The sequence below is a fragment of the Porcisia hertigi genome, chromosome 36 (genome assembly GCF_017918235.1).
Source record: "Porcisia hertigi strain C119 chromosome 36, whole genome shotgun sequence".
Classification (NCBI taxonomy): Eukaryota; Euglenozoa; class Kinetoplastea; order Trypanosomatida; family Trypanosomatidae; genus Porcisia; species Porcisia hertigi.
The window spans coordinates 1183107-1250372 of record NC_090595.1 but is presented as its reverse complement, the minus strand read 5'-3'; the positions used below and the strand labels follow the sequence as shown (position 1 = coordinate 1250372).

Below are 67266 nucleotides of genomic sequence, written 5' to 3'. Positions count from 1 at the left end.
TTCTACAGTTGGGGCAGAACCTCCCAACGACGCACTCTGGGCGCATTTCGCAGTCGTCGCGAGTTTCGCTGGATATGCGTGTGCCTGCAGATGGTGGCGACTTTACTGGATCGCTACACCCGCTTGCCCCCCGACCGCAACCCTCCACCCCCTTGGACCGCCCATCAAACTCGTATATGACCCACAGCAACTCTGACCCGCTGCCGCAGACACCACCGTTTCCAGTCGATTTTCAAAGGCTGCCACATTGTGAGGAGCTGCGGCGCATTGATGCCAAACGTCGGTCACTTGCCCTGTACCGCCAGCGGCAGCTTTTCCCAGAAAGCACCCTCGCGGCAGAGCCGTTGGATGAGCTTCACGAGGAAGAAACGGAAGACTCGATGGCAGAAGAAGGCGGCGGCGTCGATGCACTTCTTTTTACGGAGACGCCACTCCTTCCCGCCAACCCAACGTCGTCCTCGAAAGAGAACGGTGCCGCAAGTACACGTCGCAAGCGACAGCGGCCGCCGCCGCCAGAGGGCAACCTCGGCAGCGCCACAAAGGATAGCAATGCGACCTCTTTTGAACTCGCCGAGAGAGAAAATCAGCCATCGCGGCGGAGAGTGGAGTAGATGAGCAGACGAGAGCACATGGAGTAGTGCTCATCGCCTCCGCCCCCCCCCCTCCCCTCCCCTCCCCTGTTTACCTCACGCCTACCTCTTCCTATACCCTCGCCATCACATTGCCACCACGACTACACACCCCCTCCCCTCCCCCCTCTCACATACCCACACATTTGTACACATGTGTAAGAACAAGCGGACAAGCAAAATCCTACGTGTGTGTGGGGGGCGGGGGGGCGTGAGAGAGCTCACATGTTCGGGGAAAGAAAAAGACGCCATCGCCAAGAGAGGCGGCAGCGTCCAGCGGCTTGTAGGGGGGGAGGGGTACAATAAAGCTATGGCTGGCAGTTTTGCCTGCTCTTACCCTCACATAACCATACACGTCGGGCCATCGAGGGGCGGGGGGCGGAAAGGAGGAGGGGTGTAACATATCTTCTTCGCTTCTCCCTGAACACCCTTGTGACCGCATTATGCTGCTCTATGCGTGCACAAATTAGCTTCTGCTGCTGTGTTTGATTTATATTCGCCTGTTCTGTCGATTTTGGTTTTCTCTGTGTGTGTGTGTATGTGTGCTCTGCGATGATTCACTCCTGCTGCTGCTGCTGCTGCGAATGGGTGGGTGGAACGTTCATGTTTGTTTTTTTTTTCTTTTTGCTCGTCTTCCTCTTCTTGTGATCTTCGGATTGCTTAAAGGGGGGGTTATGTGGAAAGAGGGAGACATGGCGTGTTGGATGCTGCCTCTCCCTTGCTCAACGCCTTTCCTCTCCCTGGCCCTTCGAAACAGATGTGCTCTCAAGCAAGAGATTTGAAGGAAAAAAAGAGTGATGTGAACACTAGCAAATAGGCTATCATCGTCATCACCGCTTCACTCCACCACCCACCCACTCGAATTCCCCACGTCCCTCTCCAATCTTCTTCGCACTCTAGAATCTGCTATGCATACACGCAAGGTGTCGCCCCAGGCATCTCCGCCGTTGTCATCTCAGATACGTGAGGATTTGGTGGGGACTTGTCACTGCATTGCTCCAATGCAACTGGCCATGCACCACAAGTCCCGCGCCACCTATGTTTTTTTCTTACTCTTCTCACTCACCCTCTTTACGCACCGCACTCAATCATGTGCTCCTCCTCCCAACATTTGTACTACATATATATATCATTTCTTCTCTCTCCAGATCGTGCACAGACAACACGTCGGTACTCAGAAACCCAGTCTGCCCCCCCCCCCTGCTGTCTCTCGCGCCTCACGGCCATTCTCCAGAAACGAAAGAAGAAGAGGGTCGGGTGGAAAAAAGGGGGCACTGAGAGAGGCTCCCTGTGTGGCCCGAAAAGGCGTATGAGCTGTCTAAGAAACTGAGAATCAAGCCATGCTCCGTCATTCACGGGACTTGCAGATGTGCCGCAAGACGGCCGGCATTGCACTGGGCTATGTGTGTCGCCTGCACGAAGGACGCTGTGTTATTTGCGACATGCAGTTTGATGAAATCGTCGACACCATGCGCGAGGCGCACCTCTGCGAAGACTGCAGCGTGATGGCTGCCGAAGGTGAGGAGGCGTGCATCATGTGCGGCTCTCGGCGAGTCACTGATATGGCCTACTACTGCACCTGTTGTGTGGCCTTGGAAAAGGATAGAGATGGCTGTCCACGAGTGCTGAACCAAACGCGCCAGCAGCGATTGGCAGCCCTTCGTGCCGCTGTCTCGCAGTGATTCCGGTGGAGAAACGTGAAAAGGTGCACGTGTGTGTGTGTGTGTGTGTTCGACCGCGTGGCTCCCTCCTTGACGTCCCCCCCTCCCCCGGCAGATTTCACGTAGTGTGCGCAAATGTTGTTTTTTTCAAGGGGGAGGGTGTTGGACCAGAGTGCGCCCCTCACGCCTGCTTAGAGGGAATGGCTGGGGGGGGGGGGGGGGCAGTGGTGTGAAGTCTCGCTGCTTTGCAACGAGCTCTGCTACTCCAGGGTAGGCGGTGAAGGGACAGCACCATTACAAAACAAATGAGGACATGGGGCGATGCAGCCTCGCAACCCCCCCCCTCCCCCTTCCCCCAAACAGTGACGGCAACTTTGAGCAGAGAAAGGGCTGGGTACAAAATAAAAAGTTTCAACACGCGCCACATGAGGTGAAGCCTCCCGAAACGAAAAGAGAATCACCACAGCGTAAGGAGGTCAGTGGGTATGCGCCTGATTTTTTTTTGTTGTTGTTGTGGGTTGGGTGGAGGGGGGGACCCACTGGCAGGGATCTGGCCCATTTCCTCAAGGCACATGTCTAAGCGTAACGAATGTCTTATTGGGAAGGGGCACGCAAATGCGTTTAGCCATGGGTAGAAGGAATGGTGGCGTACCGTGTGTGTGTGTGTGTGTGCAATCCACATCCCGTCGGTGCAACACACTGCGTGTCCCTGCCCCTCTTACACCGCTTCTTTACCTCCGCTCTCCCTCACCCCCCCCACTCACACACACACACACACACACACACACATAACAAACACACGTGCACAGGGACGTAGGGTCTCTGCGACTGCGGCAGTGTCGCCCCTTTTTCTCACTATTCTCTCTACCCGCCACTGTTCTCTGCCAACGCGATTTGTGTAGGGCACTGACTGCGCATGTCTGTGCCTGTATGGGAAAGAGAACGAGGACGTTGCGGCTGTGTTTTTTTGTTGTTGTTGTTATTGGACACACCTGAGTGGTGACTGTTGTGCCGCTTCTGTCTCGCATCTCTCTCTTTTGGTCTTTCCCTCTTTTGAAGCCAAGGTACACAATGAAGGTGTTCCGTGCACACAGCGTAGCATTGGCGCGCACCACTGCCGCTTTCTGGACCTCTGCGCGTGGCTTTGGTGCCCACCCGACGCAACTATTGCTTGGACTGGAGCAAGTGCAGGATGTGCCCACCTCAACCGACCGTAAGCCCACCGGTATGCACCGCGGTCCTGGAAAGCGTCAGACCGCACCCAAGGAGGCGGCACAATATCAATTCGTAAAGAAGTGGGATCTCCAGATGCGCGAGATGTGGGACGAGCTCGAACCATTCAAGGGGCTTCCGAAGCCCAAGGCCCAGTTTGGCAACGAAGCTGCCGAGGTCATCTGGCCCTATGCGCTGCTGCTTGAAAACATTATCAAAGTGCACCCTTACACAAAGTCTATTTATGTGTACTATAGTCAGCGGCAGAGCACACCTCAGGGAGAGCGAGCGGCACAGGTGGCAAAACGTGTGTCGCAGGCCTATCTAATCCCCATCACCTTCCACAACTCGCACGTGTACGTGGAAGCGGAGATGCTGCTCGAGTACAGTGAAACGCCGTGGGTGGTTGTCAACTGCCTCGATGGCACCCACAAGCTGATTCCTGTCAAGTTGCAGGATGGTGAAACTGTGAAGGATGGTGCCGAGAAAGTGCTCAACAGTATCATCGACGCCTGCAACGTGATGGGCAATGCGGTGAAGAACCCAAAGGAGGTTATGCGAGTGCTCAGCGAGCGTCCGCTGCAGAATCAGTACGTGCGGGTGAACTACCAGTGGTACGGCGACACGCCTGAGGAGCGCATGAGTCACCTCGTCAAGTGGGACTACGAGCCGGAGGAGGTGGTGCCGCAGCTTCGCAACCGCACGCAGCATGTGTTGGACTGGATGAACTACGACGGCAAGCTGCCAACACACAACTCCGTGCGGGTGAATATTCGCAGGGAGGCTGCTCGTATGCGCAAGCCTAACGTATCTACTGGACCGAAGACTTTCTTCAACTCCTCTGGCTCTCGCGCCAACGCCCGCACCGCACGCTTTAATAACTCTCGAAGTCCACAGCAGTAAGGTTTGGTGTCCATGGCACACAGAATGTTTGTTTCAGGTCGGGGGCGGGAGGGGAGGTGTACCCAAAGCGCGGCACCCGTGAAGCGTCGGGGGGAGGGGGGGGGGAAGTTTTTATGCCACACACATATACACGTATATGTGTCTTGTGTGTGTGTCGGGGGAGGGGGAGTGGAACCGACTGTCACATTCGACTTGGCCGTCGTCGTTTGATTTCGCTCTTCTTGTCAGCTCTCTGCGGGTTGCCCTGAGCGTGAGTTGTTGGCAGTAAACGGGGGGAGGAATGTGAAGCCTTCAAGCAGACGCGCACAGCCACTGAAGCTCTGCGTATATACGCGCGTAGCGTGGGACAGTCAGTCGCCCAGCCCATCTCTTTGCACGTGTACATCGGAAATTTGGGCTCCATGATCCCACTGTTACAAACCCAATCACACACGTTTCTCTGGTGTTCCTTCAGGTGCTCTTGTGCAGAGAAAGATGCGATGATCGATCAAGGCTGACGCGCGCTCGCAGCTCTGAACACCTTTCTACGCTCGGTCTGTGAACAAAGGCCGATGTAAAAGGCCGAGCACGCGAGATAGACCACTCAGTTGGAGCTCCATGCGGCGCACAACAGTCCTTCACCCGCGCGTAACGCGCGCAGAGTGTCATGATATAGCTCTTTTTCCTTGATCCCCCTTCTCCATATCCCTCTTCGACAGCTGCCCTGTCACTGGCCTCCTCACCTCTCTCTGCTTCTTAACACACATTTTCTTTGGACAGGAAGGGGACAGAAGAGAAGGCGTTGCTGGTCCTGCTGAATCGCTCCTCCTTCACCGCCACGAGAAGTGTCAATGAACGGTGCGCCCTCTGAGGATCAGGACCTCGTCATGGCCCTACGCGAGAGTGCGCAGCACGACAAAAACATTCAAAACGAGGCGTACCGGCAAGCGCTTAGCGAATTGGCGGGTGAATTGTATGTTGAGGCATACAAGCATTCATTAACTGAGACTCTCCGCGAGTGCTCTTCTCAGTCGAATCATATGAGCGGCGCGGGCTAGCACGTGGAAAGGGGGATAGGTGGAAAAATCCCCCCCCCTCCCATCCACCTCCAAACACACATACACACACACACGCAAAGGGTTTCGCTTTGCCCCACCGCATTCGAGAGGGCTGCCGCTTGATATCTGAGTCTCAGCGCGCACGCTTATCCCGGATAAAGCCAATCTTCGTCTACCTGCTGCGCGTGTAACTCTGAGTGAGGCACTCGGACTAACATCAAGTTTTCAAAAAAAAAAAGACCCTCATCAAAACAATCTGAGTGCCCGAATCGTGCAGACCCGTTACTCGTTTTGGGCCTCATCGCCTCGTTGGGTGTGGTGCTCAACCAGGTCTTCAAACCCACTGGCCCCCCCCCCCTCCGCCTGCCCGCCCCTCTTCATCAGTCATCCCCGCCACGTGCTTACCCCCATGTGCCCCCGTCGCTACTCATTTTTCTCCCCCTGGTGTTCCACTGCTTTCCCTCGCATAATATTTAGACACACTGCACACACCACTAAGTAATGACAACAAATCGAAATATGCAGAAGGCACAATCGAGGGAAAAAGAAGCCGCATGTATACTACAGCTGATCCAATGTCGCGGGACGTTGAGGCGTGCATTGTCTGGCTCGACTACGTCAGTGCAAACCTCAACCCGGATCGCCTACCACAACACACAGTTCGTCTGGACGAAATACTTGCCCTCATCCACAATGGGCTGCTGCCGCCGCCGACGCTGCAGAGTGAGTGGAACACTCAGGTTTGGGCGATGCCAGGAGAGCCGTACGCCGTGTACCTCCTCCGCTGCCTCGCTCACCAGAGCGGCCTGACGCAACTGGCGGCCCATCTAGCAGTCTCGGCCACCGAGATCCACAACGACGATGGCCCAGCTGCTGCTGTGACCCCACCACCCCCCGCAAGCAATCCGGCTCGCCTGTTCTGGGAGCGCTGTGTCGTAGCGGCTTGGCGGGTAGAGCCCACAACGAAGAACCTCCTGCAGACCGGCTGGGAAACGCAGCCGTGTGCAAGTTGTGCGCTGCAGAGCAGAGCAGCCGCACACGCACATGACGGTCCCCACAGACGGTCGCAGATGAGTGTGTTGCCACTGCTGTATGGCGGCTCTCGATGCGGTGAGTGCGGGCATGCGCTGCCCCTGGTGCCGACGTGGACTCGTGTGCTCTGCTTGGTGCTGCAGCGCCGTGATCGAAGCCGCGTGGCAGCTGTAGCGTATGGCGAAGAGGTGCACCGCCACCTTTGGTTGGGTGCATCCATAGATGCGCTCCTGTACACATCCACCACAGAGCAGAAACAGCAGCTTCTTGTTGTGCACGCGGCAGCAGCACCGGTAGCGGCTGCTCCGTCGGGCACGCTACTGTGTGCCAACACTACGGATGATGCGTTCCATCTCTTTTTGGAAAAGGAGCGTGTGAGCCGCCTCGCCCTGAAGTGGTCAGATGGAGCTGCCTTCTCTGCCGTAGCGAACCTCTACGACTTGGCCCGTCGCGTTGCCCCTCAACTTCAGGGCCAAACGCACGTTAAAGGTCTCCTCCTCTTGGTAGTGCTGCACGTTCTGTATTACGCAAGCCGTCCGGCGGCGGTTGGCTCATATCGGCACCCGCTCCACGTGCTGCTCGTAGGACCAGCCAAAACCGGCAAAAGCTCGCTGCTTCGGGAGGTGACGCAGCTGATCGGCTCTGAAGCGGACGTGCTCGATTCCACCGTAGTGCGAACTAGTGGCAGCGGCGGTGCTGCGGGCGTCCTGTCGTTCTCTGCTGCGCTCCCTATGCGACGCAGGGCCGTCCTCTTGGCAGGCTCCGGAATGACGGCCTCCGCGCTGGTGCTTGACCAGCTCCCCTCTACAGCAGCCGGCACGGTGGCTGTGGCCTCGCTGCTGGAAGCGGTGGAACGCGGGCACGGGTGCGGCGCGGCGAGTAGTGAAGACGCTTCTGCTGCGGGTGGTGGTTTCGACGTCTACCCGTTCCCGTCCACAATCATTGCTGCCGCCGGCGAAGAAAGTACGGTGGCAGTCCAGCTGGCACCCCACTTCTCGTTGGTTGCCGCCGTGTCGCCAACGCGCTCGCTCGATGACACTGCGATCATCAGCCAAGACGTGGTGGCGGCGTCACGGGCGAGATCGTCTCACAGCAGGGAAACCTCGCGCAGCACGTCGCGAGCAACGCAGTCGTCATCGGCGTCACTACCCAACACGCAGTCCGGTCCATCCGTTCCGCCAAACAACCCTCGCCTAGAACACAGCGCACTATCAGAGAGACTGACAAACGACGATGTACGTTATCTTCTTCGCCGCGCCGCGGCACCTGAGCTTTTGAGCAGCGTAGTGAGCTACACCGCGTGCCACGACGCGTTCATTGATAAACTAGTAGCTTGCGCGGGGCTACTGGAGGAAACGCAACCGTCAGCCTGTCACGCTCTCCCGTCTCCGTCTGTGTGTCGTGGACAGCACTGCATCGGCCATCCCTCGGCCGCTTGCGAAGGCCTCCGTGCCGCACCTCTGACCCTCGACGAACACCTGCGCGTCCTGTGCGCCCTATCTCGGGCCCGGGCGATGCTAGTACCCGCAGAGCGCCTCCGCGACACTGGCTGGACAGCGCAGATGCGCGACGAAGTCTGGACTCTCTATCATGGGCACATCGTCGCGTGTGCTGATCTGATGAAGTCTCGCAGCCGCGGCTCAGGACCCATGGCATCACGCGAGCCGACGGCAGGCGGCTATCCGTCCCCCGCTCGACTCAGCGGTGATGCGGTGACCCTGGGACGGGAAGGAGGGAGGAAAATGTGGGTTGTACCACCACGTGGGGGACAGGGCCTTGGACACACACAAAAGCCGCCCTCAAAGAAACGATGCAGACTGATGTTTCTCGAGGAGCTTCGCCAACGTCAGCGTCTCTCAGGTCAAGATGGGGGCGCTGTTCCTCCGTCAGAGGTAGAGTACCTCTTCGGGCTCTACGGTGGTAGCAACGTCTTTGGCGATCCGCTTGATGTTGTGATCAGTCAAATGCAAGAAGAAGGACTCCTCCTCCGCCGACCAGGTGGGTGGCGTACGATCTAAGACTTCGATCGTCGCGTTCTGCACTCTGCTCGTCTCTGTCGCTACCCTTGCGGTTTGGGCCTTTTTTGTGCATCGCACGTCAATCACCGCCGTCAACGCAGCCTTACTGACACTCGCCACATGTGCTTTTGTTCTCACTGTGCTCTCTTTGGCCCCGGTTAGACCTCGGGGTGCCTGCTGCGCCCGCCCCTCTCCTCCTCCTCCCCCCCCCCATTACGAGGAATCATTTAAAAACAAAAACGTACGACGGCTGGCACACTCAGGCCCCATACTCTTTTACACAGCCGCATACGGCACTGTATGTGGCACTCGTACACGCACGCTCAGTGTTTTCCTCCTTTTGTGTTCTGCTATCCAATTACACTATCCTGCTGCTGCTGCTGCTGCTGCGCCTCGGCATAACCAAAAAAAAATAAGGGAAAAGGGAGCCCATGCTGTGCCAGCTGGTGTGGGGTAGAGAGGACAATACAACGCTCGCTTTGAAATCGCACGTTTCTCTCTGTCTATTCCACTCAACCGTTACCCATCGGGAATCGGAAACCCTTTTGCAGACAAAACATCATGACGGGGTCAGGCCAGTGTCTGGGCCAAACACCCTTACTGACGCCGCTTTGCTTCTCTGATGTGAACGACGACTTCATGACCACCCGATGCCACAAATGTCGCTGTAGCCTCCCCCCCCCCTTTCTCTCTCTCTCTGCCTCCCCCCCCCCCTGCCCATCATCTCCTCCACAGCATTTTTGTGTCGCTTTTTGGTGTGTGTGTGTGTGTCGCACTCATGTCATATCCAGCGCCGCCCACCGATCGCAGAGACGCTGGGCTCCTTCGCCATCTGCCGTCTATACCGACGCCGCCGCCATCATCCCGTCACCATAAAACTGTACTCACCTGGAAAGACGTAAGCTACACCATCGGCTCTGTCGAAAAAGGCAACGACCGAACCATTGTGCGGAATGTTTCCGGCTACGCCCAAAGCGGCGAGATGCTCGCTGTTCTTGGGCCATCTGGGGCAGGCAAAACGACTTTGCTCGATATCTTGGCGCAGCGCAAGATGAAGGGAAAGGGTCACGTCACAGGTACATTGCTACTAAACGGTGCTCCTATTCAACCGGCCGCATTCCGGCGCTGCAGTGGCTACGTTCAGCAGGAGGATCTTATGCATGCTTACGTGACAGTCGAGGAGGCCGTGCGGTTCTCTGCTACCCTCCATACTCCCAAAAGCGTTTCGGCAGAAGCACTCGAGCTCCGAGTCTCGCGGGTACTCCGGCAGCTTGGTATTGAACACGTAAGCCACAGATGCATCGGCAGCGTAGCAGTCCGTGGCATTAGCGGCGGGGAGCGTAAACGTTGCGCTGTCGCAGCAGAGATCGTCACGTCACCGCCTCTGCTCTTCCTGGATGAGCCCACAACCGGCCTGGACACCTTCACCGCACTTCATCTTCTTACGCTCCTCCGCTCGCTCTCCCGCTCGGGAGTGATCGTCATCTTCTCAATCCATCAACCACGCCTTCGCATCTACGAGGTATTTGACCGCGTTCTGCTCTTGAACGGGGCTGGGGAGGAGGCATACTTTGGACCTGCCGCTGATGCCATGGGATTCCTAGCCGAAATCGGCCTTTCCACCAGCGAGCCGATCAACCCAGCTGATCATCTCATTGACTCCGTCTCCGTTTTGCCAATCGATGCGGAGGTGCGGCTGGCATATGAGCAGCAGCAGCAGCGGCAGGAAGAAGAAACAACCACAGACGCGGGTCAGCTGAGAGTACATTTGTCGCCAGCCAGCTCAAAGGAATTGTGGAAACAGCTACAGCCGGTTGCGCCAACGCAAGGTCGCGACATCGCCGCGGCCTTTGCCTCTTTACGCCTTCCCGACGTTTTGCGGCAAATCGACGAGCTGCAGCGCTCCTCCCGAGCGGAAACGGAGGCGTTGACAGTGGCCGAAGCCCCGGTGCGTACCTACTACCGCAGCTGGACAACACAAGTGCGGTGTATCGCCATGCGGTATCTGCGCAATCGTCGCCGTGACCCCATCGCGACATACGTCACCATATCATCGGCTGTAATATTTGCCGTCCTCACTGGTACCATATACTACCAAGTCGGTTACTCACAGGACAGCATCCGCAGTCGCATGGGCGTCCTCTTTTTCGTAATGATGATCAGCACATTCTCCTCCCTTGGAAGCCTGGAGATGTTTCTGACGGATCGCGCCATCTATGCGCGCGAGCACCGAAATGGCCTGTACAGTACATCAGCCTACTATGTGGGTAAGGTCATTCAAGATGTCCCCATTGGTGTGCTGATGAACTCCGTGTTTAACCTGATCGTTTACCTCTTGGTGGGCTTGCAACGCTCCCTCGAAAAATTCATTATATTCAACGGCATCGGGGTCTTGGTTATGCTGAATAGCTACGCGCTCTGTCTTTTTACGTCGAACCTCGCCAAGGACTACTCCAGCGCCAACATTTTCACATCTCTGCTCTTAGTTTTGTATCTGCTACCAACGGGTGGAATGCTGGTGAGTTTAAAGAGCATTCCATTCATGTGGCGCTGGATCAAGCACGTCTCGTTTGTCCGTTTTGCCTTCTCGGCGCTTGTGGCGAACGAATTCGATGGGCTGACCCTTGTCTGTGACCCGGCGCTGTCCGACGTTGTGTCATGCGTCACTTCTGGGTCGGAATTCGCGGCCTCGCAAGGCATGTATGCCAAAGACATTGGGTTGTACGTGCTGTATGTGGTGATCAGCATGGTCATCTATCTTGTACTCGGCTACCTCGTGCTGCGTCAATGGCGGTCAACCGAAGGGAAGTGACGGCATACAGATTCGGAAAAAAGCCAGGAGAATAGCAGCCGCAGCTCCAATCTCGATGCTGTTTTTTCCCCGCTTTTATTGATTTTTTTGGGGGGTGGGGAGGGGGGGGGGGCAATTGGGCTGGGCCTGCGGTGGAGCATCCAGGGTGCCTCAATCGCCGCTTCCATACGACTGCTTTTCTTGTTCCTTCGGGGGGAAGGAGGGGAGGGGGGACTTTTTCTGCTGATGCATTTTAGGTGCGATTTTTCTGTTGCATGCGTAAAAGCCCCATCCCACATCTCCTGCGCCGCTCTCTCTTGCTTCTCTTCGTGTGTGTGTGTGTGTGTATATATATATGTCTGTGTGTGGTTGCATCTTCGTCGGTTTCTCTGTGGCTATCGCTTCACAGCTCATCGCACATGGCGGCTATGAGCCTCAATGTATACGTGGAGTCTCCCCTTCCCCCTCCCTTCCTGTATGTTGTGTTGGGTGGGCCGTATCGAAACAGAAAAAGTAATGAGAGCGATGCGGTGTGCTGTCGGGAGAATCGCCTCGCCGCTTAGAACAGAGTGCAATTGTCAGGGCGGGGAAGAAAAAAAAAAACTGCGTGGAGTAGATGAGGGGGACAGACAACTAATATATATATATATGTATATATGTGCATCAGCGGTGTTTTCCCCCATTTCTCTTTGTGCCGCAACGGCCCTCCCTCCACCCACCCCAAAGCCCCTCAGGACGTCTGGCAGAACTCAGCACACCTTACCCCTTTTTTTGTTATATCTATCCTACTCTTCGTCTTTCTCACTTTATCACGCACCCACATGCACTTGTTCTTTCCCTCCACGCCCTCAACTGCTGCTGCTGCTGCTGCTGTGTGTGTGTATGTAAATCGCAGCGCACAGAAGAGCGCGTGTTTTGTGGTGAACCTACACAACGCGCACATGCAATCTCTAAACGACGGCAGCAATATGACGGATCTGCTTTCTAGAAAGGAACGCCGCGAGCAGCGGCGGCGGGCGCTCGGAGTAGACTGTGTGGACTGTCTAACATGGAAGGATTGGGTACCTGGCAAAGAGTACACGCGCAAGATCCTTGTTAAAAACATCGACCGCGACTCGCGGACGGTTCAACTTTCACTGCCAGCGAACCGCAAGGTCTTCATGACACCGTTTCCAGAACCAATCGCACTGAGCAGTGGTGTGTCGCATGAGATTGTCATCATCTTCCGCCCCAAGGAGTTGGTAGAGCTGCACGACGCTGTGACCATAACGGTGGAAGGCCGTGGCTCCTTTCAGGTGCGACTAGACTGTCTTACGCCGTACGCGAAGCTGCAGCTGCCGTCCAACCACGACTTTGGCTACTGCCCCGTCGGCACCACCGCGCACGCGCAGGTGCAGTTGCGCAATAGCGGCACCGCCCCGGTAGAGTTCAGCTGGGAGGTCTCAGCGCCCTTTTGTATTCTGCCCAGCCACGCCGTGCTTGATGAGGGAGACGTGATGCAAATCGCCCTTCTCTTCACACCGACAGAGGCTTGCACAATGGTAGCGAAGGCTGTGTGCCGGCTGACCGGGACGGATAAGGTAATCGCAACCCTCAAGGTATCAGGTATCGGTAAGCACCCATATATTTGTTTCCAGGACCCAAGTGCAGAGGAGGGAACGTTGGCAGTACAAATGGAGGCACAGCACAGCAGCTGCAGCAAGCTGATCCACTTGCGCAATCCCTCGCCGGTGCCCGTGTCTGTGCGGATTAGGCGCGTAGACCAAAACCTCGTGTGTGCATTCCGCCTCTCCATCGAAGGCAAGGTGGAGGTGAAGCAAAACGATCCAAATGACGACGATGCCATCATCATCCCACGCGGTGGAGTACAGCTGGTGCGCATCCACTACACCCCCAGCAGCCCCGGAGCGATCAACTTCAATACCTTCCAATTCAATTGCGCACATGGCAACTCGTTACAGTTGGAGCTAAGTGGAATGACGCTTGGCCCGCGTGTGACGGCGTCGAGCAGCACTTTTGACTACGGGGCCGTAGATCTGGAGCACTTGCCCACGGTGAAGCAGCGCACGCATCACTTAATACTGCGAAACACATCCACTACGGATGCAAACTTCGTATGGATGAACACATCGCCCGGGGCAGCCTTTTTGGTGGAACCCCACCGCGGTGTCGTTGCCGCACAGTCGAGCCTGCAGGTAGCCATCACCTTTCAACCGACGCATCCCATCCTCTACTACCGTCGCCTGCACCTGCTCATAGAGGGCGCCAAGGATGCGGTGGTGGTCGATGTTCTCGGTGGTGCCTACACCAGCGCTCTGCGGCCGCCAATGCTGACTCTCAAAGACGTCGAAGCGGCGCGACTGCGGATGGAGCGAGGTTTAGGACTGCTCACACCAGAGGAACTCGCGAGCGTCGCCGCGGCAGCCGCAGCAGGTGTTGAGCCGAGAGGCAGCGAAAAAGAGAGCGGTCAGCAAAAAGGCCTGAAGAGCGCCGCGACTGCTTCGGTATTACGTACATGGCGACGTATCGAGGAAGAAGTCCGCAGCCCCAGCGTTGGCATGCGTGAAACAAAACGCAAGCTGCGCGTGCCGCTGTGCAACTTGGAGACCCCCAACGGCAGCGTCTCTATCGACACACATTTCGGTATCGATGCAAAGGCTCTCTACACGTTTGGCGGTGCCGGCAGCACCGCTAACGACTCGCGTGGGCAGTTGGTGACAATTATGAACACATCCGAGGCGGCGGCTGTGGCCACCTGGAGCCTGCCTGCGGCTCACTTATGTCCGTACGTACTAGTGCCCGCGCAGCAGTTTGTTCCCCCGAATGGCTCTGCTGTCTTTCAACTTCAATGCAACAGCGCCGTGAATGACGAGCTGCCGGCCGCATGCACGCTGGAGTGCTATGTGAACTATGATTCCATGTCCGCCTTCTACCTGGCGCCGGATGCGTGTGTGCTGCCACCACAGTGTTTCACGGTGACCTGCACGAACTCTGTCATTGGCACTTCAGCTTCCGCCAAGCAGGGGTCTAAGCAGCAGCACCGAGGCGCATCGAGTCAGATCAGCTGCCCACGGGAAGTGCGCCTGCCGGCATGCTGCCACGGTAGCTCTTCTTACCAAGTGATAGCACTTCAGAACAAGGCCTCCACACCGGTGCGCTACGAGGTGACAGGTATTACGCTCAATCAGGTCAGTGCAGTCGTCGCGCCACCGAACACGACACCTGTCGCACAAGGGTTAGAAGGATCACAAGCTGTGGCTCAGCAAGGGGCCGTCGACATGGGCGAGGCTATCTTCTCGATGTTCCCAACTGAGGGGGTAGTGCCAGCTCGGGGCCGTCACCTGCTTGTGGTGAAGTTCAACCCCAGAGACACGGCCCAGTACGCGGCGACTGCCGCATTTTTGTTTAACGCAAATCGGCCGAACTCCACCACCACCTCTCCCGCGGACACTATGCGCCTCTCCCTCTTTGGTGAAGTGTGTCTCCCCCAGCTACAGTGGCACAAGGCCGGCGCGAGCTTGACAGCGCCGCTAGACATGCTAGCATTACCTCTTACTTGCATTTCGGGCGAAGCACCGCAGAGCGTGTGGCTCCGCAACCCGACGGTGCTGTCTGTGCAGTTCAGCCTCGTCCCGTCAGCAGAGCTTCTCGGGGTCGTCCGCATGGAACCCGAGCGAGGGACAGTGCCCGGTGGCATGCGGCTCCCCGTGAAGATCTTCTTTAGCCCACAGCAGCCTCGTGTGTATGACGGATTTCTGTGGCTTTATGTCCAAAACAGCCCAGAGGGAATCGCAGCAACGAAAGCAACACAGCAGCAGTACTGTCAGAGACTGCGCGTGCGCGGCGAAGGCGTCCGCGCCGATGTTGAGATGGAGCCTCGGATTATCGACGCCGGTGAAGCTACCGACACTCGAGAACAGCAGGTCGCCCTCACCTTATACAACAGCGGCTACTGCGATGTGCAATACGATGTGCGTACCGTGATGGTGCACACCGGTCAGTCAGGAACCGCTGCTGCAGTGGTGCCGCGCCTTCACAACAGCCGTGGTGTCCTTCCGGCGCGCACTCACACAACAGTGCTGGTCGCTGCCCAGCCTGCGCCAGGCCTGACGGAGTTCATTGTTTACGCCATCGTTAGCGGCCTCTCCACCGTATTGGCGGACGTGCCGAATGCGTCTACTGTCGAGGAGGCAGAACTGCACCCCCACTGCCGGTGGCGTCTTCGGGCTGCGCACCCAGCAGTGCAGGTGGTGGACGTCGACTTCCCCGGCGTGGCGCGACCTCTGGCCTGGCAGCAACTTAGCCTCAACGCCATCAACGCGCAACTTGCCACGGATGCCTTGGAGCCTGCTGACAGCAGCAGTGGCTCGAACGCCTCGTTCCAGCACTACGTCAACGGACTGGAGCCCATTTCAATGGATCTTGGCGTGGCGCATGTCGATGACAGCGCCGTGCGCCTTACAGTGAGTCTTAGGAACACCGGTGACTGCCCCGCACCGTTTGATGTAATGCTACCAACACAGCATGAAGCGAACAGAGAGCATTGGTGTCTGGAAAACACGGAGCTCGAAGATTTGTACTACATCATTCACCGCGGACTCCTCACAGTAACGCCGCAGCAGGGCAGCATTGAGGTTGGGCAGACAGTTAAGCTTGAGGTGTGCTACGTGCACGAAGAGGTGGGTGTGCATCGATTGCCGATGGTGCTGCGCGTAGGCCGCGGTGGGCGACGAGTCGCCGTTGTTCTTGAAGGGCGCACGCTGCCTCCCGAGGTGCGTGCGTTGGACTTCCACCACGAGAATGTTTACGAGTTGATGCCTGTGGCCCTCGGTGATATGGAGCCGCCGCTGCAGTTCATTACGGCGACCAATCCGTTTGATGAACCTGTTGAATATTCGGTTGACCTGGCGACGCTGGAGGAGCACACGCGAGAGCACTACGGCTTCCCTGTGTTTCAGTGCGTCGACCCGCAGGGTACGGTCTCGCCGCGCGGCACAGTCCACATCGGCTTCTACTTTAGGCCATTGGAGGTAAAGGAGTACCGAGTGAGCGTGCTGGTTCAGGTAGCGGAGGGAGAAGGCTACTACGTCGATTTGATTGGCCGTGGCTATCACCCACGCAAGGCGCCGGCGACCTCAGTCATGCAGTGGATCGACAAAGCGCTGATGCAAATACCCACCGCGCCGCCGGCGCTGGGGGCGCGCGCGCCCGCTGCACTCTTATCCAACGACGTTTGCACGCTTGGTGCAGTCCCGTATTTCGCTCTCTGTAGGCGCACCTGCACACTTCACCTCGCTGCCGACTGTCTGACAGCCATGCGCTATACCTGGCACGCCTTTCACCCACAGCGGGGGGATGCACAGATTGTATTGCACCCCTCCGAAGGCGTCGTGCAGCCCGGGAAGGAACAAATGTTTAGGATACTCTTCTACGCCGGTAGTACCAGCCAAGTGCTGGAGCGGCTTATGACATGCACCGTCATACCTTGCGCCGCGTCGCGTGACGGGAAAGAAAAGCGGCGCGATGCTACTGGAGGCCACCTCGCTCGCCACGCCGCGGCAACGTCACGCCCTAGCTCCAACTCTTCGCGACATGGTGGCAGTGGTGCTGTCACACTCAACCTGCTTTTTCAAGCGCGCGTGATGCCGCGAGACGATTATGAGGCGCTCTACGGATCGGATAAGCTAAATGTGGCCTACACTCCCGCTCTCTACCATAGTCACCTTGACCCGATGCTCTCTAGCGCACCATCGACGGCCGCCTCGCAGACCACCGCAAGCCCCGCCAGCTCGACAGAAGTGCGCTTTGTGAAAACGATAATGGACGAACTCATCCGCAACGTGGTCACTGCACCCGCCGTTCAGAACTCCTTTACAGCCTTGCTCGCCCCTCGCCATGTCACGTACGCCAAGATGAAAGTACTGCATGCTGCAAAAAAAGCCAGTACCCAAGTGTTGTCCGCCACACCGCCGCAAGCGGCAGCAGCAGCAGCAGAGCCGGGCAAGCAGCACGCCAGCAGCGCTGTGGCGACAGAGGAGGTACTGGAGGAGCTTCTCCGCAACGCGCTAGCCGAGGCTGTCGCTTCCGTTTAACCAGCTCGGTCTACGGCACATCTTTCAGGAAAAAAAGAAAGTTGATGACGGGAAGAAGAGGAAAAGGAATGAGGTAGGGGGAAGAATGTTGTCACCAACCACACCCTTCTCTCCCCCCTCCTCTTTTTTTTTGTTCCTGGGCTATCCACGGTGGTCTTTTTTCTTTGAGTGCGCCTCTACAGTCTCACTTTTCGGTCCTCAGTTCTCGGTTTGATGTAAAAGAATGCCCCCCCCCCTTTCCTCCTTCCGCCTCCCAAGGACACAAAACACACGCACGCACACACACACACACACACGAAGCGCTCAACATGTACAGTTTATTGGCACATGAGACCCTGCTCCACTGTGCTCCCCTCCCCCTTTTTTATTTTTTGTCTCCGTGTAGAAGCACGTGTGAGCCTATTGGGTGTCTGGTGTGTGTATGTGTGTGTATGCGCACGCTCAGATAGCTCCTGTTCTACCCCCTCCACACACACACACACACACACACACCTCGCACCCCGGCGGTGGTAATGGTGACTCCGTCTTGGCGCGAAGTGGTTGTTGAAAGCGGCTGTTTTGTCGCAGCGTCGTGGAGAAGGTAAAAGAACTCCAGAAGTGGAAACATACGGATCATAGGGTCGGGGAGTAGACCTTGACCACCACGTAAAAATGCAGGTGTCCTTCCTTGACACGCTACCAAAGTGATAGAGAAGGGGGAAAGAGACTCCTCTGTAGTGTAGATCGATTGTACGATCTTGATCATACCAACAGAACGCCCCCCCCCTCCGCTCCGACTCCAATGCTCAGCGTACCGTCCACGACGGTGGAACCGTACCTGAGCTGGGCAAGCGAAAGTCATCTGCAGTTGTGTCAATAGTATCCATCTACCATTGATACTCCCGTCCTCGTCCCAACCTCGCGATCATTCCCCTGCCTCGTCCTCTCAAATGCACTACCCCTTCTTTTCTACTTGCTCTGCCTCCGCTGCCTCGCCCCCCTCCTCCCGTACCACTCATCACTAACCACACCCACAAAACATGCCCTCGGCTCACGCCCGCACGTGCGACAGAGAGATACAGTAGGAATCATGGTCTTCCAGAAGAAGAAGGCGGAGGTGTCAGTCCGCACCTCCCAGTTCAAGGTGAACAAGCTGCTTAACCGCAAGCAGTTCATCGTGGAGGTCAACCACCCCCACTGGTGTGGTACCGTGCCGACTCAGATGATCCGCAAGAAGTTGGCCACCCTTTACAGGGTGCAGGATGAAAACCAGGTCTCCCTCTTCGGCTTCAAGACGAAGTTCGGCGGCGGCAAGACGACCGGTTTCGGCCTGATCTACGATGACCTCGCGTCCCTCAAGCGCTTCGAGCCCAACTACCGCAAGGCCCGCATGGGTTTCGGCAAGGCTCGCCTGCCGGCCCGCAAGTCGGTCAAGGAGCGCCGCAACCGCAACAAGAAGCTGCGCGGTAAGGCGAAGGGCAAGCAGGTGGCCAAGAAGAAGTAAGGTGCGGTGTCGTAGCTGTGCAGCCGCAGACTCTGTGCCTCACTACTCCACTCTCCCTCACGGACATGCACACAGCCCACCGGTTGCAGCAGGTTGCTTGAGCCACCAGGTTGTTTTCATTCGCTGCTATGTCAACATGCACCGTTAAGCGTGCTAAAGGCAGCAGTGGAGTGTGCTGAATGGTGCGAGTACATGACGGGAGTGCCTGTGCGGAAGACTGTATCCACTGCGCCGGCGGCTGTCGTGACCAACACTGGGATTCCTTTTTTTTCTGTGACTTCTCCCTCTTCTCTGTTCTCTTTGTTTTTACCTTTTTTGTCGCTTCATTTCAACTCATCCCCCAAAAAAAAACACAAAGCCACGTAGACGTCCCGCATATCGAGGGCCGCGTAGTTCGTGGCCGCACCCACGCCTCAGAAGTTGCCGTCACGAGAAGTCTGAGACAGAGGGAGGTAAAAAAAAAATAATGTGTATCAGAGAACACAGCAGGGTAGCCCGCAGGGACCACATGCACGTAATACTCTTGCTGGTCCGTCCCCACCACCACCAGCTCATTCCTCAAAGGCGTCGGTACCTCTTGTGACGGTTATGCGCCTTCCAAAACTACGAGTGCCGATGTAGTCTCTCAAATGCACTACCCCCTCTTTTCCACTTGCTCTGCCTCCGCTGCCTCGCCCCCCTCCTCCCGTACCACTCATCACTAACCACACCCACAAAACATGCCCTCGGCTCACGCCCGCACGTGCGACAGAGAGATACAGTAGGAATCATGGTCTTCCAGAAGAAGAAGGCGGAGGTGTCAGTCCGCACCTCCCAGTTTAAGGTGAACAAGCTGCTTAACCGCAAGCAGTTCATCGTGGAGGTCAACCACCCCCACTGGTGTGGTACCGTGCCGACTCAGATGATCCGCAAGAAGTTGGCCACCCTTTACAGGGTGCAGGATGAAAACCAGGTCTCCCTCTTCGGCTTCAAGACGAAGTTCGGCGGCGGCAAGACGACCGGTTTCGGCCTGATCTACGATGACCTCGCGTCCCTCAAGCGCTTCGAGCCCAACTACCGCAAGGCCCGCATGGGTTTCGGCAAGGCTCGCCTGCCGGCCCGCAAGTCGGTCAAGGAGCGCCGCAACCGCAACAAGAAGCTGCGCGGTAAGGCGAAGGGCAAGCAGGTGGCCAAGAAGAAGTAAGGTGCGGTGTCGTAGCTGTGCAGCCGCAGACTCTGTGTCTCACTACTCCACTCTCTCTCACGGACATGCACACAGCCCACCGGTTGCAGCAGGTTGCTTGAGCCACCAGGTTGTTTTCATTCGCTGCTATGTCAACATGCACCGTTAAGCGTGCTAAAGGCAGCAGTGGAGTGTGCTGAATGGTGCGAGTACATGACGGGAGTGTCTGTGCGGAAGACTGTATCCACTGCGCCGGCGGCTGTCGTGACCAACACTGGGATTCCTTTTTTTTCTGTGACTTCTCCCTCTTCTCTGTTCTCTTTGTTTTTACCTTTTTTGTCGCCTCATTTCAACTCATCCCCAAAACAACACAAAGCCCCGTAGACGTCCCGCATATCGAGGGCCGCGTAGTTCGTGGCCGCACCCACGCCTCAGAAGTTGCCGTCACGAGAAGTCTGAGACAGAGGGAGGTAAAAACGAAAAACTTGATGTGTATCTGAAATAGGGGGAGGGGGGCGGTATCAGAGAACACAGCAGGGTAGCCCGCAGGGACCACGTGCATGGTTTGTGCCTACAGGTATCCTGGAACGTCCTCGGACAACAACAACGCTCAGATTTCGGGCACAAACCTCCCCTTTTCTCCGCTTTCAACGTATTGCTTTAATTTTTGATGACGATGTTACACGCCCTCGCGCTGTTGTTTTTTACCTGCTCTCTCTCCTTCTTCTCCCCCCCCACCCCCCCACCCGCAATCCCCACCCGCCAGAAAGCTGCTTCCCAACCACTTCCCCCATTCTTTCCTAACCAAGGGCCGTACTGCCCTCACTTTCCCTCCTCGAGGTACACAAGGAAAGTGTACCTTCAATTTATAGTATATACACACACGCTTGAAGGCGCGAAGGCGCACAACTACAAGGGGGTCACCTCTTTCGTTGCTGCACTCGTGCCTCTTAAGAACATACGACTACCACCACCGTCTCTCTTCTCCCAAACGGCCCTCCCCGCTGGGCTTAGTGGGTTGCAGAACGAACGGGAAAAAAAAGATAAAAAGCTTGAACGGGTTCGAGCTGCGGTACTAGACCTTTTAAAAAGGGAGAAGTCGCTCCAGAGACACTGAGTTCCCTCATCGGGCATCATGAAATCTGCGAGCAGAAAAGATTGATTGTCCTCAGCCTCGTCATCTGCCACCAAATACACATTTGACAGAAATCCCCCTTATAACCCCCCAGCGCACCATCCATTTTTTTTTTTGCGCAACAATGTTTCAAATGCCTGCAATCAACAGGGACTCTCGGGACCCGCGGTGCGAGGCCGGTTGTCTTATTCCGAAACCTCCGGCCCAAAGTCCCTACGCACCCGCGACGCCAGAGAGCGTCAAGAGTGTAAGCTTCGAGTGGAATCGCGCCTGCGACATCTACACCATCGAGGGCAACAGCGTTCGGCACAAGGGTGGTGGCGAATTGCCATACCGCCCTGTAATTGGCAGCCTTGCCATGCAGCCGAACACAGGCAAGTATTTCTTCTCCTACCGTGTCAACACTGACAACTGTCGCATCGGCTTCTGCAGCAACAGCGTCTACGCCACCGATCATGAGCTGCGTGACCTGGAGTTCGGCAAGGGTGTTCTGTTGAACAAAGGGACGAGAGAATCGCTTCAGGACCAGGATGCGCAGCAGCAGAGCTTTTTGCAGACAATCGGTGCTGTTCCTCTGCCTCTTGGTAGGCGTTGGGAAGCCTGTATGGATCTTCAAACCTCGAAAGTGTTCGTGAACGGCGCAGAGACGCACAAGTTTTGGCGGCTTTTCGTGCCTACGTGTGGTGGCGTTGCATCCTTCGTAGTGGACACCAACGCCGGTGCTGTGCAAATGTTCATGGACGGCAAGTACGTTGGCATGGTAGTGGATGAGCAAAGTGGAATGAAGGGCAACACTGTGTACCCCTGCGTGGGCATCTCCGGGTGCGACATGGCCAATCGCAGTATTGCGAAGGGATACATGGGTGCATTTGTCGATCCACCCCATCTGTTTGACTGCCTCTACTAGTTGCAGGCCGGCGATGCTTGACCTTGCGGATTCTGTGTTGTTCGCTTGCTCCCCCTCCCTGTTGCTCGTGATTGTATAATCACTACCCGACGCGTGGGCCAGACCCTTGCCCCTCTATGCTGCTCTCTCCTTTTCTCATCACTCTCCCCCTCTCCTCACCCAAATGGCGAAGGGAACACACCTCGTCGTGCGGTACCAAGGGCTTGTGACACCATCCTTCGAGGAAGCTAAGCTGCAACTCATCTCCTCGCCGATGCCGAATCGCCTCTGGTGATAAACGGGTCGGGTGCTCAAAAAATATATAAAGAGGGGCCAGAGCGATGGATTGCTATGGATTTTGGCGCCCAGATGACTGGGTTAGTTGTGCCACAGCGTCTGTGTACCGCTTCTCCACACCACATGATGAATCTGTGGCCAGGAAGAGTAGCGTGTGGCGCTCGATTGCTGTGGTACAACAGAGCGAATACGGGGGGAAGGGGGATATTCTTCACCGCACTTCTCTCGATCCTCCTCCTCTCCCCCCCCTCCCCACCCACCGTGCATTCTTCTTTACCTTTCCTAAACTGGGCGTGTGCTGGGATACGCAAAAGAAAACATTCAAAGTACGCCTGTTAAAAATTTTATGTAACGCATGGCCTCAATGTGTATGTGCGTACTTGGGGGAGTGGGGGGGGGGGGGGGGGGCTGTCTTCGAGTGTGGCCCTCATCGCAGCCAGTAGGAACCAATTTTGTGCGTGTGTTGGTGAAAGTTCCACCGCCCCTCACTGTGTTTTCTCTCTTCTCCCCGTATTCTACTGTTCTTCTCTCTGTCTCACTGCCTCGAGTTGTTTGAGGATGTGTATTTTTGTGTGTCTGTTTGCGTGTTCTGAAAAGCCTTCTCGCCATCTGTCGGTGTAACGTACCCCGTACCGCTCCGCTTGCTTCCAGTCTCTTGTTTTGCCCTGGTGCTCTCCTGTCGCTGTTCAACTTTAGTTGTCCGGCCGAGACAACCACTAGATTCGGAAGACATGCATGCAAACTACGCCAATATATATGCATGTATATGTGCGCACATGTGTAAATGTGTATGTCTATCCAGGTGTACGCAAGCGCGTTAACGCACCCCCGTTTTCGCCCCCTCCCCCTGATCCCAAGTGACAGCACGCACCTGTGTAGTTTTGGGTGGAGTGTGTGCGTGTGTGTGTGTGTATCTGTGGGTCTCCTCTCTCCCAAATATATACACACACACACACACTGTTGATTCTCTGACACGCTCTCCTCCTCGCCAACCCCACCCCCAACTCCAAGCGCGTACGGAAACGTGTGCGCCTCCAACGATGGTGGAGTGCTCTTCACATCCGCTGTCACGCTTCCCTTTTCCAAGTAGCTCATGCTACCTCGTTGCAGATCACGGGCGGCTCATCACTTGGTACCCAAAACTCACTTGAAAAAAAAAACAGACGGGAAACCAAGCTTACAGAGGTGAAAGCCACCGCTATTGACATTGCAGCGATGGCACTTGCGTCCTGCAAACTACACTGCACGCACGCACTGCATTTGCAACACTTTGAATGCAGTGCGCATGCAACAAGAACGTCTAGTACCCTGTGCACCCTTGTCGGCTTCGAAATTCCAAAATGAGGGGAGCTTACCTCACAAGCTTAAACATCTTCATGCAACATCAGCCCTCTATGTCCTCATCGTCTACGTGCTCTGCCTGTTTCGCCTTCCCCATCTGCGTTTTCTTCCACCCACACACACACACACACACACACACGTGCGCGCGCGCGCGCGCACGGACAGCGTGTCTGTGCCGGTGGCAATACACGTGTATGAAGGAACTTGTGAGTTTCTGGGTATGTGCGCATCTGTCCCCATACGACTTGGGGCAATGTGTGATGTCTACGCTGATGAATGAAGATCACATTTCCAAGCGGAGAGGTCGGTTTCATGTGAAGGGAGAAAGGGAGGGGGGTGAAGGTGAGGTACGGTGGGGAGCAGTTCAAAGAGGAGTCCGCCTCCCTCTGTCTCTTCCCCCTCCCCTGCTCCACTCTCTCCCCTTCTCCTTTCCCTTCATCCTTCATACCTTCGTCGCTAAGTGCAGTGATCTGAGATGTTTTGTGGTTGCTCATGTCTGTCTACGTAGATGTGTACCCTTGTGTTAAGACCCATGCGGTGCTGCTAGATGGTTCCTGTGTTGACGCTTGTTTTTGTGAAAGTGTCGGTGCTAACGCACAGTCACATCACACCTCTGTGTTGCCCCCCCCCCCCCCCCAAAAAAAAAAACGATATGTGTATATATGTATATATATGTATATATATATATTTATATATATGCCCTCTTTTCGTATACATGGTGAGGAACGATGCGCTTAGGACACCTTTAGATACGCTCTGGTACACACGCGCACGCTCACATGCACAGTTGTGTCAGGCGCCTGGGGGGATACGTGAATGAAAACAAAAATCGATCAAAAGTCTCGATTCATCTGATGCGTACGAAATTTGAGGAAGGCTGGAAACACAGCGTCTTTTCTTTGACAGGGGCAAAGGAGGCACGGCAGGCAGTGAGGGCTGTGACAGGCAGCTCCATTCCGAGGACTAGATAATTTTGATAGTTGCTGGGTGGCAAATTTAAGTTTGCGTGGGAGTACAGCGCTTCCTCCTGCAGTTGCTCAAGCGCAACAAGGTCTTTGAATTCAAAGGTATTCTTCGTGCATGCGTGTGTGTGTGTGTGTGTGTGTCCTCACAGGGGGTGTCGACGGCACCTCTCGCCGCTTCTTGCATCACTGCAAGGTAAGTCGAGCATCTTGCGCGCGTGGTGGCGTGGGAGGCACGAGCGTCTGACTGGACGGTGACTCGCATCTGTTCTTCTTTGTGGCGGGACCATCCTACGGCTCTCCTAGAGGACGACACTCCCATGGATGAGCTGAGGTGTCTCTCTGCCTCATTGCCATGTATGGACCTTTCAGGTCCACCACTTTGCGTTTCACGATCCTCGTGTTCCTCTCCATTGGGCCCCTCTTTTCCCCGCAACTGGCACCTTTTCGTATCGCCCACGCTTAGAACCACTCCCTCAGATGTGGACAAGAACAACCTCGCCTACTATCCATACGTGGTACTACTTCTCTCGCCCCTTTGATTGACTTGCCATCAGAACGATAGGAAACTCAGTGCAGACCGCGTCACGACGCATACATTCATGAGCACCGTAGCCGAACTGCAAGCTCAACTAGATGAGCTGCGCAGCCGCAATGCGCAAGAGGTAGAAGTGGCCAAGGCCACACTTTCAAAAGTTCAAGAGGACCTCAACTACATTCAATGGGATACAGAGGCCCTCGAAAGGGAGGAGGAGGAGCTCTGCAAGCAGCTCAGCAAGGGTAGGGGCATCGATACCGCGCTCCTCACGAGTAAGCACACTGACATCATCGCTCAAGTGATTCGTGCCCTTATAGACTGTGACGATAGCAAGTGTCGATGAGGGAGCGATGGATACAAGGCGCGATGCCGCAACGAAGCTGGCATCCCCTAACCCCCCCCCGTTCCCCCTCGTCACTTTGCTTCCGAACCTCCATCCCGCCCTTAGTCCCACTCACCCCTCTCCCTTTGAACCTGTGTTCCTGTTTCTGGGTTGACGTATGCCTGTCGCTCATCTGCCTCTGTGTGCTGACTACATGAAATACAACAAAACCCCTCTACGCAGAAACAGAAGGAAAAGAGAGAGAGTGATCCTCTGGTGATCTGTCCTTCGTGGCTCTCTGTGGGACACAGCGAGAACAAAAGAGGCTCCTGTCACACTTGCCGTCGCATCTGTTGACAGCAGCCGCACACCACCGAGGGGGTGGGGGCGCTGTTCCTACCCTTTTTAACCTCTCATGCCCCTTGCATTGATCACCCAACTGCACTTGTTACAAAGTCGCCTTGGATCTCCTCGGTCATGTTGCCTCTCATTTGCTTTCTATTGGTGCTATCGCTTTGGTTGTTGGTCTCTCCACAGATTTGTGGTCAATTGGCCCGTGCGGTCACGCATATATACCCCACCCCACACCCGCCTCAACGTCTCTCCGTGCAGTGAGTGTACACGGCCACACGGTAGATCATCATTTTCGTCAGACCACGGAAACGGCCGAGGCCCTTGCGCGCGCACACACACCGGCAACTTCGACTTTTTTGTGGTTGCGTCATCCTTTGTGTTCTTTTTTCTGCGGTTTCATGGAAGTCGGTGCAACGACCACTAGCATACGTGTGTGTCTGTGTGTGTGTGTGCTCACGTAGAAACATTGATCCGCCTTTTCTCTCGCTCTTCTACTCGGTAGAAATCTTTCACCACTGCCCCCAGTCTCCCTCCCTCGCACTGCCAATTCCCTTGACACTTCAATCGTCGGCAGAGCAAGCATGGGTAGTGGACCGTCGGTGCAGGAACACCTGCAGAAGTGGGAAACCGCGCTCGGGGAACTCGAGCAAATTTCATCGCTCAATCGACGCATCATGGACCAAGACCGCATCTACGGCAGTGGGGCCTCCCCGAACGACGTGCAGAAGGCCACGGATGACGAGGCCACCTCTGACCGAGGCGGAGCTCGTCGGCCATCGTCGCTTGTTTCCTTCACCCCTACACCGACGACATTCACTTCTGAGCAGGGTGTTGGTGCTCCCCCAGGGAACTTCCATCGACAGAACCGTATCGGCGCCTCGGCAACTGGCACCGCACCGCCACTGGAGAGCCGTACTGGCTTTGGCTTCATAGTTTACGGTGGCGCCTCAGGCCCCAGCACTGTGACCAACTTGAACTCTGTGCACGGCAGCGGCATCGCGTTATCCGGCAACGTGGCAAACGATATGACCAACAGAAGCGCAGGCTCTGCCTCAGTGGGTCAGCAACAGCCCAAGCACACGCGCCAGCAAGTCCTTGAGATTCGAAAAGCACGCATGAACCTCTTTCGCAGCTACGAAGCCGAAAACCCAGACGCTCTCGTTGATCTAATGCAATGCAACCACTTCGGTGCGGCAGCCGTGGCCCTCTCTTACCTCCTTGGTGGTGAAGCCAACTGCAAAGACCGCCGTCGTCGCGTCACACTAGAAGACATCTTCTTCGCCACGCAATCCCCGCTTCACATGCTACACTCCGGCTCACCGCATCTGCCTATCATGGCAGACATCATTCGCGAGTTCCTCGACGTTGATAACCGGTTCAAAGGTGATTACAGTCTGGAAGCGGTACACCTTGACGTGTCACCAACAATGGGGCAGGTGGAGCTCGGCCCGAACGAAGTGGGTGACCGACAGACCCGCTTGCAGCTGCCCGAATTCCAACGCCTCATCATGCAGGACTGTGAAGAAGAGACACAGGCCATCCGTATCGTCAACTTCGATCCGTATGTGCTGGAACAAGAAATGCTTTTGGACGCCTTTGAAGACGAAGATGATCTGAACTCCCCACTAGCGACGTCTGTACTAGGGCCGAAGCCGCACCACGTAGAACGTCAACACTCCCCCCGAAACGAGGGTGCGTATGCGGCTGTCGTCGATGTTCGCAACGCCGTTCAGCTTATGGTGACCATCGCCGAGGGCGTCGTGAACGACTCGCTGCATGTGACGCTGAGGGAGGTACCCGTGGCGTCTCTCTTCAAGGCGATGATGACCGCCAAGGAAGGCCACCGCGCGCGCGGCTTCATTCGCGTGTTCAAGAAAGAACTGAACCCAGAGTTCACCACGGATGAGATCAAGACGTTCTGGACCCCAGAACTGTGCAGTGGTAAGGTGCTCGGAACGACGCAGCTCGGTATGGACGCCTTGGCCATCTCTCACCACATCAGTCCCCACATTGTCGGTGTAGCGTGGGCAATGCACCTATTAGGTGGTGTTCGCCCCGGAACGCACGGGTACGGCAATGGCCTGCCAGTCTCTGACATTATCCGCACCATGAAACTGCCGGCCGAGGTGTTTGTGGACGGCGTGCTACCGCTAGAGCAAGTCTACGAATACGCCGCCGGCTACGTGCAGCTGTCGCAACGCGACATGGACGTGCACCTTTACCCGGTTCTCACGAAGATCTTCCGTGAGGATGCAGTGCCGACCATTTCGGTCTTCGACCTCGAGTCCATCCTCATTCGAGTCAAGAACGCAAACACCGACCCGGAGTGCCCAGAGCACGTGATGGTGATCATGTACAACGCGTGTGTAGCGCACAACGTGCTGTACATTGTGGAAGATCCGCAGTGGTGTGTGCTGGCCGGCTACGATCAGGAAATGCAAACGGCCCTACTGATAGATGCCCATCCAAAGACCTTTTCTCGGACCTGGTCATGCCCTCTGGATCGCCTGCACAAAGCAATGACCGGGAACGGGTACCTGATCTTTTCGAAGCGTAGCACAGACCCGACGTCGCGGCGCGTTGGTGCCCCAATCACCGTGGCCCCCACGGTGGAGAGTCGACTAGAGCTGGTGGATCGCCAGCACAAGCTGGGTAGCGCTTGGGAAGGCAAGACTGCCTTTGCCATACCAAAGGCGTTCACGTTTCCCTCTTTGCCGGTCATGCCGACGATGGTGGCCATGACGTGCACCCGACTCGGCGTCCCGACCACGTTCGACGACGTAGTGCAGCGCCTTCCGTTTGAAATCCCCGCCTTGGTTATTCGCAACCTGACACTGGAAATCATGCACGTATGCCTGACGCAGTACTTGCGTGTGATAGGGCTACAGGACGAGGTCGAAGTGAAAGCGTATCACGGGGAAACCAACGCACACGGGCCCGTCACCCTGCAGCTGCCGCATCTCGAGGAACTCATTCAGACATCACTCGACGGGAACCATGCCCTGCTGCTTCACTTCGATGCCAGCCACTTGCTTGTAAACGGGGCCTCGCACCCGTTTGGTAATATTGGCATGGTCGTCGGCTATGATGCGGAGCTTGGCAGCGTGCGTGTGGCAGACACGAACCCCAACAGTTTCCTGCGCGAGTGGTCAGCACCACTCCTGGAGGTGTTCCAGTCATTGCTCGACAGTGATGTCACGCGGAAGCATCGCACACGCGGTGTGCTGCTCGTGTCGCGGATTGCCGTTACTGGAGGCGCCGTGGCCCCGATGTTTCCACCGTCGTGCAGTCGTCCTTTCCGCCTAGACCTCCTGCCCGTTCTGAATGTCTTCCTCGTTAGCCCCAGCCCTCACTTTCAAGGCATGTCCTTCGCCTTCTCGCAGCTGGGTCACTACTACAGCCCGGAGGAGATCTTCTACGAAGCGTACCTGAAGACGATGGATGATCAGCGGCGGCGCGGCAGTCAAGCCTTTGCGTGGCGTGATGTCGAGGTGTCACTGTCGATCATCAACAAAAACATCGACGCCTCGTTCATGGCAGAGGGGTGCCGCAAGTTCCTCGAGTCGCGAAATGCACATCAAAGCAGCACCGAAGAGACCATCTCCGTGCAGGTGCTGGAGGACATCGATGTAGACGATGAACTGGACGAACTGCTGGAAAAGTCCACGCAGTCTCAGGACACAGTCCTTCTGCTAAACTACGACGTTCTGCGCACCCGCCAACTGCCGAACTTGGGCCGCAGTGTAGCCACCGTGAAGAGCTACAGCAAGGAGAAGCAGTTGGTCGAGCTGTGGGACGCCGAGTACGCCGTCTTTGGTCTCTCCTTTATCGTCACAAAGCAACAGCTTATCGAAATGGGCGATTTGGACAACATCGGCTCTAGCCCTTACGGCTTCGTACAGTTCAAGCGGGTTTCGGCCGGCGCCGCCCCCAAAAAGCTGGGTCTTATGCCCGCACCATCCACGCTGGAGGAGGAAGTGGCGCTCGAAGCGGAGGCTGCCGCAGCCAATGCGAAGTGATAGTAAGGAAAAGTCGTACGGGGTCTCCTCACCACGCCACCCTACGTACCGTCCCCCGCCCCCCCCAAAAAAAAAAAAGAAAATGGCAGCTTGGTGATATCATGACCCCCACTCCCCTCACCCAGTAGACTGGCAATGATTGCGGAAACCTGGAGACGCACAAGCGCAGTGCACACCACCACACGTGTACCTGTTCGCTCTCTCACTGACCTTTGAAACGTATCGTGAATCGGCCTCCTCTTCATGTAGATAAAGCCGCATCAGCGACGGCACCACCACAGCGTCGCCGCGAGTACGTACTTCCCTCTATTGACATTCGCTTTCGCTGGATGTGGTGTATTTTTCCTTTTTGGTTGCTTGTTTAAATAGCCCCCGTCCTCTCTGCAGTGAGTTCTTCTTTTTCTCTGTGTGTGTGTATGTGTGTGTGTGTGTGTGTGTCGCTCTTTATTGGGCGGCCTTCCAATGCTATGAGCCCCAACCTCGCTCTCCGGAAGCTTTGCCGCCTCCGTTCTCCGTTTACACGCACGCTCCCTCTCTCTACAGCCCAAACAAGCGATCAATGGCATGCGAAGGACGAGAACACCAGACGAAAGCGCAAATATATATATATATATAGTCATGGAAAGACAGACGCCATGTGCGGGAGAGAACCCGTCACCCCACCCCACCCCCTCCTCATTCCGAAACAGGGCCGCATGCTCATGTTCATGTTTTCCTCTTGGCACACTCTCACCTGCCTCACTACTTCGTTTGAACACATCTACCCCTAACATCTGACTACTGGACCCACTCCTATATTAGGTACACGGCTCTCCTCCTCCTCTCGTGTGCGCGATTGCGCCTTCTTTTTAGGGGTAGCACAAAAAAAATTTTTGCTTCGAGGCGCAGTTAAGTTTCCCATTTTTCGTGCATTTTTTTTTGTTGTTGTTAATCTGCTTCGTCTACTATCACTACCACCCTTCTGTAACGCACAAGCAGCTCCGCTTCTGTGGGAGTGTTGCACTGAGCACCTCGGCCACCCCAGCCCACCCCCCCCCACGCACACGCGCACCCCATCCCCTTGCTCCCAGAACGAGTGGTGGAGAGAAAGGGAGAACAATGAACGCTGGTAGCGACAATGTGGCGGCGGTGGATGGCAGCGAGGACGACATTGCCGAGCAACAGAACATGTCCTTTCTCATGAAATTGCAGGAGCTGTACTGCAAGACAGTGCTTTACGAACAGCTAGAGCAGATAATGGGTCACCCCGCCACACAAGAAGAAAGCGACGGCTACCTTGACGACGTGGAAGGGCTCGTCGAGCTCTACTGCGCTGAGAGAGACACAGCCAAAGCGACGGAGCAAAACATCCTGAACACACTCTCCGCCGCCATCAATGGCGGGGCTGGGTCAGACGAGGAGCCCGACATACCCATGTCAAGCATTCAGCAGCTGTACCGCGTTCTCCACGATTGCCTCTCAAAGGATACAGTGGAGACAGGACTCGCCGTCGGGTCATTGCTGCTGGCCGATGATGCCAAGCGCAGTGCTGAAGAGGCGGCCCGCCTTGCGTACCAGCAGCGACAACGTCATATGCACGGTGGCGTTGACATATCCAACATGTCCACGTTAGCTACCGAGCGGAAGAATGCCATGAAGGTCTCGCCGGAGGAGATGTTTCGTCTCGCCCAGCATGTCCGTAGCGGTCTTGCCGATGAAGCGGATCTGCTCAAATTGCGCTCTGAAGACAACGAGGAGGAAGGTGGCGGTGGGCAAGACGTGGAGCTAAACGACGAAGAGCCTCGCTTCCTGCGCAACATGGGCTTCTCCTCGATGCTGCACCGTCGCATTAACTATCGTGCACCCCTGCCGTCACAGCTGCTGCGTGACGCCCAGACACCGCAGCACCGGCAAGCCATCTTGGACAGACTCGCCCAGCGCCAGCAAGGGGACTCGTCAAAGCTGAACAGCATGGAGAAGGCAGCCCAGATGCAGGAGAAGATCAACATGGACCGCCGAACCATCGCCCGCAAGACGCAACGCGCTCAGCAGCCATCGCGGGAAGACATCTTTGGTGTGACAATAAGCGGTCGCAGCGGTGGGTCGGCCTTCGACGAAGACCGCTACGGGCGAAAAGGCGGGATGTTGGAAAGCGAAGAGTACTCGGCGCAGCCCACCCTTCTTCACTCAGAGCTAAGCACCCTGCCGGAGGAAGGCGGCTTTCGACCGCAGGATCTGCCGGCAAAGCTGGCGCCGTGGATGAAACACAGTTTCGGGAACAAGCCACGCTTTGGTCTACCTGAGACACTGCAGACGATACAGGAACAACGCACCTCCTTACCGATATACGCAAAGAAGGAGGCTCTGATGAAATTTGTGGATGTACACCAGGTCACCATACTTGTTGGAGAGACGGGCAGCGGCAAAACGACACAGATTCCGCAATACCTGGCGGAGCACGGGTACGCCGATCGAGGCATGATCGCCTGCACGCAGCCCCGCCGTGTCGCCGCCGAGACACTGGCCATGCGTGTAGCTGAGGAGTACGGCTGCCGCCTTGGTGAAGAGGTCGGATACACCGTTCGGTTCCGCGATGTTACCTCATCGCTTACAAAGATCAAGTACATGACAGACGGCATGCTGCTGCGCGAGGCGCTGCTGGACGACAGCTTCCAGCGGTACAGTGTCATTATTCTTGACGAAGCGCATGAACGCTCCATCAGCACGGATCTTCTCTTCGCCATTGTGCGGCAGGCGCTATGGAAGCACAAAGAACTGAAGGTGATGGTCACCTCCGCTACCCTCGAGACGGAAAAGTTCTGCGCCTACTTTGGCGCCTCTGATCCTTTCCGGATTGAGGGCCGCACGTTCCCAGTGGAAACATACTACCTCACGAACCCCACAACCGACTACGTGCGAACTGCTCTGCAGACCGTCATGATGATACATTTGCAGGAGCCCCCAGGGGACGTATTGGTCTTCTTCACCGGACAGGAAGAGATAGAGCTGGGCGGGGAACAGCTGTTTCGCTGGATGGAGATGCTGCGCCGACAGGTGAGCACGCCGTTGCCCGACTTGATGGTGCTGCCCCTCACAGCCACCATGCCTCAGGAGGTGCAGTCGAAGGTGTTCGAACCGACACCACCCGGGTGCCGCAAGGTCGTGCTGGCCACCAACGTCGCCGAGACGTCTATCACGATCAACAACCTCTACTACGTCGTCGACAGTGGCTTCTGTAAGCAAAACATCTTCGACGCCAGGAATGGTATCGATCAGCTTAAAGTGACGCCGGTTTCACAAGCGCAGGCGATGCAGCGCTCCGGTCGTGCGGGGCGTATCGGGCCTGGTAAGTGCTACCGCATCTATACAGAGGATCAGTTCACTAACGACATGGTGCCGGAGACGATCCCCGACATCATGCGGACAAGCCTCTTCCATGTCACGCTGCAGCTGAAGGCTATGGGGCTTGATCTCCTCAACCTGGAGCTCATGGATTGCCCCCCGAAGGGAGCCATTGTGTCGGCGCTGGAGAAGCTGCGATATCTTGAAGCTCTCGACGACGACGGACTGCTCACGCCGCTAGGAAGCCGCATGGCGCAGCTCTCCATAGACCCCTCGCAGAGTAAAACGCTCCTCACCGCTGTCGACTTGGGCTGCAGTGAACCAGTCCTCACAATTGTGTCGATGCTCGCTGTTCAGAAGCGTGGCGTTTTCTACCGCCCTCGAGATCAACAAGAAGCGGCTGACGCAGCGCGGCGCCAGTTTATGCAGCCGGAGGGCGATCAGCTCACGCTCATGGCGGTCTACGACGCCTGGGTGGAAAACGGAATGTCTGAAGACTGGAGCAAGCATAACTTCCTCAAGCACCGCATGCTGGTCGAGGCGCGCGACACACGCGACCAGCTCAAGGAGATGCTGGCTCGGCGCAACCAGCACGTGTCACACGAAAATGACACAAACCTGGATGAGGTGCGAAAATCCATCACGGCAGGGTACTTCTTCAACGCAGCGCGGCGCGTCGACTCGCACACACGCTCGTACGTCACACTGTCTGACAGGCGTGAGGTGTACGTTCACCCCTCCTCGGTCCTCATTGACGATCCACCCAAGTACGTTCTGTACGACGACCTCCGCATGACCAAGAGGGAGTACATGACAGAGCTGCTGATGATCGAGCCGAAGTGGCTGGTGGAGCTGGCACCAGCCTTCTACGCAAAACCGAAAGAAGGGCGGCTTACCAAGGAACAAGCTGCTGAGCGATTCACGCCGATTCTAAAGTCGTGGGAGACAGGAAGCTCCTGGCGTATCTCACGCCTAAAGAAACAGCGGCGTTGAAGGGATGCGACATGAGAGGGAATCTGCGCACAACCCTGGAGGAAAAAAAAACAGATTTACTCTTGCAGCGACGTCCTCTTGGCGCACTGCAGTGGTGGTGCTCTGCGGATACAGTGTGCATGTATAATGTGTCTTCACCTCCTTGTGGTATTTCTTTGTTTGGTGGAGAAGCACTGCATGTGAAACCCCCCCCTCCATCATCACCATCATTCCCGGAGGGGGTGATAGTGTGTGTGTGTGTGCGGGGGGGGGGGGGAGGGAATGACACGTACGCGGGGCGTGCATGCAATTTTGATAATTGGGGGAGAGACATTGGTTGTATAGGCCACCTTGTCGGATTGGGGCACTGAAGCGCCCAGATGAGTGCGCGGAAGGAAAAAAATGAAAGAATTGGAATGCCACAGGTGCCGTCTCGAGACGCTCTTGCTGGGTCCCTATCCCTTACGTATCGCTCCACGATCTCATGCAGAAAAATGACTTTCCCGTGCTTCACCAGCGCCTCTTCTCTGTTCCTGACCCCACCCCACTACCATTCCCACCTTCACCACCCAGGGGCACCAACACGCTTTACAGGGCACCTCGGCCTCTCCTCCTTCCCCCCCCCTCCCAAAAAAAAAATTTTTATCTGACGCGCCACACGCACACACACACACACACACACACACACTTCTACTTCCCCCTTCCCTTGTTGCTTACCTTTAACCACCACCTCTCTGCACCCCCCCCCCTCTCTCTCTCTTCACCGTGCTGTCGACGAGGCACAGTGCCAAGGTCTGACAACGGCGACGGTGTGTTCCCCACTCACTCTTCGTGTAGCGCGTGCAAAGAACAGGTGAATCAGATAGCAGCGATGTTCTTCATCTACCCCACTCCCCAGTACCCGCGTCAGGTACTGGAGGCTGTCTTCAAGTCCCTCTACATGCTCGCTAACCTCGCCCATATGGTGAGTTTGGTCATCCTTATCTCAGAATTTTACACCCGCTTAATAAGCTCGATGCCGTCGTACTACACTAGCCGCGACCTCGTCCTATCCGACAGTGTCGTAATGGTCATGGAAAATTGCATCTATCGTGGAAGCATCCATCTGGGGAACGTCCGCGGTACAGTGGAGGTGACAGCGGGCAACATCGGCTATGGTTTTATGACGACGGCGCAGTACGTGACGGCGCTTTTCGTGCTCGAGTTTTTGCTCTTAGTCAACAACATGCTTATTGCGATGAACTACGTTAGCGGCAACCGCCACATTCGCATATTTAGCGTGCACGTTCCTCTCTACCACATCACCGTCACGCTGACGCAGATGTACTCCGTGGCAATCGTCGTGTGCGTATGGTCCTTCGATGGAAACCGGCGGTTTTTTCAGCGCGCACTCGAGTACTGTGCTGAACAATTGCGGCAGTCCCACCACGAACAGCTGCTGGCAAGCGAGTTTGATGGCTACACCATATTTTCGACTCCTGTGTATTGGCCGTTCGCGGCGACGTGTGTGTCCGAGTTCATTTATCTCCTTGGGGTGATCGTGCTATGCTACTTCTCCAGCGACGAGGCGACCGTTCTGCTCTCCGAAGCGGACAGCCCGTGGGAAATGCGCGGGGTTCTGTGCAAGACGTCCAAGCCATTACTAAAGCTGCACACGGCACAACGAAACGCCATCATCGAAGACACGCGCAACGCAATCAAGGAGGGACAAAAAGTGCGGATTGTCCGCTCCTACCAACTCATCACGGAGGAGGCCTTCGAGGCGCTTGTTCAGGCAATGCGAGAGCAAGTAGCACGGGCATTGAAGGAAAAGCAGTTTGAGCAGCTGAAGAAGACCTTCGGTGACGACGATTCCAAACTAGAGAACATGGGCTTTACGTGGAGGGGGGATCTAATGGATGCCCCACTCGACGTGAGAGGTGACTCCGGAGACGCATTAGACGCCGGCGTCGAATCCGGGCCGGCGGATCAGTTCTTCAACGTTCCTTTTGAAGATTACTTCACAGACAACGGGGCAAGCAACATCAGCTTCGGGCACCCCGGCGAAAGAGGTGGTGCTGTTGGTGAGACCGGGGCAGTCTACAGTGATAAGCCTTTTTTGATTCACGAGGGCGGCCTCGGCGGCGACGACGGCGTCGGCGGCGGCGGCGGCATCCACGGTGACGGGAACGGGGTCGTCACGCTGGGCCTCGCAGATGACGGCGGTGCGGCCCAAGATACGTGGTCGCCACAAGAGGTCGCGCACGTGATGGACGGTGTTGGCGAGACCCACCACCCCTCGCAGTTGCAGTCACACACTCAGCATCAGAGTCGTCGCCGACACCGTCACGGACGCACCAGTGACACGCGGGAAGACAACGACTACCGAGTGGAGCCAGACCCGCGTATGCCTTCACAGCAGCAGCAAAGAGACTACGGGAGGAATGACCTAGATGACGGAGATGCGGATGGGAATCCCCCGAACTACTACTACGCGAATAACGATATGATGTATGTTGCTAGTGACACGGGAGGCGGCGGTACCGGCCACCCCTCCAGCACCGGCCGTGGCACCAGGTTAGATAGTACGAATAGCAACTACCCACCCAACAGACGGGGCAGCCGACAGCGGCGACAGGGTCGTGGACGACAAGCAGCGCTAGAGCAAGAGGATGACGTAGCCGATGAGCTCTCCGACGAGCTCGCTTGAATACGCTGGTACTATCAAAGCAAGGTCGACCTCTGGGACTCCATTCCTCCCCTTCCCTGATCGAGATGTTTCTGATTCATCTGTTTTTGTTGCGAGTTTTCCCTTCTTTTTTATATAAGTGACTTCTCTCCTTTTTTCCCCCAACTGTCGTCCCATGTGAGCTGTTTATGTTGCCTCCACTCTTTTTCTTTTGCTTTTTCTTATCCTCCTCTCGCTTCCCGCCTCCTCCTTTTTCCTGATTATTAGAGAGGTACACCTCATAGCGTGACATTCGGGGCTCGGTCCTCACTCTGTGAAGCGGACAGGCAGTCCCTCCCCCTTCCCTGTCTGCCTCCCTCTCCCCCGAAAGAAAAAAAACGTTGGATCGCCCCCAGTGCTGACAACTCGCGTTGCCTGTGAGACGTTTTTGTTTTTCGAGGAGAAGGGGCACAGCGAAGTGTCGCCACGCATGCCGCGGCGATCAGCTCCCGGATGGTGTTGCGTCGCCGCGACCTGCGGTGGAGCGCCCCTTTCTGCCACGAGTATTGATGGCCAAGCTACTAGCCGCCCCGACCGGGCACATCTGCCCCCGGCCATGGCTGCCCGCGGGTTGGGGTGTCTGAGTGCCATCCCGGGGGAGGGGAGAGACACACCAAGTGGACACCGACACTTTGGCGGTGGCTGTGGGAGGGGGCGGGGTTTGGGGGCAGGGGCGCCGTGCTCAGCTGACTGGGCCGGCACCGCCCCAATACCTATGCACCGCTGCTTAATACGACGCGGAAGACTCCATGCCGGGTCTGGACAGAGTGTAGTGATTGACGCATGTGTCATGTGGCTGAATGGACTCGCTTTAGATAGAGCTTCCCCCACCCCTGCTTATTCTCCTCTTCGTGACAGCGCCGTCACCGTCGCGCGTGTGCGGGAGGGGAGAGCATTGCGTTCGTGTTCCTGCACAGACGCACGGTACATTTCTTTTTGGTTGCTTTTTTTTTTGAAAGGGGGAGGGTAGTTGTGACTCGATTTGCAGTCATCGCTGGGGGGTCAACATTTTTTTGTGTGTTTCTCATCTCTTGTTGACCGTTTTCCTCCGTGATGTCTCTCGACGTCAAAACGGAGAAAAATAGGCCGGTGTGTGTGTGTGTGTGTGTGTGTGTATGCGTGTGCAATGTGCGATTGCAATATTCTCGAACTACACCGCTGTGATTCCAATGGCTACTGAAAACAAAAGAAAATGATTGATGGGCGGAGGTGTTGAATGCACACGGCAGAGGGATGTGTTAATAGCCACACAGCCCTCCTAACGACCCCCTCCTCGCAGGAAATCGATGAGTGATGAACGTCTTATGGTTGACCCTCTCACGCATTTACCCCCTGCGCACCCTTCACTTCTCCGCTCATCAATGTTTGCGTCATTCTTTTTTTTTGTGTGCATTTTTTTTCGAATGAAAGTTATTTGGCCGCCTTTTGCGTGACCCCTCTCTTCCGGTGCTGCCTCCCCAAATATATATATATTCTCTAGAGAGATTGTGTCTCACACGGAACAAGAGTTCACAAGCGCAACGACGTCCAAGGTCTAAGCCCTCTTGACCCCCTTCACATGACCTTTCGGTCGCGTAGGAACGCGAACCGCTCCTCCTATCGGGACGTGTTGTGGATGTGATGTGTTATTACCCGGGCCACCCTGAGTGATACCCACGTACAATCTGAATACTGCGCATTGGCCGATGCGTCCCTCACTCATTCAATGCTTTCCACATCCGTTCACACGACAGTGGCCGGCGACCGGGCATCCAACCAAATGTGAATGCCGGCAACTTTATGCGCTGGTGTGTGTGTGCTGTTGTGTGCCGAATACACACCTGCTCGTGCTCCACGAATCTCCACACCTCAACACGAACCTCATCACTTCCATGCCGAAGGGACCAAAATACGTAGACTTCGTCATCACCCCGCGCACCACAGCGGAGGACCTCTGCGGCTTTCTGGTCAGGGCCGACATGGCGGCAGCAGGACATCCGTTCAACGCACCAGGATGCAGCAGCGCTGGTGTCGGTGCACCGATCACGGAGGAAGTCTCCATCTTCTCTCCTCAGAGCCTGGAGGTAAGTCGACACGAAGCGTTTGGTGCCACAGACGTGCCCTCCAGTGCTCTTGAGTCTGCGAGCCAAAAGACACCGTCGTCGCCTCTGTCCCGCAACACGGTTGCACCACGGCAAGTGGTTGTAGTTTGCCTGCACGGCATTGCCGACGCATCAGCCACAGTGCAGTCAGCCCTCATGGACCTGCTCATGTTTGAGCAAGTACAAAGCCATAACCGTGCTGTGAGAACACAGGCCCTGCGCATCGTTGCCTTCTGCAGTAGTCGCAACTACGCGATTCTGCTGCCTGAGCCACTGCGAGCACTTTTCACACTTTCCACCTACGTCTCTACGCTCGCCAGCGATAGTGCCGTGGTGCTGCAGATGGCAAGCGCGTCCTCCTCCAACATTGTGAATAAGCGCTTCATGATAGAAGTCATGACAGCGCCTGATGGCCAGGCGCTGCTGAAAACTGTCACACTGTCCAGTTTTGTGAAGCGTTACTTGCTGCATCTGCTGCTTGTGCTACGCGGTAGCTCTGTCATGGGGATGTCGCCAGGTGCACTTGCCCTCCGTCGCATCCCGAGATGGGTGACGTTATTGAAGGCGCTGGCAATCCTCTTCATGCCTGACGAGGAGCTGTTGCGCTCTCGAGCACCACAGACCCGGTCAGCCCTGCTGCAAACCTACACGCGGACGACGATGTCTGCGACTTTCGAGCGTGCAGCGCATCTTGCAACGCAACGAGCGGCAACGACGGTGCCCAGCACCACGCTCCCTGAAAGACGCGCCGCGCAACAGGAGGTAGGAGAGTCTCAGTCGGTTGAGGCTGCCGGCGGGCTGCGGCAAGTTGATCCCAGTGCAACCTCTACAGAGGAGCGCAGCAACACACCTCAGAACGGCGGCGGCGGCAAAGTGGCGATCGAATCCTTCAGCAATGTCGTGGTCTCGCCGTCGGATGTAGCGTGCGTGCTGCACTGCCTGGTGGGCCACCTGATTACGATGCCGCGGGAAGTCGTACCTCTTGAGGAGACCGTGCCCTCCACCGGTGCGATGCTGGGCAACACTCCCGGCACCGGAACTCTCGCAGACGCGCATTGGGGGATGCTGGACGTCCATCGACATGGAAACATGGAGTTTTCACTCCAGGACCCAGCAATGTGGGACGCTGTGGTGGCTAGCTGGCCTCTCCGCAATCTGCGCGGCATCGCAAACCCCGCCCTCGACATCCCGATGGGCGGAAGCAGCTCAACCCAATACGGTAACACTCCCTTGGACTCAGTGGACAACCCTGAGGCAACAGGCGAAGTAGACTGGAGTCTCCAGCGTGGTAACGGTGCGCTCTCTGGCAACTGTCTTGAGCAGGATTCACGGGCAACTCCCTCGCCCAAAACTCATGAGCAGTACTTCCAGACACTCAACAGCCGGACGTTTTTCTCGGTCTTGGAGGCGTGGAAATGGACCGCCCAAAACAAGTTCGGCGTCCTGGATGTGTCTACCACCCCAATGCTAGACTACTGCGAGGTGCGAGAGGTAATGCGGGCAACACTGGTGTCTCGCAGCGCTCCTGCACCCGGTTAGAACATAATACACCGCCGATATGTTTCCCTGATTGTGTGTGTGTGTGTAAGAGGGGGGAGGCCGCACAACCTTCTTTGCTGCTATGCTGGCTATTGCGTCTGTCTGTCATGCCATTCTGTATCATCAGTGAAAGCATCTGGGAAAACATTCCACTTACTAAAATGCTCCAGGCAACGTGCCGAAGAGCAGGGGGGAGGCGGGGGGGGGGAAGAGGGTCGCGCAGCGGCCAAGGCATGAGTGAATCAATCACATACGCTATGCTCTGCAGTCACCTCTCTTTTCTTGCCACTGCTACAGTTCATTCATGTGGCAGATGTGACACTCCTGCGTTGTGATTTAGTGCTCCTTCTGGACGTTCTCCGCCACTCACCGTCATGGCTGAGAATTTGTGTATTATTCCCTCACACGAGCCTCTTCCAGACCGATCCACCTCTCCTCTCTCCATTTCCCTCGCCTCCTCTCTACCGCCCTTTGAACCCTGTCACACAACAGTCCCATGACGCACGAGCTGTGGGAGTGCTCACTCGATTATATCTCTTGCTGATTTCATTGCTCAAGAGGGGAGGAGGAGGAGGAGGAGCCTATCTGTCGTTTTTTCTGCACTTGGACCCTTACACAGACGCGGTATCACATGTCAATGTTCTCACCCTACGATGCTGTCTACGGGCACGACACAACGTACATCCGTCGGATGACGGTAGAAGAGTACGTGCAGGAGCTGAAAGAAGAGGAGGCCGATGCTCGCGGAGAAACGCCGCCACCGCGTGCTGCAGGGAAGGCAAGCGAAAACACTGCGCCAGCCACCCCGACATCGCAGCCGCCGGCGCGTCGCACCACTCGTGAGTACGAACAACGTCGCATGGCACTCTCCTCTTGCAATCCCAATGTTGTATTCTTCTCGAAGTATCCGATGTATGATCGGCTGGGGCGCGAGCTGTGCGTCGCCTTCCAGATGCAGGATATGGCTGTCCAGCAAGAACTACGGAGCTTAGAAACCGAAGAAAGCCGCGCCAACGGCCTCGGCTCACGCCGCTCAGGTGTGCGACTGAGCGCCGAGCTTCCCATGGAGTCCGACACTACCGGTAGCAACTGTCCTTTGTCCGTGCGTGCGTCAGCGGCCATGACAGAGAAACACGAACTCGCGCATACAGAGGCGTCGCGGCTAGTTCGGCCCAGCCACATGGACGGTGATACCCTTGTCGACATCGATGTTTCCGCCACCACGTATCGCCCTTCCAGCGCAACGATTGGCGCCTTCTCTCGTCCCGTCTCGGGGCGGCCGTCCGATTTTTCTATCTTCTGCGACAGCAGCGAGACCGCCGCGGCAGAGATCAAACGTGGCGGTCTTGGTAAAGTGCGCAGTAGCGTCCCGGTGCGCTCTGCGGCACAGAAAGAGGGTATCCTCATCCACCGCCGCGACAGCGATGGCGGTCTTCTTCGGGCCACATCGTTGCCGCCGGCCGTACTGCCACGACTGCCAGCCGATGCGGACGATCGACACTCGCAGCGCCGGTGGTGGTCAGAAAAGCGCCACCGTACTCGCAACAGCGGCGGTGGGGGGCGCCACAGTCGCGTCCGCTTTGTCAACGACACCGATGACATCGAGCAAGAAGAAGAGCCACCTCGGCAATGTGCACGTGGCGCCGTGCCGCTCCCGCTGCGCCTGCTTACACCACCACCAGTGCCAATGTCAGAGGCAGAGAGCACTAGAGTAGAAGAAACAGCTGTCGAGGATGCAACGCGGTGGACGACGGCGTCACGGGCATCGGCAGCGGTGCGCGCCACCAAGCAGCTGTTTCGCTGCACAGCGCACACCAACACCTCCACTGCGTCGCGTGCCACCATCACCCCCTCGTACAGACACCCCATTGAGAGCAGCATCTATGGACTATCAGCCACGGCCATCGCCGCGAGCAAGGTGCGGGCTGCTTTGGAGAGCAATGTGCAGGTATGCGCCGCAGCCATGTCGCCTCATCTCTACTCAGAGGAAGAGGCTACCAGTGCAGAGACGACACCAGAGTTGCAGTGCGGGTCTGTAGTTCAACTTGGTAGCGTGTGGTATCGGCTCGTGCACTTCCACCTCGTGGCTGAGGTATACGTCGCAGAACGAATCCGTCCACAAGTCAGGATGACAGCAGCGAGCCCCATTACAAAAGAGCAGCCGCGGGAGGCGGGCAGCCCAGCCGTCGTGGGCGCAGCGGCAACCGCAGCACTTTCAGAAACGGCGCCAGACCATCGGCCCGTTGACAATAGCTGCATGCTGGGAGCTGTCGAGAATACAGCGCCGAAGCAAGGCTGCAGTGTAGCTTCTGCTGTGCCAGAGGAACGGCTTGTGCAGACAAGCTGTGGTGGTGGTGAAGGAAACGGCGCTGTAGTAGCGTCGACGGCTAATGAATGCGTCGGAGAGACCTCATCGCAGCAGTTCTTCGTGTACCGGTGGCGATCGACGAATCTCGCCCGGGGCGCCGACGAGGCCCGCCGCGCCGCTCTTGGTCTCTCACTGTTTGCACCACAACTGCACGTGCACAGCCTCCGCTACGCTGATGGAGGCGGCATTACTGTACTCTCTATGCCGCCTGGCTACCGTGCCGTTCCTATGAGTGGACTGCCCCTGTCGCTCCGGAGCTACACCACCCTTCTGCGTCTGCTGCTGAAGGCACTCTCGGTGATGGTGGCGCGTCGCACTGTACATGGAAACCTGTCCGCTCTCGGGGAATTGTTTCTCGCCTGGCCAGTGACACCTGAGCAATCATCTTCGCTGCCGAGGACGGAAGAAGGCAAGCAGCGCAACGACAACGGCAGCGGCAACGGCAACGGTGTTCAAGGCGCCGCGCGGGAGCCGCTCATACTGCTATTCCACTGGGAGCGCTGGGTAGACTTCAGCATGTTTGTGGACCGAAACGCTGGACGCACGGTTCCGTTTGACTTTGAGGACGACACAGCGGCGTCCCTCACCACCTATGGAAAAGACGTGCTGGGCAGTTTGCAGCTTTTTTTGGAGCACCCTCTGGCCGCAGAGCTCACGTCGGAGCAGTACATCCTTCTACAGAAGCTCATCGTGATGGCTACAGAACCCACACAGGTCGCGAACCTTCTCATCCAGATGAATAATCTGATGCTAGCCTTGCCGATAGACACAGCCGCGCTGCATCAGAGCTTCGATGCGTCAGTGATGCACCACGCCCGCTAGGGAAGTGGCCCTTTCCTGCTATTCATCTTTTGAACTACACCTTTTTTCCATCCGGAAAGGGAGGGGGGGAGGGAGGGGAGAGGCGCAAGTAGAATTAGCGTGGTGATGGCGTGATGCTGGCCGAAGCACAGCGCAATGAAAGCCGTTCGCAACCCCGTTTGTTTTCACCGCTGTTGTCACACGTGGTGCAGACCAGGTGCACACTTGTAACAGAAAGACAAAAAAAAAACACCCCTCCCCCTCGACCATCCTGTCGTCGCCCGCCCCGACTTCTGCTGACAGTACACTAGGCTGCTGCGTCCTCAGCGTAGCTTTGCCGCTCTTTGGTTTTTTCGTTTATTTGGTGCTGTGCGGTCCCTGCCCCACCCGCCGGCAACACACACAGAGAGAGAACATCAAGGCGAGAAGAGAGCGTAGAAGACCCTACAGCTTCCCTGCCCCCGCCAGCGGCGTCCAGATGGCGAACTTAGATGCCATCACTTTATGATTTGCTGATAGATTTGATTCGACATTAGACTCCATTTTTATTTCCCCTTCACGTTCTCACTTGCTGAATCGAAGAACTACGCGCAAGTCCATGTATATCTCGGCAGGAGAGAAGGGACAGATAGTGGTACTCGCTGACCTCCAGACCCAGTGTACAAAGCCCCGTAGCACATTGCCTAAGATGCACTATGCCCTCGACGGCATATCCTCCGTATTCACCTCATCATCATCCCTCTCTCTCTCTCTTTGGGGCACCACTTTGTGAGTGTGTGTGTGTGTGTGTACCGTCTTACAGCGCTGTGGGCCAGTCGGTCTTATCTGTTTCTCTTCTGTTTCGCGTGTCGTTGACAAACTGAGGGGACTCACTCACTGTCCTCCCTCCCCCTCACCATACATTGTCCTGGCCTTCTCTCTGTGCGCCGCCTTAGACAGACCGGACAGCCTAGGCCGCCAGCACAAATCGCATCTAGAGGGTGGGGACGGTAGAGACGCTAGGGCCGACAGGAAGGGGAGAGGCGACACTCTTTTCGTTTTTTTCTCTCTTCCTCCTCCCTCCGGCTCCCACACAGTCTGTTGAATGTAAACTAGGCAGTAGAGTTACGCGTCATTCATACGCGCTTTTTTTTCTGCACCCCTTTCACACACCCGAAGCGTTTCTTATTATTACCCCTCTTAGTCCACGTGGAAAGATCTTCACCCACACCCCAGATCCCCTCCTACGTACACACACACACCCCAGCCTGTTCCTTTGTTTCAGTGCCACACCCACACACACAAAAAAAGAAAAAGACGCGCCTACATATATGAGCTCTATTTTTGTTCTGATTCGACCGCATGCGTGGTCACCGGCGGTTTGTGATCGCGTGCGCAGATGCATCACCAACGCTGGAGCGCGCATCGACGCAGAAGACACAGTCCCCTCGAACACATTGCTGTATACATCAACTTTGGAAAAGTACTTTGGCAGCATCCACTATTGGGCCATATCTGCGACGGACGCAGTCCTGCGCCACCCGCTCACCGCCCGGTGTAGCGTTGAAGAAGAGCAGGCCCCGTTTTGTGCGGCCGAAGAAGACCTCAAGTCTCTTTTCTATCAGCGCTACGGTGAACTCTGGGACACCGCCCTCGACGAAGGGCGGCTGCGCACGGCGCTTGATGTCATACAAAAAGACGACATCTCTGCTACTGAGTTAGCGTCGCGCTGTGCATCGACTGGCAAGGACGCCGTGCTTACACTGCCTTTGGGTCTGACCATCACGAGGCTCCTCACCTCGGGGGAAAAGGAATCCGCTGCGCAGCAACACTATGTCGTGAATGGCACCTACCCTGCGGAGCTGGAAGTGTTTCGGCAAGAGGGCGGCGGTGCGACAAGCACCACTACCTCTTGCTGGTGGTGCGCTGCCTCGTGGCCCTCGCTAGCCGGACGAAACACATCACAGAAGGAAACCGTGGAGCAAATCATTAAGCTGCCGCGTACGCTATCTGCGACAGTGTCTACGCCCCACGGCATCGACATCTTCACGGGGGCGCTGGAGACAGTGTCATGTCGCGTGTGTTGGATGAACACGCCGCTTCATTATGACTCATTTGTCCGGCTGCTGATCCAGCGCGGCCTACCACTCCCTTTTGTGGCCGCACTGCTGCGTGACCCCACGCTCCACTCGCATGGCCACTTCACGAGTGTATTTGACATGGTGGCTGGCAAAGACGACGACGATGTCGCTAGAGCTCTTACAGCGCTGTATGATAGGCTTCGCTTTCCTGACAATGCAACAGAGGATGGGAATGCACTAGACGGCTCTGCGGCTCTCTACGACTGGCAAAACGGTTGTTTCTCTGTGGAAGCAACGCCATCAGGGGCATCTGCTGAAAAATTTATCCCTGCTCGCACCCATGCAGTCGCACTAGTTCATCCTCGCCTCTGGTCCCGCAAAGAACTTGTTCAGTCCCTCGAACAACAGCTGAACGAACTCGAAGTGTGCATTGAGGCAGTACGTGAAGTCTCCGCGGAGGAATTGGTAGCAAAACTGGATCTCCATCACGGAGATGTTGCCCGCTACGCGCTGGACCAAGAGGCGCTCCGTCGTTTTGCCGTCGATGAGGACAAGACGATCGCCGCACAAGTGATTACCCGTTTCGAGAACAAATGCGGCGTGCCCTGGGAAATCGCCATGCAGGAGGGGCGTATTTGGAGCGCCTCCCTCGCCGAACACCTGCTTGGTGCGGAGCTGGCTGGCTCGTTATTGAAGCACTGCTGCGTCACCAGTGCGCATACGACGCACCAGCTCTCGCGTACCCTCTCAATCACAGAGCTCTCGCGAGAGGTGCTCATGACGCAGCTGAACCCAAAGTGCCCAATAGAGGCTGTCTCGTCGGCGAGAGACTGCACCAGCAGCTCTCGAGACAAAAGCAAAGGTGTCACGAAGGTCCACCGCCCCTACAGCCTCACCTCAGAGTCTTACTTCATCGTCAATGCCATGTATGCCCTCTACCGCAGAGACATCCTCGGGAAGCCCACGATCGCACGCGCACACGGAGGCGCCGCCGGACTGTTGCAGCTGTCGTGGCAAGACAACACAAAGCAGCCGGACACGGCTCAGTTGTGCACTCGTGTCTCCGAGAGCCTTCTCCGCACGCCAGAGCCGGGAAGCCGTGTTGCCTTCCAGGAAGGCCCTGACCAAGTTTCAGATACAGGAGACGCTGCCTCCTCCAAGGATGCTGTCACGGAGTCCGTGTGTGCGGCATACCCCTTTTTACAGATTATTAACGACGCCTTTAGTGCGATGCGTGCACGTCATCTCTGGTGGGGCATACCGTACGAGGACGATGTGATGAGCCGCGACCTGGTGTGCTCGCAGGGGCGATCGTGGCTGACACTCCACGAAATGCTCAGTGCGTCGATGCCAGAAGGGCCTATAATGCAGGAGGCAGTACTCGCGCTTCTGCCGCCGGTCGCCGCCACCGCAAAAACCATCGAACTAACACTGGCGACACTCGAAGAAAATGGCGTGGCCCTGGTTGAACAGGCAGATCTTTTCGGCAATGACGCCTTCGAGTACGTCTTCAGCGGCAGCACAGCGGCGGCAATGGCTCGGCAGCTCGCCCAGAAGAGCGGGGCTAGCTTGTGGGCAATGATGTCGGTGGACATGCAGGTCGACTTCAGGGCTGCTGCTCTTGCGCTTGCAGAAAGTGCCACTGAGGGTTTTACTCCCGACCGCCTATACGGTGGCTCTCTGGTGTGTTCCGCGCTGCGTATTCCTCCCGGCGGGCTCGAAGACGGATGGCGTCGTACCAAACCTCTCTGCGTCAGCGAAAACTGCTGGCTCGGGTACCTTGCCCCATACAAAGTATGGGTGGTGAACGGCCACATTCCGCTCCTGGAGAGCCGCTACCGCGCAGAAACAGCGCGCGTGCACCTGCTTCGGATTCAGTGGGACGCATCAACCGTCTCCTGGGACCAGATGCAGAATGCGCTCGTCGGCCAATGCAGCGACACCAGCGAAGGAAAGGGGGGGCGTTGCGGCAGCCCAGCCGCGGGATCATTGACCCAGCTGCTCTCCTCTATAGCCGACCGTAGCCCCTCAAATACGAGGCGTCTGGTAGGCGAGCCGCTGTACGTGTTCTCGGCGTCCACGTATCATGCACTAGTCGACGTGCTGCGGTGGCCGCGGGCTGGCTCAAGCGGACCTCTCAGCTCTGAGGTGGCAATGGAAGACTGGCTCATGAGGCAGCCGAACGTGCAGAGTCTGCTTCTGGAAGGCACATCCACACTCGCCATGGTGGTTCAGCAGGTGCGCGAAACGCTCGAAACGGCGCTGCCATTGTCGTTACCATTACAACAGCCTTTCTCATCCCCTCCTTGCTGGATGCTGCGCTTTGCCCATTTGCAGAGGGCCGTAGAGCTCCACTACGGCTTTATATGGCTGCATCCCTCTAGCACCACACCCGCCATCAGGAATGCTGTGCCAGAGCTGCTACTCGCACATGGGGTAGGTGTCCGCGCGAGCGGGGTAGTGCCGCTGGAAGTAGCCCTCCAAGGGGAGCTCCTGGACGTCTTGCACGACCCTTTCTTCAAGAATGCATACATACGCAAAGCCTCAGAGGTGCCCATCACAGACACCGAGGCGCGAACCTTCGCGCATCACTTCGACATGGACTGGATCAAGGCAGTGCAGCTCGGGATCGTGCTCAACGCGAAAGAGGCGGAGCAGAAGTACGGGACCGTGCACATGCTGATGTGGTGGGATAGTCTGACACCTGAGCATCAGGTGAAACTCTCCGACTCACTCTTTGTGGGTTACATGGCCAAGGAAGGTCTTTATGTGATGAACGTGCCGTACACCTACCGGCGCTCCCGCCTGCACACTGGCAGCCACGAGGTTGTCTGGTACGCTGTTGAGTGGAGCGCCGCGGCCATGTCGTGGGACGGCTTCCTGAAAGACGTCATTGGGGATGCGGACCCCGCTACCGCAGCTGCTGGCTCCCTGCGTCAGAACTTTGCCACGCACTGGACGCAGTACAGCCTGCCAGGGAAGCCGGACGAGATCGAGTGCGTGCTGCACGCCTCGGAGAGTCCCCTCGCTGCACTGGCTGAGCGATGTCGCTGGCTTGCTCAGTCGCCCACACAGGACCCGTACGGCCGCCGCCTCCTTCAGTCTGGGGTTTCTCTGTCGCTGCTGACGATGCTCCTCAACAATCCCAGCGTGTATAATCGAGCCACTGGTCTGATGATGGACGCATTCAAAATGCTGCCCCAGGAGGACACGCATGCACTGGTGCTGGAGCTGCGCAACGCCCAGTGCACATGCACTGCCATTATGATGCCGGATACCACACGGTTTGTGCCACCCTCCACGGCACTCGCAACACCCCCATCCCTGGTTGACCGGCACTCAAGGGAAGTGGAAGAGGAGGAGGAGGAGGATCAGGCAAGCCTAACAGCCCTCGAGGATCTGAGCACATTTTATCATACGACGCTCGCAAGCGGAATCGATCCTTTTGTGCAATGCGCCTTTGCAACGGCACACGGCCATGAGCTGTCCTCCCCCTCATCTGAGTGCTTTGCAGTCCTCTACCTGGACCCGACGTGCGTCTCTGAGGAATCAAGCACGCTCTCAGGCCACCGCGCTTTTCGCACCTTGCTTGAGCAGCAACTCCGCATCAATGGCATTCATGTTGTACACGAACGCGTTATACAGTGCGCCAGCGCGGCTGAAGCGTCCGTGCTTTATCGGTCTCATCATCACCGTCAGTACCGCTACGGCGTGGCCATACCAGCCACCGAGAGCCTCGACACCTCGATGCAGTGGCAGTTACGCTTCAAGCAGCGATTTGGGGTGCCCTATACGCACTCCTCAGTGACTCTGTACAACGCGGCTGAAATGTCGCGAAATATGCAAATCACCGAGCGCGAAGTGGCCTCTCTATGGCGCCGAAGTAGGCAGCACTACTCATACGACACAGTCGTCATGGGCGAGGGCTGTGTCATTCAGAAACTGCATCCCGGGAAGCCGTTTTACGTGATGAACGGCGATGTCATGGAAGCGGAGCACGAATTTGTGGCGGCGCAGTCCACCGTGGGTGTGCGAGTGTGGCTGCTTGCTTGGGACCCCGCCCGCGTGGACATGGGTTATTTACAGCTCCAGCGCCTCATTGCCGATCTGCAAGCACCGTCTGGTGTACTGCGACAGTGGTGGACATCGGGGGGCGGGGAAGAGGATCTCAGCCCTGCGTCAAAGTCCGCCACGGGGGACTCGGACTCTCCTCTCCTTCATGTCTCGGAGAGCTCCATAGCGGCGGTGCGGCAGCGGCAGTTGTGGTGGCAACTTCCGGTGTGGTCCGACCCAACGGTGGCAACCTGGATGGACGGCTCAATCGAGGATGAGGCAACACGCGGCAACGCCGTCATCGCGCCTTTGAGCGCTCACGCTGTGGCCTGGGCGTTGGGGGACCCGCTCATCTCCGTCGCAGCTCGCAATGACAACGGGCCTGTGTATCTCTGGGACACCGCAGTGGGTATGGGCACGCTCCACGCCGGTGACTGCATCCGGCGCTCCTGGGCAGCAGCCGTCGTCGCAGATGAGCGCAACGACGAAGGAATTCGCAACACCGCAGTGGTGACTTTGGCGCCGCAGGTAGCGACAAACAGCGCTGTTTGCCACTTGGTGCGCTCTGTGCTCCTCGAGAAAGGCCTCCGCATAGAGGCCCACGGCTTCATCGCCGACCACGGTGAAGACGCACCGACACCTAAGCTCCTGGTTCAATACCTGTACCCTGAAGACTGGCGCTACTCCATTGAGGACCCAAATGCGATTCAGCTGAACGCCGACGAGGCGGAGCGTGTCGCGCACACGTTCGGCACATCGTGGGAAGCGCTGCTTGACAAAAGCCAGCTACTGCCGGCCTCCTGGGCCACCAAGCGGCTAGGCGGGATGACGGCGCCGCATCTTCGTCTTTTCACCAAAACAGCGAAGAGTTCTCTCTGGGTGCGGCCGCATCTGCATGTCGCGCACCTCGCCGAATACGGCGTCTGCGTGATCAACGCCCACATTCCGTACCTCGCTCACACAATCGCAGCCACCATCAACGAGCAGCCGTTGCCGTACTACGTGGTATCGTGGAGCCCCAGTCTGTGGAGCTGGAAAGAGTGTATCACACAAGTGTTTGGCTCCTCAGAGCCCTCGCTAGCTGAGCCTGGGAGTATTCGTGGCCGCCTCCACGCGTCATGGCCAGCCCTCGGCTTGCACGCTGCACCAGAGAGGGCCGAAGGTGGCGGTGGTGGTGTGTGCGTGAGCGAGGGACCCCTGGAGAGCCTGCTTACCCGCCTCCACGTGCAATGGCCTCCGCTCGACTGTTTCGACAGCGACACTGCCGGTAGCTTTGTGCTCCAGCAGCAAGAGGCATCAGGTTCTCTGGCGCTGCTGCACGCATGGCTGCGCAACCCGGTCGTCACGTGCGATGGCTACAAAGCCGGTGTGTTTTCCCATCTCGCCTTCTGGGACACCCGAGAGCTTCTACAGTTCGCGGAAACTCTCGCAATGGCACGAAAAGAGACGTCACCGTCTGAAGCACCGGTGCTTCCCGCTCTCCTTGCCGCAGCACAAAACGCGCATCGCGAAGCCCAAGCGCGCCACGCTGCACAGGCGGTGTGGGAAAGGGCCCTACAAGGGCGCTACAACCTCCCTACGCTGTGCACTCCTACCGGAGTAGCAGACACGACTATTGCCCTATTCCCCGACAATGCAACGGAGTGCGAAATGCTGTACCGCAATAACGGCACGCTACTTTTCTTCAGTGATCAACTGGGCGCAACTCAGCGCGCGCAGTTGCGTCAACACCTTCTGCAGCACGGAATAACCGTCACGGCCGCGGCCAGGTGCGAAGAAGGCGAGCAAGAGTGCACGGCGGCCCTTCTTGATCGCCTGTACGCCACGGAAGCGTTCTTTGCGGATTGTCACGACCTCGCCGCGGTACTTTTAGAACGCGGTGAGGTGGCTGTCGTCGATCAAGACCGCTTCAACGCTGTCTTTCGTGAAGAAGTCCCGTGGTCAGGGCTGCTTGCACACTCGGCACTCTCACAAAAAGCGGAGCATGACGCACACGCGCACTTGGGGGCCTCAGCTAGCGACGAGCTGCACCAGCGCCCACGCATCTACAGTGCTGCTGATGCCATGAAAGTCTGGAATCTCACGCCCCACGAGCTGTGGACTGAGGTACGGCAAGGCGTGTCGATGCGAGTGTCTGAAGGGATTGAGGTGACGCGTCTCCCCTCCACGACGCACGGGCACACACGTGATGCCGATGGGCGCGCTGTGGTGTCTGACACAGAAACTTCCTGGAGGGGTCACTACGTGGTAAACGGTCTCTACGCCGCAGTTCGCGCCTCTCTGCAAGCGCCGACAACACAACCTGATGCGGGCGCTGCATCCCCCGTCCAAGCGCCCCCGCGCATGACTAAGTGGAATGTGAATTGGGACTCGCGGTCGCTCTCCTGGCACGATTTCTACCAGAACGTGATTGGCTACCCTGACGGCGCGCATGCTGCCTCGTCATCCTTCAACGCCTTCCTCACCAAGTCCATGATGAGCGCCAGAGAGTCGCAGGAAAGGAACAGCGATGAAGTCCCGTCCCCGCTGTCATGCGTGGGAGTAATGGCGGCATCAGGGCCGCTGGCTGCGTTCGCTGTCCGTCGCTATTGGTCATGGAATGCGAACCATCACGACGTATACCTGCCTGATCCATTTCTGCGTGCGGTGGTGGTTGCTGGTATGGACCATGACGTGGTCTTGAACGAGGGATGGCTTTTCAACCCCGTCATGGTAGTGGCGCCGGGGAAGCGCATGCGTCTCTTTGATTGGACGCGGGGCTGCGACACACTAGCAGTGCTCGATTGGATGCACACTTGCGAACAAATGCCCACCGGCATCTTTACAGCGACAACCGCGGCGCGGAATGCCGCAGGGAAGCCGTCTCACGATTTAGAACAACGCACCGACACTGTGGCGCCAACAGCCGCCGCCCAGCGGTGTCCTCCACCCCCGCCACCACGATTGAAGACCCACTTGCAGACGGCGTGGGTGCGTGATGCACTGCTACACGCCAGAACGGATGCAGAATATGAGGCACTCTGGCAACACTACCGCACCCTCGGCGCTGCTGCAGCCGTAACGCTAGCAGTAGCAGAGGAGGCGGCGCCGAGGTGCACGATAAGTAACACCATTCCCTTTGCACTCTTTTACCGCGACTTCAAGTCTCTCGACAAACTCGGCGTCCGCTGCATAAGCCAAAGATTGAAGCATCTGTTCATCGACATCGAAACGCGGAGACGTGGGTGCATGTCCTACGCAGAGCTTACTCACGCCCTCACTCTCTACCACTCATTGTAGACATTCGACCACAACCACACGCCAATCATACTTCGTGTAGAGGTGCCTCACTCCCTCTCCCCCCCCCTCCCCCCTTCCGCTCGGGCCACCTGTTCGTAACCTAATGGTGTATCGTGTATGTTTCTTGCGTGTGAGAGACGTGTCTGCCTCGCGAATATATCATGTAAATATATATGTGTGTGTGTGTGTGTGTGTTTCTGACATCGGTATTCCTCGCTGTTCCACACACTTGTTTGCTTGATTCGTGGCTGTTGTTTCACTGTGTGTATATAGCACGTCTGAATAATCAGACTTTCATGAGGATGTCGACGCCCTCCGCCCTCATCTCCCTCGTCCACGATTCCATACGGACCACTCCTTCTTGGAGTAAGTATAATACGTGCACGCTTATTCCGCCGATCCCCACCCTCCACTGTTTTGATGTACCATGAGAAGAGACCGTCTTCGCACCTTCACAAAAAACAAACAAGAGATCGGTCTTGACATGGGTCAGCAACTCTAATTGGTCCCTCTCGCTTTGCCATTTTCCCCTCCCCAGGGGGGGGGGTCTGCGTTGATGGGAAGGATGCGAAAGCTGCAGCACACGGCGACCTAACGCGCTCCGCTCCCCGTTCCCACCTCCCTGCCCCTCATCTCCATCCTCAGCCACCGCCACCACCACCACCCCCGCCTTTTTATGAACACCATCCCTGCGTCCTTTCACTTATTTTCTCTTTTTTTTGACTGTATCAGTGTAGACACTGAGATGTCCACGGCGCCCATCTTCCAAGACCCCCACTGCGCGCCATATAGCCAACAGCTGCAAAGTCACTTTGAATCGCTTCTCCTCCTCTTTCTCCGCAACTTTTGTGCGGAAGGAGCAAACCCCACCGGCAGCGGCTACCGCGCCTCTCACCTTCAAACTATTGCCCAGACCTTCTATGTGATGCAGATAGTGCTGTGTGGTGCCGCCTTGCAGCGAGGGCAAGGGACGTCTAACTCGCTCCTGGCGACAAGCGAAGCCACAGCAAACCTCAGCGTGTGCACAGAACGTGACTTGTACTACCGCAACCCGCCACTCTTTGCGCCGCAAGGTCAGCGTGCGGCCCACGCAAGTGTCGAGCGGCTGTGCAGCTGGCTAGAAGTTATGGCACGTGTCCCTCGTGAACAGCGGGCCGACGAATCGGTGCTGGCGTCACTCTTTCGAAACCCCCACTCTCTTCTCTTGCGCCTCTTGAAGGGGACCCGGGGTGCGGCGTCACGAATACCCCTCTACACACGCGAGTCGCTAGGCATTACAGCCGCTGGCAAGAGTCTCTTGGTCGGCGCATTGATGCTGGAGATGTGTGATCCATTCGAACTGATTGACGTCTCCGCACGCGGCTCTGTAGGTATCACACTGACTCACTCCCTCGCAGCCCGTATGGTGGGGTGTCGAGAGTCTGGGTGCTGGCGAGCAGCACGTGACGGTGGTCCATCAAGCCACTCATGTAAGCTTGTGTTGATAGAGAAGGAAAGCACGCACCATGCTTTAATACAGTCTATGGTGAAGAGCGACGCGCATCATATGCACTCGCATGTGCTTCTCTGCACCAAAGGGTACCCGTGCGTTGCGGCGCGGCATTGGCTGCGCCGTGCTCATGCTCTTTGGCCCGCTTTGCAGCTTTACGTCATGGTCGACGGGGACCCGCATGGGCTGTGCATTGCTCTAACCCTCATGGGGCTGCTTGGGTCCAAAGGATCCCCCGCACCCGCGACGTCCCTGGAGCCCAAACCCACCCGGCCCTCCTCTCCCCCTGGCCCTACGCCCGCTTCTGCCGCAACAGCCAAGGTAAAAGAACTGCTTCCGCTGCGCTTCCTCGGCGTTTGCCCTTCCCTCTTGTGGGGCCGCAATCTCCATAGCAGTGCGCCGCTCAGCGCCGACCCCTTCAGTGGCCCCACCTCCTCAGAAGGTACCCCTCTTACAGCCGATGATGTGCAGGTGTTGAAGCGGATTTCTGCAACCGTGCAAGCCACATTAGCATCGACGTCAGAGACGTCAGACAGCGCGACACGACCGCAAAGGTGTGACACAGCCATCGTTCGCCACACACTGCAGCACATACTAAGAGAGGCAGAATGGATGCAGCGATCCCAGATCAAGTGTGAGCTCCAACTCGCCTGCTGTCCCCTTGGTCCACTGACGTTCATGAAGCACCACGTGCAGCGGTGCGATGCTGAGCTAAGCGAGGTACGCTAAGCAGTCGTGTGTCTGTGTGTGTGTGTGTGTCTGTGTGTGTGTGTGTATTTCTTTGTGTATGACTTGGTTCTGCTTAACCCCACTGCTGTATTTTTTGTTTTCTCATCAATTTCGTCTACTCCGCAAACCTGAAACATGTGCATCATGGGGTCACTCATGGGAACTGCAGCGCCTCTGTGCACCACGAAACCCCGGTTCCCTTTTTTTTATGGGGGTCGTTCTGATACGCACCGAAAAAGGGGGAGGGGGGGAACAGACATAAGAAGAAACCGTGATTCAACCATTAGCCGCATTCGGCATCCCGCACCGCCCCTCGCCAATCACCTCACTGGATGTACTTCCTTCTCCCTTTACTGCACGCCACCCTCCCTGGACTCATTCTCTCATGCATACGTGCAGCTACTGCAAAGGTATTGGCTGCCCAAAACTAAGGCGTCTGGAGTTTCGTGCAATATCGTATGTCTGCGTACGCCTCTCCCGCTCCTCCTCAAGCGCACCAATAGACTCGCACCAACAGAAAAAGGGGGAGAAGATAAACCGACCTGTGCATCATTTTATATCAGCAACCGCTTCCACATTGTGTGCGTGCGTGTGTGTGGCGTTTGTCGCGCACCCTCACACGGGTATCCGGCACGAACGACGCCCGACAACGCACGGCCGGCTCAACTACGAAAAGGAACAACAGGAAAAACCAACTCCTTGACGACCCCTAGTACTTGGGTGAAAACAAAGACCTATTTTTTTTTTCATCCTTGGCAGGCGCATACAAACCGGAGCGCCCGTTCTTCCTATCGACGTGTCCGCCACCCACCGACCCCACCAACTCTGGTCACGTCTTCTGTGAGTGTATGCTCTTCCTCTTGTTCTTACAGGAGAGAAAGCAAAACGACCCTCTCTTACTCGCGCTGAGAAACAGGTAAATATACACACACACACACGCATACTCAAGCATACAAGCATACATCTTCTTTTTTCACTGTCGCTGCAAAAAAAGAAAAAACGGTATCACTTAGATAGTCACGAACATCTTTGTTTTTTTTTTCACTTCTTCCCCATCTTAGTTCTGGTATAGTTGTAGTGGTGGTGGGTGTCGTTGCCCCTCTCACACCCCTCTCCCTCCCTTACGTTTTTACTTTTTGTGCAGACACCGCCGCTCTTTTTTTTTGTCCGTCTCTCGAAGGAATCCTATACGCTCTCTGTTATAAAGAAGTTGTCCTTGGTGACAGTGTCTCCCTCTCCTACGAGCCTCGACTCAAAAGACAGTTTCGATTTTGTTTTGCTTTTTGTTGTTTCGCGTTGTGAAAAGCGCGCCTGAGTGTGTTACCGGGGAGTGATTGTCGTCTACAGCCTTTTTTGTTATTTTTTTTACTTGAGGAAAGTGTGCGCCTGTGTTTCTCAAGCTGTTCCACAACCACACGCGATTGGCAAGTGTCTCGTACATCATGTCTGTTGCCCATGCATACTCCCGGCATCGCGACGAGCCGTTCTGGCCGTCGCCGCGGCGGGGCTACTATGAGGAAGACCATCACCCACACTTGAGCAGCGAGCGAACATATCGCTCGGCGCCCCATCAGCGCCATTCGTCGTCGTCAATGAGGCCGCACAGCAGCAGGAGCGGGTCAATCACACGCAAAGTACTTAGTCGCGCGTCACGAGAGCCGCAAAGCCACCGCAGAGAGGACTACACTCCAGGGGACGGGGTGCCGCCTCTGCGTCGGCAGAGCACGCAGCCACCGCGCCACCGCACCTCACCCTCATCGCACAAGAGGGACCAAGAGAGAGACGTTGTGTACCACCGGCGACGTGTAGATCAAACGAGTCCTCGTCGTGCCACTCCGTTGCGACACGCTTTAGGCGCCGCTCTCCCGGTTGATCATCTTGAACGAACGCCCCCGCATCGCTCCGCACGCCGTAGCCGCCACCAACACGAACCGGCGCATTTTGGCCATGACAGCCTGTTGCGCAGCCTTGACGGAGATCACCGTCGCTTATACAGACACACTCGCAGCCTGAGCAGACCAACGCGCTCGCCTATCCGCCTGGAGAGCCGCACCTCATCCTTACACAGGCGCCAGCCTGCATCTACCGAGCCGCACATGCCCAGCTCCCAAAGCAGTTCCCAGCACCACCGGCACTTGGGCTTAACAACCTCGACAACCTTTGTGCCAGTGACAGAGGCACCACACCTGCAAGACACGCTACAGTACCGCAGCTTCCCTCATGCGGAACTGGCTGCCAAGCGTAAGACAACCCCACACCGCTCCTACCGGCACCACTTTTCAAAAGTGGGTCCCAACGCAGAGAGGGAAGCCCAAAGCTCACGTCGGCATGCCAGCGCACACCACAGTCATAGCCAGCGACGAGGTTCCAGGCACCACTCCGAGCGATCCCATCGCCATCATCGCACCTCAACTCCTGCTTCTGTGGACGAGAGAAGCCGTTCCTCGTGTCACACTCCCCACGTGCGCCCACTAGAGGTGCCCTACGCGGTGCCGCCGCCCCAAGCAGGGTCCGCATATGTTCGCCGTGCAGCCAACAATCACATAACTGGTCGCCCTCGCTCTGGCTCCTGCATCGAAATAATTAGCGTTCACTCGAAAGGCGAGGGTTCGACTAACGGTTGGACGCACTCCCGCTCGAGCGTCCCCCACACCCCACGCCGGCTTCAAGACAACGGCCTGCCGGTGGTGATCCCCAGCCCACAAAGGCAGCACATAATGGAGCGCATCGACTCTACCCGCCTCTGGCTGCACAAGATGAAAGAAGACGTTCAGAAGGAACACGAGCTTCAGCGAAAAGAGGATTTCTCGAACGAGCGTGCACCTCGACACAGCGCGCGCAAGGAGCACCGTGAGGCAACCCCACGCGCTGACAGAAGAAGGTCGGACCGCACATCGTCCACGCGCTCGCGCCGTCGTGCGAGCGCGGAAACCCGTGCAGTCTCCTCTCGACCCGCGAGCGCAGATGCTCGAGTTACAAAGATCCAGTCCAAGTATGACACGAGTCCCCCAAAGTCCTTCTCAGGTGTGTCAATCCACTCAGTCGAGCAGCCAGCGCCGTCAAAACATGAGAAACGTCACCGCAACCGCAGTCGCGCAGCCTCCACGACACCGCACAGGGCAAGAGGCGAGGAAAGCAGCCGTCGGTCTGCGAGGGCGCCACCGGCTTCCACATCCACTCCTCACACCGCAGCCTTAGGCCGGGACTTGGAGACAGAAGTCATGGACAGCAACAACGGCTCTCGTCAGGGGGATTCGCACCACCCGATCTCCTTTGTGTCCTTTTTAGATGGCAGCAGGTTCGACAGCACTGCGAGCCTATGCCAGTACAACGCCACCCTCGCCGAGAGCCTCAGCGACGAGCACCTGGACATATTGCGCTCTGCCGTGTTCGGCAACAATGAAGACGCGTTTGCAGAGCTGCTCTACGGTGATGAGGTCGAGGCGGAAGTCGCTGCTGTTGCCGAAACGAGGAGCCACCGCGACGATCCAACGGCGCAGCGCGAACTTGTTGCGCTCCAGCAGGCAGTGGCTCGTCGATTCAACAAGAAGTGTGCCAAAGCACTCAAAATACTCTTGGCAGCAAAGGGTGGTCTAGCAGAGGCGGTGCAGGTGGCTGCTTCCCAGTTGGGGCATCAATCGTATCAAGTGAACCAACCAGCAGCCGCTGCGACGTCAGGCCGTAATGGTGAGGGGCCCGTTCCTGGAAAAAAAGAGTAGAGGCACACTTCTCCTGTCTTCTGCAAATACGGTGAGCCCGTTTATGCGAAAGCTCGCTTTGTCGACGCCGTCGTCGTACTCTGAAGGATTCCTTTGTGAAGGCAACTTGACAGCTTCCTCTCTCTCTGCCCCTTCACCCCCCCCCATTCCTGCCTCCTAAAACCGCCCCACGCGCACTGCGCGCGTTGTGCTCTCCACGACTTTGGCGAGGGTGTTGTTGATGCGACTTTTTTTTTCCTTCAATAGAGGTCTACCCTCTCTCTTTGTACACGTTCACTAGGGGGGTGAACCCATAGAGGAGGAGTAGAGGAGGGCGGGTGCTCACAATAGCAAGCAAAGGCTGAGGCTGATGGAAGGTGCCGTATCGCTGGCCCCCTCTCATCTCTCTCTCTGTCTGTGGGTATGCTGTTGTTTGTTTGTTTTTTGTGTGTGTAAGGGGAAAGGAGGGGGTCTCTGTGAAAAAGCAAACTCATGCTGTTGCTGTGTTCGGCTCTTCACTGCGTCACGCCCACTAAGGATTCTCGAAGCGACCCTGGCGGAAAAAGGTTGTCAGTTACACTGGCTGTGGAGGGAGCCCAGTGGTGTGCAGAGAAAAGGCGAATCATTGAAAAAGTCAAATACTTCTCTGCGTGTCGGTGCGTGTGCGTGTGCGTGTGTGTGTGTGTGTGTGTGTGTGCAGTTCAGTAACGGCATTCGCTGTTGACTGCACATGTCGAGTTCAACAACGACTAAAAAAGGAAAGAGAGGAAGGAGTCAAAGATGTTTACATCCCAACCGCACGATGGATTCCTCTCTCACCATGTGCGTATATGTAGTGCCGTGAAACTGGGGAGCTGCTCAGAAACCACAGGGTGGCACCCGCTCATCATCAGGACGTCACCACGCCTCCAACCAAAGCAAAGCGAATATGATGTTGCGTGATCATCTTCGCCCATGTCAAGGATTTCCTCTATGTTTCTCAATCAACCCCTCTTGGGCAACTTTACCACCATTTTTTGCGTGTCTGGCCGTGGGGGGGAGGGAGGAGGACCTGGTTGGTGTTCTCTTACCCCTGCACTCTAACGCGCTGACGTGTTCATTACCAATTCACACAACCATCTACGTGGCAGCTGTCCAACGACTTTCAGGTGTTGAACAAAAAAAAACGAAATAACGAGTGCTTGTCGAACCTTTTTCCACGCAGCGGATCTGGTGGGATTATATCGATGTTATCTCTGTAGTCCCAATATCACCTTTGTTATCGATAATATATTTTTTATTGCGATCAATCGCCTATTCGTTTGGTGTGAGGAGTGCACTCCACCCACCATTGCCGTGACTCCGACAACGATGGCACTGACATTATCTATTCTCTCACGCCGCGGGTACGTGTGCAGTACAGGAACACTCCTCCTCCTCCTCTGCGTAATCTGCCTCGCGTGCATAACCTCTTTTTCCGATGCCGCCTCCACAGAAGATTCGCAGATCACCTGCTCCTACTGCCAGGAACGCGGCTACGCCTACATGTGCAACGTAACAATGAGTAGCGGCATCTGCTTCACCTACTCGGGTGAGATGACGTGCAGCAAGGAAAAGGGCTGCGCGTGTTGCCGCTCAGTCAGCGCTGCCGGCTGCACATTCTGCAGTATGGAGGCTGAATGGGACGCGTACGACGACAGTGATGACGATATTTGAGCGTCTATTTCCTCCTCTCTCTTGCGCTCCTCCCCCCTCCCCCTTCTCATTATGCTGACGTGTGTTTCTCTGCGATCATGTACAAGTACCATCGCTCTCTTACCTAAGCTTGACATACGAAGACACAACGAGATGCAAGGGAAGTTGGCGTAGGAGAACCAAATAAAGCACAGCATTGGCGGCCTGTGAACAGGAAAGATATTTTTAAAATGCAACCGCACCTCTCCTTCCACGTGAGGCATACCCCAAGTCTAGACATCGGCTTCCCCTTTCCTCTTCTGGAGGGAGGGGGGGTACCCTGTGGGGTGTATCGACCCTTTCCATGAGTTAGCAGCACGGTGATTTTTTTTTGCCTTCTTCAGCCCCACCCTGGTCCGTTATGACTGGAGGACCACACCTCAGTGTGGCAGGCCAAGTCAGAGCGATGTGTCGCCACGCATGCCGCGGCGATCAGCTCCCGGATGGTGTTGCGTCGCAGCGACCCGCGGTGGTGCGCTCGTTTGTGCCACCAGTATCGATGGCCAAGGTACTAGCCGCCTCGCCCCGAGCACATCTGCCCCATGCCATGGCTGAGTGTGGTGTTTTGGCGCATGTGTCGTGTGGCTGAATGAAACCGCTGCATATAAAAAAAAATCTCCTCTGATAACCTCACTTTCGCTTACCCATCCACGTCCCTCCTCCCGCTGCACTGGTTGCTCTCTCTCTCTTTGCTGCTTATGTTTGTGTCTGTGTGCACATTTTCTTTACACAAAATTGTGGTAGTGCTGCAGCGCACCTCGTCGGTGCTCCAGCAAAGCCCCCCAAAGTAAACCCACACCCCTTGCGGCGAGAAGGAGAGGGGCGATACACTGTGGGGAACAGGCTATTGAAAAAAAAAGAACGCCTTACAAGGTTCTCGTGAGCGCTTCGAGTATTCACACACCCCACACATTTCCAGCCTCCCCCTCCTCTCCCCTCTTTCATTAATGGACTCAGCTCACTCTTCACTCGACTCTGAGGCTTTCCAGCCCCAAAAAAACGCACCAAGCACTCCCGTTACCGGGCAACGCGTCACACTCAATGCCAAGCAGGCTGCCTCAAACAACACAGCTGATCCCAAGGCAGCTGAGGTTGTTCGGGTCTCTCTCTTCCCCGAGCGAGTCGTGACGCTGCGCTGTACTAGCGACGCCTCTCCCGGATGGAACGACGTGGTAGAACAGAATAACCGGCGGTTCGATTCCTGATGTCGCTAGCATGCAGCCCTCGGCATGCAAAAGAGTGGCGCCCCACGGCTTGAGGAGCCGCAGCGACCTTGTGATGGTGCAGGTACTCGATTTTTCACTCATTTGGAGTAAAGGGCTCGTGTGCGAAGGTGTACATGATTGTGTGTGTGTGTTCCTTCATAAGCCCTGCTGCTACTCATATGTTACAGTGAAGTGCACAATAGCAAAAAAAATACTACTTTTCTGACAGGGGGCGTCCAAAGATGAGAAACTTGGGTGTATGTCTTTTTTTGTACACCCTATGTTCTGTATTCGTTTCCACACACACACACACACTCTACCCCCCTCCCTCTTCCAACTCAACCCGACCCATTCTCGCTGTCACTATCACAATACCCTCGCATACATCCCCCATCACCGCCATCACTAGACCCTTCTTGTAAAACGCACATTTCAAAAAAAAAAAGAGAGAGTTCGCATCTTTTTTTTTCTGTGACTGATTTGCCGACGCCGTCATCCCCCTCCCCCCCCCCTCCTTCTCCACTTCCCCCTTTAAAGTCCCCTTGTTTGGTTTCTTCATTGCGGCTCGCCACATTTTTCCCTCCTTTTTTTTGTTCTGCATCCCCGTGTGTATTTTTGGTTTCTTTCTCGGGTAGTGTACTGAGTGACACCATAGAACTAATCTACGCTCATTCTGTTTCTCAGAGGGAATACATTCCCCAGTCTGCTCTCTCTCGCTCGCTGTCTTTTGTCGAGTCTCTCAACTGGTGGAGCATCGCTCCTGCGGCGTTGTGTAAGCACACATACATTGGGTGTCCTCTGCAAAAGATGATCGAGGGTCTCAAGCACACGTTCAGCCAAACCAAATACGTCGCCCACCGTGCGGCATGTGGTTCACACGTGATTGATGAGGTGAAGCGCTTCCGTGCACTCGTGTGTGTGTTGTTCTGCAGCATCTGCGTCTCACTTGTGTACGCCTTTGATCTCTTTAGTGACCAGTTCCAAAGTCGCTTCAATCTCTCCGATGGGGACCTCTCCACGATCAGCACCGTCGGCGTTGTGTTCTGCTATTTTGTGATTCCGTATGGCGTATTGTACGACCACATCGGTCCTCTGCCATTGCTTGCGATTGCCTGTGGAATGGGATGCATAGGCTGCCTTGGTCTCGGCCTGATTTTCGACGGCAAAATCAAGGGCAACACCGCCACCATATCCGTTTTCTACGCACTCATGAACACGTGCAGCGGTCTCTTCGACGCCGCATCGATTGTCACGCTGGTGGAGCTATTCCCGCGCAACCGAGGTCCTGTCATCGGTTTGGCCAAGGTGATGACGGGTCTCGGCAGCTCTGTCCTCTCCTCCATCAATCGAGGCTTCTTCTCAAACAACATCAGCGGCTTTATCTACTTTATCATGGCCCTCACAACGGCTGTCTCGCTGATGGCGATGCTCCTCATCGCGCTGCCACCGTACTTTGTAAACTGGTGGCGTGCTCGCAACAAGACAGAAGAACAAATCGCCGCCCTGACGTCCCTAAAGAGTATCTACGCTCAGAAATTCGTTCCGACGCGCCGCATTGCGTACGGCTATGTTGTTGCGGCCTGCCTCGTCATTTTTTTTTCGACCACAGCCCCGATGCTCGCGTACACAAATGTGTCCCAATCCGGCAGGGCTGTAATCGGTGCCATTACGGTGATGCTCTGCATGTCATACTGGATAATGGCGATGCCTATTCGCTGGTTTGGTGGTGTGAACGAGTTGGCTGAACAACAGTACAGCACCTTGGACGACACCGAAAGCGAGGTTGTGGGTGCAAACGTGAAAAAGTCGAATATTCTGACCTCTGGTGATCTGCTGGAGATCGACAACGAGCCCCTCAGCACGTCCCCTCTCAGTCACGTGGAGGCTGTCATCGAGGATGGTCCTCAGGATCCGCGCTACGGTGGGACGATCTGGGAGACACTCGTGCGCCCTGACATTTGGCTCATCCTCATCGCGTTTGTCTGCCAGGGCGCCCTCGGTACGATTGTGACGTACAACGGCGGCACTATCTACGTCGCCCGCACCGCCCGCCCGCGTACTGCGGAACTGGGCTCTCTCTACACTGCTCTGATTGGTGTGGGCAGCGCAGTCGGTCGCATCTCGGTGGGCCTGTTTGAGGCGTATGTGCAGCACCAGGACACGGAGAACCGCAAAGTTCTCGTGACGATCGCCTTGCCAGTCGCCCCGATCATTGCCACAATTGCCGGTGTTCTGATCCTTGTGCTTCCTGGTGACGCCCTCCTCCTTCCGTACATCCTCGTCTATTTTGAGGAGGGTGTCTTCAACGGCGTTCGTGCGCTCATCTTTCCGTGTATCTTTGCCAGTCACCATGGCATCCTATACAACATAAGCTTTTGCACCAACGTCATTGGCGTCATCTGCTTCAATCGCTTCCTTTTTGGACTCACCGTCGACAAGGAGCGCGAAAAGATGGGTCACACAGTGGAGCAGGGATGCACGTCCCGTGCGTGTATTCAGACACCCATCATCATCATTACGTGCACGGCGGCCCTTGCGGTGGTGCTGGCGACTGTTGTGCACCTTCGCTACACCCGCTTCGTGGCGCGGTGCCGCAAGGCTTCGAAGAACACTGCTTCGTAGGCGCAGCCCAAGCGACAGTCGCAGAGGAGGGGGCTTGCGCAGAAAAAAAACACGGAGAAGGTGCCTTACGCTTATGTGTATGGGCCATGTGCCCACGCCCTTCGCTTGTCTCCGTAGGGCTCATGTGCGCCATCTCTCGATTCTCTCTGGTATGTGAGTTTCCTTTTCTCCGTCACTAACTAAAAAATGGGGTGGAAGGGACAACTTCTTTGTGTGTGTGTGTGTGTGTGTGAGGGATGAGGGAGGGGGGAGGGGGGGGGGTAAAAGGGCCACCGGTGGTTTTGTCACCAGAAAAACACACGTCCACAAGTTACTTCGTGCACACTCAGTAATTTGTTTTGTTCAGGTTTTTTTCTTTTTTTGCTCTGTTGTTCATATCGCCTCTCTTATCTATTCCCTCTTCCTTTGGAGTCTCTTCCCCTGTCTGTGAATGTGTACCAAGTGTGTGCGTGGCGCCTTTTCTTAGACTGGATTATCCTCAGCACCCACACACCCACATGGCCTCTCTCTTTTTTCTCCCCACCCACACACCCACCCACTCGAAAATACATATATTTTTTTATATATAATGTATACATACACCACACTCGTTTCCCCCCATCTAGTTTTATCCTTCCCCCGCCAAGCACTCACACACAATCAAGAGTTGCGGAAAGAGGACAACGGGGGAGAGATAAGACAGAACTTGTGAATGTCTTTTGGAGCACTCGAACCTTTGAAGACTACACAGGAAGGGGGGATGCTTCACATGCATATATATATGTGTGTGTGTGTCCTCTTTGACTTTTCTTTTGTCAGCGCTAACCCCTCCACTCTTTTCCCCCTTCTTAACTATTTTGGTCGATTTTGTTTGTAGTTGTCTTTTTTTTCTTCGGTTGGACTCTCAGTTTTCTCCTGGAATGATGCAAGCGCTTTGTCGTGTGTATGTACGTGTGTCTGTACGTGTGTCTGTGTGTGTGTGTATCATGCGGCAAACACTGCTGTTTGTGAGATGGCCGTGTCGCATCGTAAGGGTTTACACTCTCAACACCATCTTCAATCAAATGTCCTTTGAGACTCCCCACTCACCCACCCTCCCCCTCTCCCCGTCTCTACCTCTCGTTCCTTTTTATGCTTGGATATATATTGTGTTTGAAAAAGAAACACGCACACTCATACACCCCACACACACACACACACGCACACACACATAGTCGCCGAAGCGCACCAATCACCATACACCAACACAATCTTCGAAAAAAAAAACGGAGTAAATCCATGTCTTCTCCAGCCGTAACCGTTCGCCGCGCTCAGCGCGGCGACACTCAGTGCATGTACAACCTGATTATGGAGCTGGCTCTCCATGAGCGGGCACCTGAGTCTGTGATTGCGACCAAGGAAGAAATGGAAAAAGAGGGTTTCGGTGAGCGACCTCTCTGGTACGCCTTTGTGGCGGAACTCAAAGAGGTTGAAGATGTGGAGCCGCGGGTGATTGGAATGGCTCTCTACTACTACAGGTACTCCACCTGGCGAGGGCGCATGCTTTACCTCGAGGACTTTGTTGTCACAGAGTCCCATCGCGGCATTGGCGCAGGTAAGATGCTTTTTGAGCGTGTTGTCCAGCAAGCTAAGGAAGAGGGCTGCCATGGCATGGTGTGGCAGGCGTTGGCCTGGAACACACCAGCCATCGAGTTCTACAAGAAGTACGACGCCGAAATCGATCATGGTTGGGTGAACTGCATGCTCAAGTTTTAGGCGTGTGAGCCTGAGTTGTGCAGAACGCAGCCAAGAGAGGGATCCCAAATTTTCTGCTCGGGAACTCCTTTCGGGAGAATCCCTCCCCCCTCCCCTCCTTTCCCCCTCCGTAGCTGTCACAATCGTTGCAAGCGTCAGGGTGGGTGCACAAAGCCGCCATGCGAGACATCCCGGCTTGAGTTTTGAGTTTTTCCGAGTATGCGTATCGAATAAGGTTTTTTTTGGTTCCTTTTCTCCGTTTCCTTGACTCAACAAGTCCATCCTCACAAACGGAGCGGTCTTGCTTTGCACAGGTGCCACACACACTGGACTCCTCCTTGGAGGGTGTCCGCGTGCATGTGTGTGTGTGCACCATTGCTCTGTTGTACATCGAAGTTCAAGAACGTGCTTTTTCTATCGACTCCTTTGTTGTTGTACATCATAACCGGGGGACCACACCTCAGTGTGGCAGGCCAAGTCAGAGCGATGTGTCGCCACGCATGCCGCGGCGATCAGCTCCCGGATGGTGTTGCGTCGCAGCGACCCGCGGTGGTGCGCTCGTTTGTGCCACCAGTATCGATGGCCAAGGTACTAGCCGCCCCGCCCCGGGCACATCTGCCCCATGCCATGGCTGAGTGTGGTGTTTTGGCGCATGTGTCGTGTGGGTTGAACACTGATTGAAGAGGTATTTTCCCCCTGTAAAATCTCTTGACTTTGGCTTTGCTGGTGATGGGCCGACGTCAATAACGCCCTCTAGAAAATTATGTTGCCTCTATGCTGGCATTTGCCCACTCACTCCCCTGCAGGGTGAGAAGCGCGTGGTGTTCTCGCATAGTGTTGCGATATTGTCGCCCACACTTCAAATATAGTGGAATACGTGTGTCCCTCGTCCACAAGCTCTCCTGCGTGAATACGGCGAATATGAAATCAACTTTGGCGAGGTGGATTTTTGTGAGGCTCGCAATAGGCGTGCTCCCGTCCCCTCTATAAATGATCGCGTTGCTTTACGCTTGGTGTATTGAAGCTTGCCCTGTTGTCTGTA

The 67266-nt window shown here is 56.2% G+C and overlaps 23 protein-coding genes across 23 annotated transcripts in view; all 23 read left to right on the top strand.

The window, feature by feature from the left end:
- Positions 1-611, top strand: part of JKF63_00295 (uncharacterized protein) — a gene marked incomplete at both ends in the record, with an annotated part of 1653 nt that extends 1042 nt beyond the window's left edge. Inside the window, one exon of the mRNA XM_067896347.1 lies at positions 1-611. This exon is cut by the window's left edge and continues 1042 nt beyond it. Coding sequence (XP_067752504.1) covers positions 1-611 — 611 coding nt within the window.
- Positions 612-1969: 1358 nt separating this feature from the next.
- On the top strand, positions 1970-2311 carry JKF63_00294 (uncharacterized protein; the record flags this gene model as incomplete). Its single annotated transcript, XM_067896346.1, has 1 exon — positions 1970-2311. The coding sequence occupies one exon, from the start codon at positions 1970-1972 to the stop codon at positions 2309-2311; it is 342 nt and encodes a 113-aa protein (XP_067752503.1).
- A 1050-nt stretch (positions 2312-3361) lies between these two features.
- JKF63_00293 (uncharacterized protein) lies at positions 3362-4405 on the top strand (the record flags this gene model as incomplete). The annotated part of the gene is made up of 1 exon (XM_067896345.1): positions 3362-4405. The coding sequence occupies one exon, from the start codon at positions 3362-3364 to the stop codon at positions 4403-4405; it is 1044 nt and encodes a 347-aa protein (XP_067752502.1).
- An 830-nt stretch (positions 4406-5235) lies between these two features.
- Positions 5236-5442, top strand: JKF63_00292 (uncharacterized protein; the record flags this gene model as incomplete). Its single annotated transcript, XM_067896344.1, has 1 exon — positions 5236-5442. The coding sequence occupies one exon, from the start codon at positions 5236-5238 to the stop codon at positions 5440-5442; it is 207 nt and encodes a 68-aa protein (XP_067752501.1).
- A 554-nt stretch (positions 5443-5996) lies between these two features.
- JKF63_00291 (uncharacterized protein) lies at positions 5997-8492 on the top strand (the record flags this gene model as incomplete). The annotated part of the gene is made up of 1 exon (XM_067896343.1): positions 5997-8492. One exon carries the CDS (start codon positions 5997-5999, stop codon positions 8490-8492), a length of 2496 nt encoding a protein of 831 aa, XP_067752500.1.
- Positions 8493-9270: 778 nt separating this feature from the next.
- On the top strand, positions 9271-11304 carry JKF63_00290 (uncharacterized protein; the record flags this gene model as incomplete). Its single annotated transcript, XM_067896342.1, has 1 exon — positions 9271-11304. The coding sequence occupies one exon, from the start codon at positions 9271-9273 to the stop codon at positions 11302-11304; it is 2034 nt and encodes a 677-aa protein (XP_067752499.1).
- A 920-nt stretch (positions 11305-12224) lies between these two features.
- Positions 12225-17375, top strand: JKF63_00289 (uncharacterized protein; the record flags this gene model as incomplete). Its single annotated transcript, XM_067896341.1, has 1 exon — positions 12225-17375. The coding sequence occupies one exon, from the start codon at positions 12225-12227 to the stop codon at positions 17373-17375; it is 5151 nt and encodes a 1716-aa protein (XP_067752498.1).
- Positions 17376-18444: 1069 nt separating this feature from the next.
- JKF63_00288 (uncharacterized protein) lies at positions 18445-18858 on the top strand (the record flags this gene model as incomplete). Its single annotated transcript, XM_067896340.1, has 1 exon — positions 18445-18858. One exon carries the CDS (start codon positions 18445-18447, stop codon positions 18856-18858), a length of 414 nt encoding a protein of 137 aa, XP_067752497.1.
- Positions 18859-19627: 769 nt separating this feature from the next.
- JKF63_00287 (uncharacterized protein) lies at positions 19628-20041 on the top strand (the record flags this gene model as incomplete). Its single annotated transcript, XM_067896339.1, has 1 exon — positions 19628-20041. One exon carries the CDS (start codon positions 19628-19630, stop codon positions 20039-20041), a length of 414 nt encoding a protein of 137 aa, XP_067752496.1.
- A 1238-nt stretch (positions 20042-21279) lies between these two features.
- JKF63_00286 (uncharacterized protein) lies at positions 21280-22062 on the top strand (the record flags this gene model as incomplete). The annotated part of the gene is made up of 1 exon (XM_067896338.1): positions 21280-22062. One exon carries the CDS (start codon positions 21280-21282, stop codon positions 22060-22062), a length of 783 nt encoding a protein of 260 aa, XP_067752495.1.
- A 3181-nt stretch (positions 22063-25243) lies between these two features.
- Positions 25244-25522, top strand: JKF63_00285 (uncharacterized protein; the record flags this gene model as incomplete). The annotated part of the gene is made up of 1 exon (XM_067896337.1): positions 25244-25522. The coding sequence occupies one exon, from the start codon at positions 25244-25246 to the stop codon at positions 25520-25522; it is 279 nt and encodes a 92-aa protein (XP_067752494.1).
- A 914-nt stretch (positions 25523-26436) lies between these two features.
- On the top strand, positions 26437-29874 carry JKF63_00284 (uncharacterized protein; the record flags this gene model as incomplete). Its single annotated transcript, XM_067896336.1, has 1 exon — positions 26437-29874. One exon carries the CDS (start codon positions 26437-26439, stop codon positions 29872-29874), a length of 3438 nt encoding a protein of 1145 aa, XP_067752493.1.
- Positions 29875-30972: 1098 nt separating this feature from the next.
- On the top strand, positions 30973-34188 carry JKF63_00283 (uncharacterized protein; the record flags this gene model as incomplete). Its single annotated transcript, XM_067896335.1, has 1 exon — positions 30973-34188. One exon carries the CDS (start codon positions 30973-30975, stop codon positions 34186-34188), a length of 3216 nt encoding a protein of 1071 aa, XP_067752492.1.
- An 850-nt stretch (positions 34189-35038) lies between these two features.
- JKF63_00282 (uncharacterized protein) lies at positions 35039-36856 on the top strand (the record flags this gene model as incomplete). Its single annotated transcript, XM_067896334.1, has 1 exon — positions 35039-36856. The coding sequence occupies one exon, from the start codon at positions 35039-35041 to the stop codon at positions 36854-36856; it is 1818 nt and encodes a 605-aa protein (XP_067752491.1).
- A 1703-nt stretch (positions 36857-38559) lies between these two features.
- JKF63_00281 (uncharacterized protein) lies at positions 38560-40494 on the top strand (the record flags this gene model as incomplete). The annotated part of the gene is made up of 1 exon (XM_067896333.1): positions 38560-40494. The coding sequence occupies one exon, from the start codon at positions 38560-38562 to the stop codon at positions 40492-40494; it is 1935 nt and encodes a 644-aa protein (XP_067752490.1).
- Positions 40495-41125: 631 nt separating this feature from the next.
- JKF63_00280 (uncharacterized protein) lies at positions 41126-43684 on the top strand (the record flags this gene model as incomplete). The annotated part of the gene is made up of 1 exon (XM_067896332.1): positions 41126-43684. One exon carries the CDS (start codon positions 41126-41128, stop codon positions 43682-43684), a length of 2559 nt encoding a protein of 852 aa, XP_067752489.1.
- A 1289-nt stretch (positions 43685-44973) lies between these two features.
- JKF63_00279 (uncharacterized protein) lies at positions 44974-53055 on the top strand (the record flags this gene model as incomplete). Its single annotated transcript, XM_067896331.1, has 1 exon — positions 44974-53055. The coding sequence occupies one exon, from the start codon at positions 44974-44976 to the stop codon at positions 53053-53055; it is 8082 nt and encodes a 2693-aa protein (XP_067752488.1).
- A 745-nt stretch (positions 53056-53800) lies between these two features.
- On the top strand, positions 53801-55273 carry JKF63_00278 (uncharacterized protein; the record flags this gene model as incomplete). Its single annotated transcript, XM_067896330.1, has 1 exon — positions 53801-55273. One exon carries the CDS (start codon positions 53801-53803, stop codon positions 55271-55273), a length of 1473 nt encoding a protein of 490 aa, XP_067752487.1.
- A 1592-nt stretch (positions 55274-56865) lies between these two features.
- On the top strand, positions 56866-58992 carry JKF63_00277 (uncharacterized protein; the record flags this gene model as incomplete). The annotated part of the gene is made up of 3 exons (XM_067896329.1): positions 56866-56980; positions 57182-58379; positions 58428-58992. The coding sequence occupies 3 exons, from the start codon at positions 56866-56868 to the stop codon at positions 58990-58992; spliced, it is 1878 nt and encodes a 625-aa protein (XP_067752486.1).
- Positions 58993-60321: 1329 nt separating this feature from the next.
- On the top strand, positions 60322-60666 carry JKF63_00276 (uncharacterized protein; the record flags this gene model as incomplete). Its single annotated transcript, XM_067896328.1, has 1 exon — positions 60322-60666. One exon carries the CDS (start codon positions 60322-60324, stop codon positions 60664-60666), a length of 345 nt encoding a protein of 114 aa, XP_067752485.1.
- A 965-nt stretch (positions 60667-61631) lies between these two features.
- Positions 61632-61889, top strand: JKF63_00275 (uncharacterized protein; the record flags this gene model as incomplete). Its single annotated transcript, XM_067896327.1, has 1 exon — positions 61632-61889. The coding sequence occupies one exon, from the start codon at positions 61632-61634 to the stop codon at positions 61887-61889; it is 258 nt and encodes an 85-aa protein (XP_067752484.1).
- An 807-nt stretch (positions 61890-62696) lies between these two features.
- JKF63_00274 (uncharacterized protein) lies at positions 62697-64511 on the top strand (the record flags this gene model as incomplete). Its single annotated transcript, XM_067896326.1, has 1 exon — positions 62697-64511. One exon carries the CDS (start codon positions 62697-62699, stop codon positions 64509-64511), a length of 1815 nt encoding a protein of 604 aa, XP_067752483.1.
- A 1257-nt stretch (positions 64512-65768) lies between these two features.
- On the top strand, positions 65769-66245 carry JKF63_00273 (uncharacterized protein; the record flags this gene model as incomplete). Its single annotated transcript, XM_067896325.1, has 1 exon — positions 65769-66245. The coding sequence occupies one exon, from the start codon at positions 65769-65771 to the stop codon at positions 66243-66245; it is 477 nt and encodes a 158-aa protein (XP_067752482.1).
- Positions 66246-67266: the final 1021 nt, after the last annotated feature.